Below are 72,089 nucleotides of genomic sequence, written 5' to 3' on the forward strand. Positions count from 1 at the left end.
TGCACTATCTTTTTTGAGTTCTTTAGAGTTTCCCAATTCATAGTCTTCAGGCAATCAAAACCACCCATGTGACACCCTCTTTTAGCTGTAAACCACCAAGAGGTAGCAGACACAGCACCATCCTGGAGCACTATTCCACAGGCAATTTGCAACCCCTTAGCTCCACCTGAAACTACTGGGGTGGGCAGCAAAGAGGCACACACATAGAGGCATCTCTGAGAGTTCTAAGGCTATCCAGATTACCAAGAAGGATGGTTATAATAACTGAGAGGCTGCATTTCTCCAAACCTGAGTGGTGGACATGTGCTACTTTTCACCCTACATGGTCACTAAAGTCCTGCCATTGTCAGGAGCTTCTCATGGCCCCGTACCAAGAACTACATTATGTATGACACTCCAGCTATCCCATGACACATGGAGGGGAGTATTGGAAGAGGAATGTCAACATTGGTTCTTCTTCCTTAATTCTTTTCTTCCCTAAGGAAGCAGAATGGGAACCATTTGCCAGATTGCCTTTGTTGATCTGCTTCTTTAAAGGAGTTAAGGGCTGGGGTCACATTTTTTATTAGGTAGTGTAAGGATAGCATTGAACATACAGACATAGTTCCTGCCTCATGGAGCCTACAGCTGAGTGAGGGAGGCTGACTGTAAACACACAATCAGAGAAATCATTGCATAATTAAAATTGTGACAAAGAAAATGTACAGGATCTTACATACAGTAGTTATTGTTAAACCAGCTTAGGAAAAAAAAAAGTCCTGATATGTAAAATTTGCCTATTTCCATGGAGTAAATACTTCCACCATGGTTGACTTCAAGCTGGCAGCAGTTGCCAGCTTAGAAAATTCCATAAAATTTAATAGTCAGCTCCCATCAGCCAGTGTGAGCCAATTCCAGCACTCCACTGGGTCATATAGAACATAACAGAGAGGGGCTGAACCAAGTTATGGTGGTCAGAAATTGCCTTATGAAGTGAAGTTTAAGCTGAGACCTGTGAGATCAGCTAGGGAAAGAAATGGGGCAAAAATGCTTTCCAGGTTGGGGCTGGCCTGGTGGTGTAGTGGTAGAGTTCACGCACTCTGCTTCGGTGGCTCAGGGTTCGCGGGTTCGGATCCCAGATGTGGACCTATGACACCACTCATCAAGCCATGCTGTGGCAGGCGTCCCACATATAAAATAGAGGAAAATAGGCACAGATGTTAGCTCAGGGCCAATCTTCCTCACACACACACACAAAAAGCAAAATTTTCCAGGCAGAAGGAAAAGCTTGTGCAAAGCCCCTGAGGTGAGAAGGAACATGGTGTTTGAAGAAATGGGAGAAGATAAATGTGGTGGAGGTTAGTGTGCTCCCAAACCAGCCAAGTTATATGCTATTATTATTACCCCCATTTTAAACATGAGGAATCAGAGCTGCAGATGGGATAAGTCCCAAGTAACTTGCTCCAGGTCATATAACTGTCAGCTGGTAAGTATAGAGCTGAATCTAGGCAATCTTTCTCTAGAATCTGCCTTGTTATCACTACTTTCTGCTGCCTTTCAGCTGAGGCTGGAGAAGTAGGCAAGGTCCAAACAGTGCATAAGCTAGTGAAATTTGGGGGTTACTTTTAAGAGCAATGTCAGATCCACGTCTTCAGGGCATCTCTCTAGGCTGGCAGAGAGAGGTTATACGAGATTATAACTCATAGTTAAGAGACTGTTGGAAAATCTCATGTAAGGTAGAGACACCCTCATCACAATGAATGTGTTCAAACACATACACAATCTACATGTGGTTTCTAAGGGTTCATAGACACCCCAAAGTCCATTTGTATCTCCGCAGGGGTCCAAAGGCTGAAGGACAGAACCTCTGTAAGCTGTTCCTTCCCCTCCTGCTCACCTCTTGCCTGCTCTCTATCTTAGATACTTTGAGTCTAATTCTTTCTGTATGCCTACCGTCTTCTAAGAAATGTCTTGCTATTCCAGGAAGAAAAGATTTCATCTTTTATTGGAGTCCTGGGGCCATGTCATTTAAAAGCCCTCTAGCAAGAGTTTTGGGCCAGGAGTAGGGAGACTTTGGTTTTTGTTTTTCATCTCAATCTGCTTCCTGACAGTTTTATTCTATTTCGCTGTCCATTGCTTGGAAACGTGTTAGCACCTATTTTTCATCCTCTCCTCAAAGACCCATACGCTGGGACTTCCTTTGTCAAAAATACACCACAAAATTTTTCATATGTATGTCAATAATTCAATTTCCAAAATCCACTTTGTATGAATTGAATTACATTTCAGAGTAAAATTGTAATATAATTATATTTTGCTCTGCCTTCTTCAGTAAATGCTTTTGAATTCAAAAGAGATATTCAGAAAAGTGTTGTGAGACTTTTGGATAAAAGTGCAATTTAAATGCAAAGCATTACAATTATAACAATAATTATTTTGCTGTGATGCTATCATTGATCCTGACATTGTTCTTCCTATCACTTCCAACCAGCAATTTTCTCCCTACCATCCAAAACAAGGAAAGAGAGGTTTAAGTTAGCTAAAGACAGAAAAATAGATCTTTGGGGTACTGTCTGCCACGACAACTTCATGAGATAGAGGATAGCTTTTTAATATCATCTCACGTAAATACAATGGCTCACCCAGTTCATGAAAGCTTATTTTTGAATATTCTGGAATTTTGTGAGCTGACAACTGTTTTAGATGGCAAAAACCAATGGGATAAAAATATTCTGATCAGTCAGGAATAAAATATTGAGTTCTTACTCTAGTGAAGACATAGAACTGGATGCTATAGGGCAAACTAAATGTCTCTTTGCCTGACAGAAAATGAGACGAGAAATAGAAGAATGAAGGATGTAGAGTCTAATTAGTAAAATAATGTCAAGGAATGGAACAGGACAGAAAACAAGTAGACATTCTGGATTTCTGACCTAATGTCGGAAGTCTTTCTGTTCTTCTCTGAATATGTCTATTTTCACTGGGACTAAGTAGTTGGTCAAAAGGGCAAAGGACCCCAAGGAACCATTGGTCTGCTCCACCAGTTATGAAGCCTATAGTGCTCTGCCTTATGCCGTGTTATTTACCATTTCCAAAACAAGCCAACCTGTCTTGAAGTGCCAGGAACTGTGATTCTTTGCCTGAGAACTTTCTCTGGCCACTCTGCCTGCCCTCTAAGACTAGAAGTGTCAGGGATGATGGTCCCTCCTGCACTCAATTAGCCTTCATCGAATGACTAGCGGGAGTTGATGAATAAATTCCCTAGACCCCCTACTCCTTGGGATGATAATTCTGAATTTCATATTCTACATTGGAGACTTAGAAGAAACATGATTGGAAAATTGGTGACAAGAAAGTCTGGGGAAGAAGTAAATGGACAGAACTCCCTGAATGGATACACAATGTCCCACGTGAATGCTCGACAAAGCTCCACCTCAGCAAAGAAAGATCTTAATAATTGTCAAGATGACACCTCCGTCAGGTCTCTTTCTCCAGTCACTCCTATTCTTGACCAATGGGATCATGAACCAAGTAGCTGTGGTGGCAGAGATGGAGCGTATACATGGGCTCAGCAATGTGAATTTTCGCTCACCATGTCTAATCTGGCTGTAGCCACCGCTTAGTGTCCAACCCAACCAAAGCAGAGCCCAACACTGAGCCCCTGAAATAGCACCATTCCCAGAGAATCAGCCACCTATCTGATGGTAAGTTAATTACATTAGGCCACTTCTATCACGGAAAGGGCAATGTTTTGTTCTCACTCCATAGAAACTTACGCTTCATGTGGATTTGCCTTCCCTGTCTGCAATACTTTTTCCAAAATAAGTATTGGCAGACTTATAGAATTCTTATGTCTTATTCCCCATCATGGTATTCCACAATGCTTTGCTTCTAACCAAGAAACTTATTTTGCGACAAATGAAGTGTAGCAACGGGATCATGATCACGTAATTCACTAGTTTTACCATCTTATCCATCACTCTGAAGCAGTGGAATGGTTCTTTTGACAATTCAGTTACTGTGCTAGATGAATGGAAACACTTTGCAGGGCTAGGGTAATGTCTTTCAAAATGCAGTAAATTCTCTAAATCATTAACCAATATATGTTACTGTTTCTCCTTTATCCAGGATTCACAGGTCCAGAAATCAAGGAGTTGAAATGGGAAAATGTCCTGTCACTGTTACCCCTCGTGATCCCCTTGCAAAATTTGTTCTTCCTAGCCTGCAACTTTGGATTCTGCTGGCCTAGAAGGCTTAGTTCCCAAGGGAGAGGTGCTCTGCTAGGAGATCCAACAATGGCTCCATTAAACTGGAAGGTGATGCTGCCTACTGGCCACTTTGGGCTCCTCATGCTAAAGAACCAACAGGCAAAGAATGGGGTTACTATACTGGCTGGGATGACTGTGACTATCAAGGGGAAACTGGATTATTACTAGACTATACGAGTAAGGAGACAAAGGGCACCTCTGAAACTCTCATGTCTTATAACAAAAGTAAATGGAAAACAACCCAATGTAGGCAGACTGCCAAAGGTTCAGATCCTTCAAAAATGAAGACTTAGGTCACCTCAACAGGCAAGGAACAATAACCAGGTGAAGTGCTTGCTGAGGACAAAGGGTATATAGAATGGAAAGAAGTTAAAAACATCTGCTGTGACCACATAATCAGTTGTAGGAATTAGGACGGTAAGAGTTATGAATATTCCATACTTTGATATAAATATATTTGGTGATATATCAACCAATTCTTTTTTTCTCCTCTTTCTACCATCTAATATAAAATATGGTTAAGGTAGTTATCCTTTGCATTCATTTGCTTGGGCTGCCATATCAAAGTCCCACAAACTGCATGGCTTAAAACTACAGAAATTTATCTTACAGTCTAGAGGCTGGAAATCCAAAATCAAGGTGTCATCATGGTTAGTTCCTTTTGAAGTCTCTGAGGGAGAATCTGTTCCATTCCTCTCTCCTAGCTTCTGGTGATATCCAGCAAACTTTGGTGTTCCTTGGCTTGTAGATGCATCACTCCAATCTCTGCCTCTATCATCATAGGGCGTTCATTCCTTTAAGGACACCAGTAATTGGTTTAGGGCCCACTCTAATCCAATATGACCTTTTAAAAACTTGATTACATCTGCAAAGACCCTATTTCCAAATAAGATCACTTTCACAAGGTCTGGGGTTTAAAACTTTGAAAATACAGCTTTTTGGCAAACACAGTTCAATCTATAGCATCCTCATATCTCAGTATTTAAAGTATAGGATATGAAAGGGAGAGTGGATCTTAACCAGAAGAGGAATGAACATCACCCCAGAATAGATAAAGTAGCACATGGAAAGTTAGTGTATTTTCAACTATAGAAGTGATAGTTGCATCTTATTAGGTGGAAACGTCATTTTCTAAGGTCTTTGTCTGTAAGTTATGTATGGTTAAAAGAAGTGTAGATGGATGTCAAGTTGGCAATGGTAGCCTATGGTGGTTTTGTCCCGTATCAAATTAGCTAAATCAGAAACTATATTTCATAGAATTCCCTTTCCTGTTCCTGTTTTACACGGGGTTAAGGTTAACCTGAAGAAAAATTTACATAAGGTTTGGAAGGCAGAAGTGAAGCAGCCACTATTATACTCTGAAGAGGGCACTGAGCACTATTGCAGCGAGCACACATTGTCACTGACCTGGTAGCTCACCTTAACTTAGGGCAGCAGCTGTGACTGCAGCTCCTGAAGCTCTCTCCAGGTCTCCTCCTTCAGCTTTGCAAGTCCTGGGCCAGGTACATGTTCAGCTCCATGGCAAAGGGCACTAGATCTTTATTCAAAGTCAGCCACGTCATGGAAGTCAGAAGAGGGAAATGTGTGTTCTACTTTTTCCTCCTAATTGCGGTTCTTCCTTGCTCTCCTACACTTCGTGCCCAGCTTTTCTCCCTGGTAGCTCTGCTGACCACCAGAGAACTCAGCCCATCATCAAACACAGAGGCAACACACTCCCACTGATTTCTTCACTAGATCCCACAGTTGTCTGATCCCTAGAATAAACTCCTCATTGTATATCACCCAGTGTTTCTGCTTCTGACCAAACCCTGATGCATGTATCTTTCCCCAAACATTGACAAAGATTCCCACAGAGGAGAAAATCAGGAACCATGGAAAGCACTGGCATTCAGTCTACCACCTCCATAAAGGTGGGAAGTCTCCTATAGACAGTTTTAATTTTGGATGGTATTTTTCTAAATACTTTATTATTGCCCATCCTTCTGGGGGTCAGTGCTTACTTGTCATTTTTGGCCTCCTCTTCCACACTTATCCATAAATAATGACTGTTTCCAATTAGAGTTTGGGACCAAGCACCAACCCACATTTCCTAAGATTGGATGTCACATTTTGGGGGAATAAAACATAAATGTGTTGCGGCTTATTTACAACAGCCTGTTCACAAATAAGGTGATAGCCACTTTGCTTTATCTCTATTCAATTTGGCTTGCCAGACTTCTTACCTTCCAGAAGATCTAGTTAGAGCAATTTATTAACATTCTATCTTAGTCAATTTTTGAAGTGTAATTCAGGTCTTGGTTCTTTATTCTGATACAGTAGTCTCCTCTTATCTGTGGTTTTACTGTCTGTGGTTTCAGTTACCTCCAGGTGACCAAGGTCTGAAAATATTAAATGGAAAATTCCAGAAATAAACAACTCATAAGTTTTAAGTTACACACCATTCTCAGTAGCGTGATGAAATCTCATGCCCTCCGACCCAGAACATGAATCATCCCTTTGTCCAGCAGGTCCACGTTATATATGCTGTCTGCCCATTAGTCACTTAGTAGCCCTCTCAGTTATCAGATCGACTGTGGCAATGTCACAGTGCTTGTGTTCAAGTAACTCTTATTTTACTTAATAATAGCCCCATAGCACAAAAGTTGTGATGCTGGTGATTTGGATATGCCAAAGAGAAGTCATAAAGTGCTTCCTTTAAGTGAAAAGGTGAAAGTTCTAGACTCACTAAGGAAAGAAAAAACATCTTATGCTGAGACTGCTAAAATCTACAGTAACTTTTATTACAGTATAACAGTTGCATTATTATTGTTGTTAATCGCTTACTCTGCCTAATTTATAAATTGAACTGTATCATAGATATGTATGTATAGGAAAAGCCATAGTATATATAGAGTTGGGTACTATCCGCGTTTCAAGGCATCCTTTGGGGGTCTTGGAACATATGTCCCACAGATAAGGACTACTGATGATTTTTCATTTTTGTTTTACTATAACCTCCAGTTTTCTGTTTCCCATATTTTATTACCTTTTAGAAGGTCGTCTTTCCTATTTACTGTCAACATGTGACTGCTGGGTTGCAATCACATTTCTGCTTCGTATTTCCCCTTATACATGTCCTCCATTTGTTGCCTCCCCTGCCCCACCTCTTGCCCTGCCAGTCTTTACCCAAAAGCTAGCTAGCACCATGAAATGTGGACTCTACATCCTGGTTAATCTGCATTGATTGGAAAAGCATTAACTGTTGAAATGAATGTATATAGAGGAGCCAGAGCTGTTCTTCTGTTCAACTTAAGGTAACAGTGCCCGCTGTATCCATTTTTTTAATTACATATATTATGGATTCAGCCTATTAAATCATTAAATTCATTTAGCATCATACAAGCCTTGCTAGCCTCCGAGAACGATGCATGCATTGGTCAGTCAGACACTCTTCTGTCTCAGGAAGACAGCACTCAGTTATTTCCCAGCTCAGCCTAAGTACCTTGTGAGGCCCAGACACCTGGGACTCTGGTTTCTAGAGCAATGGCTTGGTTAATCCATGTTATTTTCATGAAGTGGTTGACACTCCTCATGAAGAATTGGAGGCTAAGTGACTCAAACCAGATTAGCAAAAAAGACCTGAGTCTGTCTCAGAATTCTTGGTATGCTGGTTGGCAGGATTCCCTTCTGCCCCAGGACAGTCTTTCCTTTAAAATCATGAAGTTTGAAAACAGAAATCATTTCTATGTAGCTAAAGAAAAGAAATTGTCTTGATTCTTCTCGTTTTGTTAAAAAAAAAAAAGGTAATAAGCCTTATACTCTATCAAAAATTTAACATTTGTACTTAGAATAAACAACAAAGCTGTCTAGTAAATCACCATGTATTTCAAATCACTAATTACATATCAGTGCAACTCCTTAAATATGCTGTAGCACCAAAAAAATTAATAGTCTGAAGACTAAAGAGCACCATACGAGAGATTTACATTTTTACCTGATTAACATTTAGTAGTAAACTAAAATAATTCAAAACAGCTTCCAGTGAATTCCTGAAATCACTCCTAGTAGAAAAGCTATTTTAAAAAATGTCAAAAATATTTCATTATTAACACCTGTAAGCAAATGTTAGCAAAAATATTTATGTGAAATGTAGTCATATAGAATTGGACATGCCAGAATTCTTCAGCTCTTTTACTCACCCCAGGCAAATTTCAGTTTGTTCTGAGCCTTCCCTATGGCCAAGTCCCTCTAGACATCTATTTTAATAAAACATAGAAACATTTGGAATGTGTTCTCCCCAGCTACTCACCCCACTCATCTGTGGATTGGGAACCCATGCAATATCAGCTATGTATTAACCAAGTGTGATAGAGAAGCTAAGTTCAGCTTGCTAGCAAAAGAGTAGGAAATAGCAATTTGCTGCAGTGCACACAACATGGTTAATGTTACCAAAGATATTAATTGAGCAAGTGACAATGGGGAGGGAGATTGTCAAGACCCATACATGGCAGATTGTCACAAATATTTATCAAATAGCCACTGGTGAGATCACGGAATTCTAACCCATCAATCTGACAGTGACCTGATCACCAAAGCTCAAAGGCTGGTAAAGAACTCCGCATACCTTTAAGGTGACTTTCCCTGAGGCTCACCCAACATAAGAGGGATTGCATTCGCCAAAGAGGACAGAGGGGCTGTGAGACGTGTTATGAGAAGACAGGGGGTGATGACTGCACAGGTGGATACTGGAGCTCTTTTGCTTCCTTGCTAATTCTCTCTGTTTCACACGGAGAACAGAGAATGTGTTCCCTTCCTCATCTCTCTTTCCCCACATAAAAATGTGTGTCTATTTCCAATGATGTTACATGTCCAAGTTACCAGAGGTAAGAGATGCATGAACCTGAGTTGAGAAAAAGAGGAGGAAAAAAGACACATCCCAAAATAAGTTTCATTTATATAATGAAAATAAATTTTTACACAATCAACAAAAACACACCAAGTTATTTTTTTTTGCGAAAAATATTTTTAAATAAATTTTTGTCTTTTTTTTACATTCTGATATATACATGTAACAAGGTGTATGGCACTGTAACCAGAATCAAATCCAAAAAAAAAAAAAGAAAAATTAAACAAAGGAAAAAGGTGGGAAGGAAAGAAATTGGTTTTGTTTAATTCCTTTCTATCTCCAAGCTGGCAAATTTGCACTATTTGTCTATCATCCAGCTGCCAGCTCACACTCATTTGCACACTCAAAACACCATATTATTGCACAAGAAGCCAGTGAAGGCATATGGTATAATGGTCAGTCCTTGCTGTTTCAGAAAATCTCTTAAACCCAGAGAAGGGGGAAAAAGTAATCCAGAGTATGAAACACACAAAATCAACAGTATTCTTCATCTCTTAAAAGGACGTGAAGGGTTCTTAGACCATTTAAGCTGCCCTGATCTTCTGTTTGCACCAGTGAGCAAAACAGGGCTGGTTTGGTTGGGTTTCTGTTTTCTGTATGGATAGACCAGGCAGATCCCAGGCCTTCATGATTCAGTGTCTTTTCTACTTACTTTTGGTTCTTTTTAATTGGTTTAAAGTGTAGTATCGTCGGTCTATGAACCTGCACAGACTATTTAATCATAAACTCTACAAATAGCTTAAAAGGAAAAGGGGAAGAAACAAGTTTTATTATATTTTTATTGTTGGCTTAAAAAAATTACTTCTTTAGCCTCCCTGCTTTATCAGTTCTTGGGAAGTAAATCTCAATGGCATCAAAAGTTAAATTCTTCTCACACTTGTTAAAAATAAAAAGTTTTTAAACAAGTTTGTTTCCGTTCACAAACTTTACCCCCCATCTAAAAAAGGAAAAATGAAAAGAAAGAATCCATCCTTCCTCTTCATCTCCAAATGGAGAACAATAATCCTTTCCATCCAGACTATTGTCACACAACCGTTTCCACGCCCATCAGCTTTGGTGTAAGGATTCGCGGTGTCACCCCGTTGTTTAAGTCTTCCTCGAACTCCAGCAACTGCCCCATGAAGTTAAGGTTTGGGGAAATAATTGGTCGTTTGCCTTTGACAAATTTATAAGCATCAGTCATGGTCATCCGAGTGTGCTTCATTAAGTAAGCGATGACGATGGTAGCAGAGCGGGACACTCCAGCCTGGCAATGGATGAGGAGTCCCTTCCCACACTGGTGAGCTTCCTCTGAAAAAAGGGAGAAAGGCAAGGGGCAAGGGAGAGAGATGGAAGGAGAGAGATTAACTTTTATCTACACTTGACAATGCCATATTTTGTAGAAAAAGAATAAATTAAAATGGTTTTACACTCAAGTATAATTTACTAGTTAATTGTGAATGTTTACGTTGTAACCTCCAGAACTGGCTAAAAGCAATATTAGTAAAATGCAGCATGAATAAGAAGCCATATTTCTGCATTTAAAGAGAAGACTAGATGAAGAAATCATTCATAGTAATAGTTTACTTCCCAGGTGATGGCAGCTGACTGAAGCTAGACCTATAACGCAATTAACTTACATGTTAAGCAAGCTACTGATTAAGTAGATCCCTCTTATTAAGGATTGTAATTCCAATTGCCAGGTTGTGCGGCTTAGCAAAATTAGTGTTGTAACAATGTCTCCCCCACCTGTGATAAAGAAAAAAACCTTTCTGCTGCACAAGTGCTCTGTACAGGAACTGGTATTAAATGGGTAAGAGTTTCTAAACTAATATCTGACCAAGGTTAAAGGAAAAAAACTCAACTAGAAAGTTACTATGTTCAGCTTCTCATCAGAAAACCCTAGTGTTGCAAAGTTAGCTAAGGACCTGTGGTACTCAGACATAGGGTATCACGTACATCTGAACTGTTCAACCCTTTCTCCACCCATGTATGCTGTTCCAACAAGGCAATGAAGCAAGAGATGCAGGAATTCTAGCAAGGACTCAGAATCCCAAGCAACTGAGAAGTAATACTTTCTAAGTTTGCAGATATATTAAAAGCTGAGATGAATAGCTTGTGGGCACTACCTGAATGGATTCTTAATGACACTTCTAGACTAAAAGGCATCCCAAAGAAAGCATCCTTGAAGGAATACCAATTAGATGAAGGGGAGGGAAGGAGAGAGAGTAAGAAGAGTAACGATTTAACTTAAATTACTTCTATCGACTACCCACCAGTGGACCAAGAAAGGAAGTATCATGCAAATTTCCATCTTAAAGATCTGTAGCTTCAGCCTACTTCTCATAGATAATTGTATTTTAAGAAAGTATCTCCCTTTTTCAATTTCTTCTCTTCAGCACATGTTTATTGACCTCCACACCAAGACTGGGAAGCATGGTGGTAAGAAAATGAGCTGCCAAGTGCTAGGTTTGACCTCTGGTTCCACTACACACTAGACCAGTAAACTTGTGTGAGTCTGTGTGAGTCATGTTATTCTCAGATCCTCAAGTTCCCTGTGTGAAAACTTGGAAGAATACTAACTAACTAGCCTCAGGGAAAATAAGAATAATATCACCTGATTCGGGAATAAATAAACCTGCATAGGTAAACCCTAAACCAAGACTCTGCTTGGTTTATATTAGACTCTTAGTGAATGTTATTATGTTTATAAAACTTGCTGTGCTTTCCCTAAAGCCAGACTCTAAGATTTCAGTCTATCCAATGAGATAACAACGAAAATAAAATTGTGCAAGCTGTGATGCTGAATGGTTTTTCAGGTTAAATGCTGTTTGTTATTTGTTTTGTTTTCCTTCTAAAAGAGCAGGTAAGCCTGAATAACCTATAAGGAATGTAGGTGCTTTGATTGAAATCCTCTTAGAACAAGCCTATCTTATGCTACTCATTAAATGGAAAGTGATTTCCTCACTCCTCCCAACTGGAATGAAGTCAGATAAAATTGCAGTCATAATATCCACCAGGAAGTTCCTCATCTACTTGGTGACAAATATTTCTTCCTCGGGGGCTCAAGGTTTGGTTCAGATATTACCAGTAAAGAATCTAAGGTATCTTTGCAGCCACAAGTGTGGCCAGTCAGGAACTAACAGAGCTTCATAGACCCTGTCCCAGCATGTTATAGAACGGTGGTGGCCTGGGAGACAAGAGCACTGGGTTCTGGTCCTGTCTCTGACACTAAGTTCCTAGGACCTTGGATAAGTCACTTCACTTTTCTCAGCTCAGGACCACTCAGAATTTCCTGTCAAACTAAATATTTGATGGTCTTGCATGGACGGCAAAATTAGCAAGGAAAACAGCTAGACAAAGTGACCAGAGCTGCCAACTCTACAGGAAATCCACCAAACCCAATGGCTGTTAACCCCAAGTCTTTGTTTTCTGACAAAGGAGCACCAAACATGAGTGCATTCTTCCCGGGAGAGAGGCAGTAACAATCTGCCACCATATTTAGGAAAAGGACTGGGTGCCTTCTTTGTGGTAGTAAATGGAGTTGCTTGAAAAAAATTGCTGAATATCTGCTAGGTGCCAGGTGTGCCCAAAATGATCATTTGACCCTTACAACAGCCCAAGGCTACAGAAACAGCAAAAGTGAAAGGTGGATTAGGCTTAGGCTGGCAGTTCCCTCCTCCTGGAGATGAAAGCATGCTGTTGCTAGAATTTTCCTCCCTGGGAACCACTCAGGCTAGGCAATTTGATCTTTCCTCCTTCAGTGAGTCTGGGATGAACTGTTTAAGGGAATCGAGTACCATCTCACTAGGACTCACAGTCTTTTGCTCCCCAGTGTTGAAGGTCTGAGACAAAGCAGGTGGAAGGGAAAAAAACTCACCCCCACCCCACTCTTCTCTCTCTCCTCTGAACTGACGCGATGCATAAAGATGTTCACTACAGCACTGTTTCACTGAAAAATGTCCTTCAGGAGAAACCCTTCAACAAATGCTACTTTCTCCTCAACCTCATGTAAAGAGGCTAGACCAACTACAAATTAATGGAACTCAAGATAAGGAAATGAAGTCACCTCCTGTGCTGGATGAGTAAGGCTTAGTACGGTGATAGGGAGGTGTGGCTGAGTTTGAAGGTGGTGTCATATTCACTATAGTTTATTTCCTATAAGGTGTTGAGAGACGCTAGTAGACCAGATAGTCACAGACTCTGACCTCCAGTTTCTTCCTTTCCATCAATTCGTCTGAAATTATGTTATAGAACATATTAATGCTAACCCCTACCACTTTTTCATTGAGAACCTGAGGGACCAAGATTTCTAGTTGAATCGATTCCAACCAAACTGAATTCCTGTTCTTTTATATGCATCCTGACGGCACCAATGCACTTGATGGGTTATGAGTGAGGAGACTACTTTGGCCGCACCAGGTGGCAGAGCCCAAAAACACCTCAGAGCAGCTTTTCTGCAACACAGGCGTGTAAACGTTTGGATTTGATATCAAAGCAAAAGCGGGAGGGGAAAGGAAGGCAGAAGATGTGGATTCCTCAAGGGAGATAGTTACCAATGAACTCAAAAGCCTCTTCAAAGTACTGCCGCAGGTTCTGCTTGTTGCTATCGGTGGCCGGAAGCCGCTTGTAGTTGAACAGGCCTTTCTCGTAGTGGTAGAGGGGCAGGTGAGTGGTGACGTTGATGACATAGCCGATGTTCAGCCGCTGCATCGTGTCCAGGTCCTGAGCATCCTGCTCGTTGCCAAGGAACAGGAAGGGCAAGATGGGCGTGAGCTCGGCATTCTCGATGTCAGGGGTGGTGGGGATGGACTGAGGTAGCATGCTCGAGGCCGCAGACGCGCCGCCCCCCACCTCCCGGCACTCTTGGAGCTGGAGGGAGTTGTCACAGAGGTTTTCATGGTTCTGCTTAAAACTGCTAAGTCCACCTGGAACCAAAACACAGAAAGTGAGAATGACTCTTCCTAGAACTTCAGAGTTAGCTGAAAATGCCACTTTCCCCATAGGAATGAGTGTGTGTTGTTGCTTATGTACATTTGTTTTTTCATAAAATCAAAACGAAAATGAAAGTCCACTTGGAGACCCAGGACAAGCTTCAGAGGATATGGACTGCATGCAAGACTTGGGAAATGTGCTCTTTATACAAACTGGGGCATGTTCCTCTGGAAAGAGTTCCACGCAGCATCAGGCGATTTCATCAGCAGCAAATTTGATCTGCCTCAAAGAGCCACATGCTCAGTGGCCTATATAGAACCTTGCACTTTGGGAGCCGAGAAAGGTATGGATCACTTCCTCGGGCAGAGAGCTTCTACCAGTATCTTGGCACTGTAGGAGTGTGTCTTGCACCCTTCATAAGCTCACCTCACTCAGAATGACAAGTCTGCTCCTGATACAGCAGAGTGGCTACAAGCAGGGGCTTTGGAAGAACCAGGTGACCTTGGCTATAAACCCAGTTCTACCACCTCCTGACTCTGTGACTTGGGCAAGTTAGTTTCTCTCTCTGTGCCTCAGTTCCCCCATCTGTAAAATGAGGCTAATGGCATCTACCTCTTGGTGTGATTGGGAGTCAGGAATAAACGAATATATGTAAGGTGCTTAGCTCTTTGCCTAGCACACAGTATCAGTCGACAAAGATTAGGTATTTTTATTAATGTTATCTATATGTTGCCCACAGGTGGAAGCAGTAGAGAAGTGCTTGGAAAAGAGAAAAATACAGGGAGGGGTGAGGTAAGCTGACTTTATGATCTCTTTTTTGATATTCTCCATGTAGGTCCCTGACTTTGCCATATAGATTGACTTTGTCAACCTGACTTCCGATTGAGAGCAGCCCAGTTCCTTGTACCCTCCTTTCCGAGGCTTGTGTGAACATAAACCCATCAGGGAACCTCTACGGATCTGCGAATATGCACCTTTGAGCTTAAGGTCCTACTCTGCCTCCTAAGAATTATGCATCTAGTATAAAAAGCCTAAAACTACACCACTCTCCTCAGTTTTAAAATGCAAACCTCCCCCTCCACAAGTGCATGTCCCTTATGGGAATACATCTTAAGGAAATAAAAAATACTCAACTAGATACGTAAGGATGTTCACGACAGCGTTATAGAAAAAGCCAAGCGAGAAAGAAACATTTAAAAAATGGAAAAAGTTATTATATTCATGCAATAGAATATAACATAGCCATTAAAAGTTGTAAAGAGAATATGAAAACAAAGAAAATGTTTCTGCTTAATATTAAATGAGAAAAGTCCATTCAGAAACATCCACCATATATGTGACCAAAAGCTGAAGGAACATGCAGAAAAGAACACTTGTTTAAATTAGGAAGGGTGTGGATCATAGTTTATTGCTTAAATTTTTTTGATGCATCACACATGTGGATAAGCCCAAAGGATTAATACAAGGGTTAAATTATACAACATATATGTAAGGGCTATGAAATCCGAGTCGAAATTATTACCACTAAATGAGCTCCAACTCTAATTAAACAGAACTAGATATACTCTGGCCTTCCCTTTGAAAAGAGGAGGAGGTTGGAGATCTCCTAGAAGCTCAAAGCCACCAGAACACAACATTTACCCCCATGGAGAGTTGGCTTCCGTCTGTCTTGATAGTTTCAGGAGATAAGGCAGAAAACATGAAGTGTGAACAGGATATGGGTGTGTTGAAATAAGGACAGGAAGCCTATCTGTCCACTAGTTTCTGAACCCAACATATGTCCTTCTCCATTTCAAGGCTCATCTTTGGCAACCACAGCAGGAAGCCCCATATCGTCACCTAGACTGAGTCTCAGCACTGTCCACGACCAGTACACACAGAGCCAGCCATGTATAGCAGGGAAGGCACATTTTCATTAAGGTCCATCAATGAGTCAAAGATCATTCTAAGGGTGTTAAATTATGATCACTTTCCTCATCTGTAAGGGTCAAAACCTACCTATGCTTTTTCAAAAGAAAAACAAGAGCTCTAAATTTATTTTCATTGATTTCTAGAATTAAACTCTGCTCTTACATATCATTAGTTTATTCTGATATGAAATCATTGTAATAAAGTTTGTCTGGGCCCAAAGACATCATTTCTAAAGTAAACAGAAGAAATGAGAAACTAGCAAAACTTTACCAGTGAATAGTAAAAAAGTTAATTTGAATTACCCACTGCCACCATCGCAGGCTCCTCAGAAGGGACTCTGAAGAGTTATTTTAAAAGCTGCTCAGCTTTGCCTCCATAAAATTCAAGTAAACAGTTCCACACTGATCCTGTGATGGGAACCTAATTCACTTTTTTTCTTAAAAAGGCAGTTGCTACACTTTTCCATATAAGATGAGAGGAGAGAACAAAACAGACTCAAAAGAAGTCTCTAAGTAGGGGGAGGGAGAAGGGAAAGAAAAACTTCTCTCTGTTCTTATTTAGGGTGCTCAAGCTGTAATTTGTCTTAAAAGCAGCTAGTTTGAAAAAAAACGCATGCCAGAAAACCTCACACACAGAAAAAAGCAGCATACAGCTTTTTAAAATTCTGTCGCTACACCTCCTTTCCAAATGACGTCAGCTGGAGGCTCCCCACCTGCCCAGTTGCCATAGCAGTTACACAAAGACATACAATGACATCAGTTGGCATGATATCAGCTCTTTGAGTGCAAACAATACAAGAAGAACTACTTTGTTTAAGGCCTTTGGTGCAACTGTGTTCTGGGGAGCCAATGATGTAATCCTAACAGGTGGCATGGGCCTTCCATTTGCCTAATGGGGGGAAAAAGCCCATGGGGGTGGGGGCGGGAGGGAATCTGAGACAGACACAGAATGCTTCGGATCACAGGGGGTGCTCATGTGCAAAATGATGTGTATATTGTATGTTTCAGTCATGTGGGAACTCTGCTCGTAGAAAATTTGGAGACCGAGTGGATAGAAAAGGAAATACTATAATTCAAACATATGAGCTGGAGGAGGAAATTCTCACTGAGGGGTACTAAGATACAGTCTCCTGTTCAATCGCCAGTCTGCTCATCAACTGAGGCATTGGTCCTCATTAAGGGTTATGCGTATCCACGTACTGCAGTCCAAGAACTCTCTCTCTGGAGATGGTGCTTAAAGCAAAAGGAAGCAGTAGAATCTCACAGTGCGATTTCTTAAAGGTCTATAGGGAGGATTATTTTCTTCTCTTAGGGGTTTGGAATTGGAAGGTTGGAAGAAGGGCAGGGAAGGAGTAGGGTTAATAGAATTTTCTCCTCCAACTACTTTCCTTCCACCCTACCCCACCATACTCCATTAGAGGCCAAATTGACTGATCACTTAATGAGGAGCCTTAATTTTTCGTATTTGTGATTATTATATAAGAACATTGCAATGTGACAACTAGCAACTCAAGCCGAGGCAGTGCAGCGTGTGGTTAAGAGCAAAGCTAGAGCCAGACAGGTCCAGGCTGTAACTGGGATTCTGACTCACAAGAACTGTGAGAATGGGTGCAAATCACTTTTCCTTATTAAGCCTCAGTTTACTGATCTGTCAAGTGGACGTAATATCACCTACCCATAAAGTTGTGGTACGGGAAGCCTATGCAAATGTTCTGATATGTACCCAGGAGTTTGATAAGCAATGTCTTATTACCCCAATCTCATCACTGTCGCTGTCCTCGCCTCCAGGTGATCCTTGCACGCTGCAGTGTGTGAGAACCCTAAACGCAGTGCAGAGATCCTGAGGCCCGACTCCTCGGGTCTGAATTCCGGCACTGCCAGACCCTTGCTATGAGACCCTGAGCAAGTTGACCTCTCGGTTGCTAGTTTCTCCATATGTAAAATAAGAATCATCATAGGACTCACCTCCCACCACTGCGATGAGGATTAAACTGGTCAACTAAAACAAAGTGCTTTGAAAACAATATCTAGCATATATTAGGCATTTTTTTTATTACTTTGGGAAACTACCATTTTAAAGATCTAAAAGAAAAACTCTGCTTAATATAAAGACTGCAAATGATAAGTAAACTACTGTTCTAGAGTTAACTTCCAAAATTTTCTTTAAAAAGAACTAGGAACCGAGGTATCTGAGCAGATTTAAAGTTTAAATAATGCACTTTTATCATAAAGAAAGTAACAGCTCCTCATCCTTCCTAAACAAATATATCTGATTTTATTTTGTTTGTTCTAGCTTTCCCAGTAAAGACTGCATGGTCTTTGGATTCCTGGTTTTTCTAGAGGATTGAGTTTTTAAATAACAGTTTACCCCCCCTCCCCCTCCTCCTCATCCCCCCGTCCCCACCAGGCTGAGTGATCTCCTTAGGCGCATAACTGCTTGTAGTTATCAGTGTAAATATTTTCCAGACATGAGCAACCATGCTGGGGGCAAACATTTCCAAACCTTATCTCAAAACTAGATTCTCTGCCAAAATGAGTATGGTCAGCACGTTGATCCTGAACGGCAACAACAAAGAATACCCAGGACCCCTAAAGAAAAATACATAGACATACAACTCGCCAGTTCCTTCCAACAGCAGGTCAGTCAGGTGACAGTCCCGCTGAAGCAGTGGATTCTAGTTTTAGTGGGAAAGCTCTCTTTGTCGATGCGTTTCAGCTCTTGTCACTGTTTTGGCTACTGCAGTCCCAGAAACAGAAGAGCCCTCTGTCATGGGATTCCGAAGCAGTCTCTGGGTGGCAAATTAAAGAAACCAGAGCCAAATGCAGAATCAATAAGAAAGAGAATTCCATATTCTAAAGATGGAGAGCACTTTGGCACACAAGCTTTTTGGTTTCATGCTAAGGTGGAAAGTGAGCACTTTCCAGAAATTTAAGAAAAACTCTCACTGAAGGTCAGCAAATGGATTTAACACCCAAAGAAAGGTAAAGGGGGACTAAAATCTTCTACAAGCTTGCTGCAAGCATATTGATTATCCCTTTGTGTTGTCTAGTTTTTCTTACTGGGTGAGTAGTCTTTTCAAATAAAATGGCACTTTGCTGATAGTATTTAAGAATCTAGGCTGGAGGCAGACTGTTTGAGTTTAAAATCCTGGCTCCCATCACTAACTAGCTGTGTTAACTTGGGTAAGTTACTTAACATCTCTGCATTTCAGTCTCCATGTCCATATTATAGAGTTAACAGTAGTATCTATGTCAAAGGGTTCTTAATATGAATAAAATGCCACAGGAGTTAAATATTACTACTCTAATGGGCAAGATATTGGTGTAAAATAGGCCCTAATGGATACTATTTTCAGGGTCCTCCATGGAAACAGGAGTACATCAAAGCAGAGTCACAAGATTCTATTTGCATGAGGATCCTCGTGGAAGCAACAAAGCCTGGATAAATTGGAGCTGACGTCAGGCTTTCAGATCTGAAACTCTCCAAGATGGAGTCAGAGTTGCTTCATACTTTTCAGGGCAGAAAATCACCCACTTTAATAGGAGAAATACTTGGGATACCAGCTAGATCGACAAAGATTACTTCTACCTTTTGTTTTCTCTGAAATTGTCTTTATAGTCCATAGACAATATTGGTTATTTTATAATAGGAATGATTTCAAGTTTAATACCAGGTAGTGTCACCTAAACTGACTTACGATCCTGTCCCCAGAGGACGTGTATTCTTTCCTAAGGAGAACAGAGGGAGGCTACATTAATGAGAATGAATCCAGTAAGAGCGCTGTGTCACTAGGTGTTAAGTGAGAAACAAAGGGATAAAGAAACATTTTTGTTACCCAGGGAAGAGAGAGACTTTGAAAGCTCGGTCCAGCAGTTCTGCCAGTGGGGACCAAGGGTCAAAGAGAAGAATCCCTCTGAGCATGTCAGTTCATTGCTTACATGTGAAATAGCCAATGTGTGAAAAGACATAAGCAAGAAGGTACCATCTAGCTTAACACTCTTAACAAAACCAGGATGTTGAATCCAATTGAGCACATCTTGTTTACTTGGGCAAATATTGTTAAGCGCTCCAAGAAGATATATCTACACATATGTTTGTCCCTCACCTCAGAGGTTTTTTACTGTCTGCTCTCTGTTAGGAGATAGACGTTAACTTACAGATATAGTTAAAAAGCCAACTCTCAAAGGCAGTCTGATAGATAAGGCAGCAGGCAAAGAGTTTCGCCTTGGATTTAGAATAGGGGCTCTGCCTCATGCCAGCTGCGTGGCTTTGTGAAAGCTATGAAGTCTTTCCGGACTAGCTTTCCTTAACTATAAAACGGGGTACTACCACTCAGGTCTGTTGTAATGACTCGATGAGACGGTGTGTAAAGCAACCATCCTGGTATCTTTAAGAAGGCCTTCGCACACTGTAGCTACCTGGATAATAAGTGTCAATGATGCAGCAAAGATAAGCACTCCAGCTGGTCAGATGCAGGGGGATTACTGTGGACTAGGGTATCCAAGTAGGTTTGGCTAGAGGTGAGACCTTGAAGGGCGGCTCATTTGGTTCAGAGAAGTGGGGAAAAGGTGACCATCTGCCACAGCCAGGCCCAGGCAAGGGAAAGGATGCCAAAGCAGAGGCCACAGGGCACCTCGCCTGCAGCCCTGCCCTTGGAAAGGTCATATTCAGTGCTGTTGGGTCCCAGTTTAGACTCCACAAATGCAGGAAGACGTGGCACGCACAACGGGGCTGGCTCTCGTGTTTGGTGTTCCCCTTTGGAAACCTCATTACAATTAGTTATTTGTGTCCTAAGAGTTCAATGGAATTGAAAAAAATGTATATCTAGTCTTACCAAATAGGCATAAATGCATTTGTGGTGAATTTTATGGAAATATAAATATATTTATGTGTATATCTAGGAATATATATATGTATGTATACATATGTATATGTATGTATTATGTACGTATTCCTAGAAATTTTAGAAATACAGATATAGAAAAATTACACATATATTTACATTTATATACATATATATACATATAGTGTGTGTGTGTGTGTGTGTATAACTTTTCTATAAATCAGTTAGTTGAGGTGTTCAAAATTTTTCTCAGGATCATTAGATAAAAGCTTAGTTTCAACACATATAGATAGGTATACACACAGGCTCACTCTACAAATAAAACTGTGCTTTTAATAGTTATTCACTTTTTCTTTCCTGTGTGTTTCCTTCCCATGTACATCCAAATTCATGGCCTTAGCACAACTTCGGTTCCTGGAGAGCAGGACCGGTCTTATTTGCATCCCTCTGCACACAGGACTTAGCCATATGTCACAGGAAGACAGAGGATTTGTTGATACGTTTGATAGCAACAGCTGGAGGGAAGAGATATTGAGATAGGTGATGGATCTCTTTTGGTAAATAATTTACAAAAATTAAAAGATAAAGTAAAAGAATCTCCCTGGTGTCTACTTTACCTAGTGACAAATCGTAGATAGAAATTACCTCGAGGATGCCCCTCACAAAACTGTCTTTCCATAATAAAGATGACTCTTGTTCTTATATTTCATATTAGTTAATCTAATCAAGTGGTACTTAGTAATGTTTTGAGAGAAAAAAAGAAAATTCCTGAAAAGTTTATTCCAGAATTTTCTTGAATTTTCAGTTAATAATACAGTCCTTTCATTGGATTTTCTGCTGGACAAAAATCGTAATTTAGACTATTGATGCTTACCCAAAATAGACATTGGTTTTATACTCTTTGTAACCCAGGTATCTGACTTATTTTTGCTTCTCTCAGATTATGCGCCATCCCTGCCAACCCAACAGTTTGCTAGATTAATATTTAACATTCTGGAAATAAGCTAACGCTTGACTATATTATATACCAAGAACTAAAAACACTAACTTTGGCTCCTTCCTAACCTTTGTATAAGTTGCAATGCATTTTCAGCTAAATTTTTTGGCTCTATAGAACTCTACAACTATTTTCAATCATTAATTGTTGTGGGGCTCCTCTTTGTTCTGTTTTAAAATACATTGCTTCCCATTTTGACAGATAAAATCTTTGTGATGCCCTCAATAGAATTTCTAAAAAATTCCTGCCTAAATATTTACCTCAAAAAAAAGCGAAATGAGTCAGAAAGATCCAATGACTTAGGAACTGTGATTTACAAAAATTGAAAATGAAGCTTTAACTGTACGCCTTCCAAGAAACGCTGAGCATGGCATGTTTCTGTTTGAGTTTAAAAGACTTCCCTCAGCCCCCACCCCACCCCCACTCTCCCAGCTCAGAAGTTCCCTCTGGTGCATATAAGTCCCTTCACAGAATTGGGGCAGAAAAGGGCTGGGGATTAAATTTCAACCCGCTGAAGTAGCTCAGTTGCACAAAAAAGGCAGCTTCTGGTTACCGCCCCAGGAAGGGAGGTGTACTTTTAGCACCCCTTCCTATTAGGACTACTCTAAGGCTTTATTGAGCGACCAGTGTTTAGGATACCACAAGTTTAATTTGTGTGTATTTGAATAACACAGGCAGATTGTTTGAGAAGATACTTCGCAAGTATGTAAATACAGCCTGTTCCTTTAAATCTGTTACCTCATTTATTTACATTAGAACAGAAAGCACTGCCAGAAGCAACAGCTGATGACAGTCATGTAATTTTCCACAAAGACGACAATTAAACAGCTCTGTGTTCTTTTAATGAGCAGATGACTTTTACATGAGCAGGATTCGAACTGTAGGATCTCAAGAGTTCCCACAGCCAGGTAGATTTGATAATCTACCGGATTGTTGGGATGGCAGGGGTGACCCATAATCTGAGGGAAACAAAAATAAGTGAGATACCTGAGTTACAATGACTAGGTTATGCAGAAGTCCCTGAGACTTTAAGGAGAGCACCCTTTGCCCCCCCACCCCCCCACCCCACCCCAAACCCTTCAGGAGGATCAGGGAAGAAAGCAAGAGAAGGGAGATTCTCCCTGGAATACCTTTGATGCTCGAATTTCCAATAAATCCACAGAATATTTTTTAAACTTATTTTTAGAGTCGAGGGTGGCGGTGGGAAGAGTGGTCAGGCCCCGTCTTCACACAGGCACAGTGAGACCTGTTTAGTGCAGAGAGCCACACTTTTACACCCATCCTCGCCATTCTGTCTCCAAAAGGTTTCAATAAGAACCACCTGGAAGGCGGTGGGTGGGCAGAATGGACTTCTCTGAGTCACTCTGCCTGAGGGGCAGAGCGAAGCCTTCTGCTCTTCCTTATGCTCAGCCCGGCCTGGTCGGAACAGACTGGTTCTGGTGGGTCCAGTTGCTCCCTTCTTCCCCCATCGTGTTCCTGAAAACCTACAAGTTCAGATTTCCTTCTGGTTTCTCTAACCCTCCACGTCTAAACTTCACCTAACTGTGTTAGACCAACGCGTTCCCAGGGAGAAACACACATCATAAACCCCAGCTCAAGTGTCTGGGTTTTCTTAACAGACATACCAGTTATATGAACATATTTTTCACGTTTATAATCTCTTCTATCTCAGAGCAAGCACTCCTGAGAACATTTGGGACTTGAGTGACATGCTGAAGATGTCCTTTTCCTCTCCCCTCCTGACTCCCTCCCCAGGGATCAGGGTCCAATGGGAGGAGATGGATGATAAACATATAAACACACAAATAACAAGGTAATGATTAATAATAATGAGGTGCCCTTCAGTTCCTGGGTGCTGTGGGAGGGGACTAATTAGATAGGAGTTCAGAGAAGGCCTCCCTGGGGATGAGAAGGGATTCACTGGTTTGGGAAAAGGGTGGAGGGGAGGGAGCCCAGGAGAACAGTGGAGGCAGAGAGAACCACACTAGGATACAGGCCCAGACACTCCTGAGGCCAGCAGGGACTCAAAGGGCCTAATGTGGTGAAGCATAAGGAACAGGCAGGGGGAGAAAGTGACCACAGGAGGTCACAGAAGTCTGCAGAGGCCCACTTAGGGACATTAAGCTATTGGGATTTTATTCTACATTCAGTGGGAAGCTCCTGAACATTCAGAAGTCTGTAATAGGTGATCAGTAGGTGTTTGAAATGAAGAGAGAGAGAGAGGGAGAAAGAAGTTAATTTACCAGATTGTGCAATTTACCTACACTCCAAAACCTGGGAAAAACTCATACTCTTTCTTTCCTAGTATATGTTTGTTCCTGCTGCAGACTGAATTGTGTCTTACCCCCCTCCCCCAAGCCCAGTTCACATGTTGAGGCCGTAATCCCCAATGTAATGATATAGAGATGGGGCCTTTGAGAGATAGTGAGGTTTAGATGAGGTCATGGGGTAGGGTCCTCCTGATGAGATTAGTGCCCTTGTAAGAAGAGACACCAGAGAGCTTGGTATCTCTGTCATCCAGGACAGAACAAGAAAGTGGCCATCTGCAAACCAGGAAGAGAGACCTCACCAGAACCCAACCATCCTGGCACCCTGATCTTGGACTTCTAGCCTCCAGAATTGTGAGAAAATAAACTTCTGTTGTTTAAGTGCCCCAGTCTATGGTATTTTGTTATGGCAGCCCAAGCAGTCTAATGCAGTACCACTTTTAATTCCCAGGGAGAGCTTATTTTTTAAAAATATAAATTATAATTCTTACTTTCAAAGAACCACACCAAACCCTATGAACTGCCTGAGAACCTGGCTCCTGGGAGCCAACCCTAGATGGTACCATATCTTAAAGTCAAGTCAGAAATGGTCCACAGTCTGAATGGGGATGCTGCCTAAACGATCAGCATGCCTAGAAGAGGCAAGCCCATGGAATCTTCCAGAACCTTAGTTCCATGAGCCAGCTGCAAGCAGAGAAGTCCACTCCTTTCTCAAAGACACATACTTCCTCATTAGTTATACCCTCCTTCTGGATCAGCATTGACCCATGCCTTCCCGGAAGCATCTCTTGGGGCTGAAGAATCTTTTAGCTGCAGACTTTCTGTGTATTTGGAAGGAAACTCAATACCATGTTAGGACTCCACCTTCTTTGTTCACTAAAAAGCTCAATACTGGTTAATCCATCAAGACGGATTAAGGGAGGGGAAAAAAATCCATGAGATCATACTGGAAGGCTGCAGAGGGAAGAATGTTAACAGGAGGAGAGTGCTATGAAACACAAAGCCATATTTTCCCCAAGAGCTCAACCAGATACTCTCCATTATGGTTTAATTCTCTGAAGAGAGGGAAAACATTCTTTGCTTTTCAGTGCAGAAGTTTAAATAATGAAGCACTGCTAAACAAACAAACAGAGGAAAGCCCAGTAAAGCTATTAAACTAGCCCATTGTACAAAAGGAAAACTCTTGCTTAACATCCACCTCCCCCGAGGACTGACATTTATCTTAGACCCCAAATTTAACACATCACAACTTCACAGCAAAAGTATGTTTCCCAGTGGGATTTAAGTAGAGCCCAATTAAATAAATCTCTAGAAATATCAAGAGAGAGCCCTCAAGGGAGAGCATATTTCTACTGTGAAACATTCCCATTGGAAATTACATTCAGGAAAGGTCATCTGGAAACATCCATGACAAGAGGAGGGGAAGAGAGACGGGAAGCAAGACAAGGTTACACAAGTGAAGCCTGGGCAGGTTCCATAGCCAGGATGGTGCGTGGAAGCACCTAGCCAAAAATGCAATGTGCATCTTAGCTTGCTTTGAATGACCCCCAACCCCCGAACCTGTTCAAAAAACAGCTTTTACAAAGATGTGTTTTAATATGATCTGGAAGTCAAAGGGCTGTGGCTTAGGGAATTCAGGAAGTGGCAGGGGAAAGGATAGAATGTCAACATCAAAATTTGAATTGTTTTACTGCACCAATGTTTTCAGTTCACAAAAAGCATAGCAACAACTTCCTCTAGTCACTGAGATGAATTCTATATTTGGCAAGAATACTAAGCAACCCTGAGCATTAACAATCAACCACCAGAAAGAGCAGGGAGTCAGCTGCCCTTACATATGGATTCAGCCAGCCAGCGTTGCCCAACAGTCGGACCACCCCATGAGGGCTGAGCTTGGAAAGATCTGAAGCCAGGTGAGGCCTCTGTGCACTGAGATACACACACAAGGTTGCATCAGGTCAAAAGCTAGTGTGTACCCACCTAGTGGACCACGTTCTGAGATTAAGGGGAAAATAAAGCAACCAAAAGGCCAGTATATCTCTGGGGAGTTGGGCTGGGATGATATACTGTCAACATGGACTTAAGGCTAAGTGGAGGGCCAGCCAAGTAATGGTCAGTTCAACCTGGGACATGTGGAATGGTGAGCTGACCTGGCATGCACCCACATCTGGCATCGTCAGACTTCCCAGCCACATCCCCTTGAAGTGATGCCTAATGTTGCTCAGGGTGACAGACATCCTGACAGCAAGGACTCAGGACACAACCCATCTTTCCACATTGAAGTGATACTGGCTTCTAGCTCTGCGACTTCTGTTGCCACTTCTATAAAATCAGGAGTTTGGATAATCTGCAAGTTTCTCCCAATTCCAGCATTCTATAACTATAACACAGCTTTGATAAGTGGGATATTGATGAACAATGGCAAGCATGAAAGCAGCTGCCGTAGGGTGTGTGAGGCATGGGTGATCTGATTCCCACCTCAGGGCCTTTGCACTTCCTGTTCCTGCTTCCTGGAACTCTCTCTCCTTAGTCCCTCACGTAGGTGATTCAGACCTCACATCAAATGTGACCTCCTTATAAAGGTCTTCCCTGATATTCAATGAATAGCTACCTTCCCTATGGTCTTCAAAGCACTTACCGCTATCTGAAATTACTTGTTTATCTCTTCAATTGTTTATTGTAATTATTAAAATGTAGACGGTTGTTTGTCTCAGAGGAAGTAGAGCATGAAAGCTCACCGCATGGAGCCCCAGCTGCCTCCACAACCTTCCAGTAGTATGATCTTGGCTGAGTTGCTTTACCTTTTTGTACCCTAGTTTCCTCGTTTGTAAAATGGGACTAAAAATAGTACCCACAGGCAACAATATAGTTATTGCAAGAACTTAATGAACTAATACTGTAGTTATTAATAGAAATTGTAAGTATTAGCCATTTAGCACCTAGAGCAATACCTGATTTGTATAGTAGGGGCTCATTAAATATTTCTGGATTAAATAAACTTTGGAACAAGATGAGAAAGGGCCAGGTAATTATAAAGCACTTATTATGTGCTGTTCAGTATATTACTAGGGATTTGGGAGATTAAAAATTTTTTTTAAATATATAGTCCCTGAAGATAAATGTAATAGGAGAAAGAAGGAGGGATGAAGGAACATTAGAAGAAACTTAGCAAAAGGACTGAGAGAGGAGATGTTTTAAGAACACACTGAAGATGATGCCATCAGGCTGTGACTCATGCAAGGCAGTGCAGGGCCAGCCAGGTGAATTCAGCAAGAGGACTTAGAAATCCTGCCACTCCCCTGGCCAGGAAGGAGGGCCAAGAAGGCTCACGGAGAAGCAGCAGCCAACAGGAGTGCCAAGCCTTAAATGTGACAAATAACCATGCCTGTGGAGGGCTGAGAGCCACGATGATTCACACCTGTGTGGTCTTCAACCCTTTCTCCCCTCCCTATGCTGCCTCCTTGGACATTCTCTATAAGCGATGAATGGTGGAGATAGATGGAAAGCAGACATGAAAGAGAAAAGAGGGCTTAAGAGGAAGCATCCAGCCTGCGGGATGTCAGGGAACAGTGGGAGGGGCACCCCGGTTCAGTTCAACAGATATTTATTAAGCACTAGATATGAGCTGGGGGCACAGTACCAAGTGTACGCAACTCAACAAGACCTGGCTCTGTCCTCTCCAGGCTAGCTGGCCTGACCACTTAGATGCAGATGACTCAGACAGACTGTCTTCACCACCCCTGGGAACCATTTCTTCTGCCTCCTCTTGAAGGGACACAATGATGGATCTAAAAAATCAGGAACTCTGGGTTCTTCTTATCCCTCTCATTAACCATGAACTTTTGGGTAGCTCACTTAACCTTAAGGCCATTTTAAAACACGACCATGTCACAAGAGCTTTTTCTTCAAACACAGAAGTTTGTTCTTCTCTACAAAAGGGCTGCTACAGCCCTAGCTTTCTCACAGGGATAACATTATTGCCGCTCTCAAAAGATAGACAAGGGGCCTCAGAGCCTCTGGTCTTCTGAAAGGTGAGATGCTCAGGAACACAGCATGAAAAGAGAATGCCTAGTTTTCTGTACCTCTTTAGTTAGTTCTGATGAGCCCACTCTATCCCTCTTAGAAACTGGGACTGACACTCTTATAGTTACTGAGAGTGGCAGGGAGAGCTGCCTCTAAGAGTTAAGTGTCCCCAACCTGAAAACTGAACAGCTCTGAAGAGCAAGCCTGGCATAGTTGCAGTGTGAAAAGTGCCCAGGGCTGGCCCAAGTTAGACAGAAATCATGTCATCCTGGGCATTTCAAGAGACCTCTTTTATAATTCTAGAACACTTTTTGTTTCATTCCTAGTTTTCATTGGTGAAGGAATCTTCCCTTGCAATAACTACAGACTTTGTCTTTTCTTAGAAACGTGCCTTCCAGGGTGGCCCCAAGATGCCCTCATAGGAGGCCACTTTCTAGGAGCTGGTGACCTAAGAGGGCCTTGCAGGGTGAGGGCCAGGCCCGAGCACAGACAGAATGGTTAGCAGGACCACAGGCAAGAGACAGTGTCTATTTTAAGCAGGGAAGGAGAAACCAAATCAAAAAAGAAAAAGAAAACATGGTGAGATCATAGTTTAAAAATCCAAATGAAGGCCCCCAAAGAGAACAATTAGTTCAAACCTGTGTTTATGAGATGTAACAGGACACACACTACAAAAGTATGATTCTAGACAATGCAAAGCATTTTTTAAAAAAGTCACAAAATACTCCTTACTCATACTATCAACCTACATCAGTTTTGTATATGGAACTCAATCTCAATATCAACATTTAAGAATCTCTATTATCAAAGGGCCAGCACATATGTATGTCATCACTACTCATGTGGTACTGTACAGGAGATGATATAGAGGGGACCCCAAGAGTTGCAGGCTGGAAGTTCCTGGGCATGGTGGTGTCAGAGGCTTCCTTGTCTCCAGGTTGAGCCTAGTTGTCAAAAACAGTTGCTCAAAGACAATCGTTTTACAAGCCTAGAATGTAACTGGCCATTGCCACCCATGATATGGGGTAGGAGAGACAAGCAAGTTAAGCTACAGTACTTAACTTTCCCAATCACTGTGCCCCTAAAACATATATCCAGATGAAAGGCAGTCTATTCTTGCAAAACTGCAGTGCAGTTCTGACACTAATGACACAGAATCAGCACAGACTCCACAAGTGAAGGGCCCAGTCCCCAACAAGACCGTACTCACTTCAGACACCAGCCACAAGTTCAGGGGTTCCCAGGCCACCCACACTTCTGACCAATGGGCTAAAAATTCTTGGATTCCCACACCCCCTCAGGTTGGATAATTCACTAGAACAACTCACAAAACTCAGGAAAGTGAGTTTTATTATTTACTATCCTTTATTATAAAGGATACAAATCAGGACCAGCCAAAAGAGGAGACACACAGGCAAGGTCTTGGAGGGTCCCAAACACGGAGCTTCCGTGCCCTGAGGATTCATCACCCTTCCAGCACATCAATGTGTTCATTTATCAAGAAGCTGAACTGAGCTTTGGTGTCCAAAGTTTTTATTGGGGTTTCATTATACAGGCATAAATGATTGAACCATTGGTCATGTGACTAAATTCAATCTCCAGGCCCCCTTTCTTCCTAGGAAGAGGTCAGGCTAATACAAAGCCCCTACCCTCTAATCAATCACATTGTTGGTCTTTCGCATGACCCACACCTTTTCTGAATCATCTCATCAGTATAAGCTCAGGTGTGATTAAAGGTTACCTCCCAGGAACCAAGGACAAAAGACAGTTAAATTCTCTATTACAGAACAATTCTGTAGTAGCAAGTAGGGTGGACTCCATAGTTAGATAGGCCTGAGTTTGGCCTTCTGCTGTGTGACTTTGGGCAATTTACTTAACCTCTCTCAGCCTCAGTTTCCTCATCTAAAAAGTAGGGATAATAATACTGTTATCACTACATAGAGATCAGCACCATTCAATGGAAATGTAACACTAGCTACTATGTAACAAACTTTTTTCTAGTAGCTGAATATAAAAAAATAAAAATAAACTGGTAAAATTAACATTAATAATATATTTTACATGTTGTGTTCAACATGTCCAAGCCTTGTATCATTTCAACATGTAATTGTTATAAACAATTATTAATAAAATATTTTACAGCCTTTTTTTATACAAAGTCTTTGAAATCCAGTATGTATATTACACATGGAGCACATCTCAGCTTGGATGAGCCCCATTTCAAGTGCTCAGTAGCCAAATGTGACTTGTGGCTACCATATTGGACAGTGCACATAGAGATAACAACTGTTGTTATCCCCACAAAATGAGTTAATGCTCAGTGCCATTATCATGCCCAATTTTACAAATGTTAACTAAAATGCGTGTGAGCATGCATGCACACACATACAGAGGAGATGACTGAAATCTAAGATGCAATAAGCTACACTGTGTCAGTCAGCTCCCCAGAGCTGAAATAGCTGCTCTCTTCTCAGGAAAAGAAAACTTTCAACTTGGAGTAGAGAGGCTCTTGGATTCGTTATCCATAGCATGCTCTTTTATTCCCATAATCCCATATCTCCCCAACACACATTTTAATACTGGCAGAATCAAGTGACCATGGACAATAGCTTTCAATGGGGAAAGATGCTCCCAAAGCACCATGCAGCTGGATGGGGCAGCCTCAAGGAGCTCTGAATGGTTGGGGAGTTGGGAGGAAGAAAAACTGCAGGAAGGAGCTTTGGCTCATTGAGTCACGGAGCAGACACTCCTCTCCCTCTCAGGCCAACTCCCAGAGTCACTGCCCGGCCACCAGCTAGGTGTAGCCAGCCAATCACCCCACTCTCTACTCCATGGAAAAAGCTCTGCATTGTAAATCCAGAAGAATGTCACTGGCAGGAGATTGATTTCAAGGTAATTATTTAGGCAGCTTTGTAGCATCTAATTCTCAAGCCCTAAAGCATTCTCAAAGTGTTTTTAAAAGATGCAGATATTAATATGAAAGCTCTGTCTCTTTTAATGATGGCGCCCCACGTTCAGCTTCTCCCAACTCTTGTAACAGAGGGCTGCCCATCACTCTGACATTCATCCAATTCATTCACTTCTCAGTGGAGTAGGGGTGGGGGCTCCTAGTCACCCTCAAGGTAGGAATGAAGAGATTCATGTAATAAGGGCAGACGAATGCATTTTTACATAATATGCAAGATTAATTATAATAAATTCAACCCAATTCACATACTTTATCAAGGAAGACAAGCTAATTATCTATCAGAGAAGTAGCTCCTATTTAAAGGGCATTTTACCTCAATTTAGCAAAAAAGAACTAATGGGAGTTGTCTTTCCATTCTGATATATTCTTTTTACTGCGTTTACTTAAGCACTCAGAAGACTTCAGCACTGCCCTAAAATGTCAAGGTTTAAAAAAAAGGAGGAGGGTGGGAAACACAAATGCATATTACTCAGCATCTCACAAAGTCTAACTCTTTCTGCTGTTATTGTAACGATGTCCCTTTCGAAGTGTCTTATCAGCAGCACGAAACTGGGAGTGACTCATATTTATGAAACGAGGTGTTGTTGGTCCTGGCAGATCATTCATTTCCACAATGGCTTCTGGTTTTTAATAGTGCTGAGTGGTGCCTCCACACTTCCTCACTCTGCCCACCAAAGTAGAAACCCAAGATTTATAACAGGTGTCTCATCAGGTTACATGTGCTGTACACACAATCAAAATTTGTGCAAAGACCTGTGATCAAGGATAAAGACTTCCCTAAAAACCGATAACTGTGATGGGTAGTTGGCCCTCGTATTCAGAAGAGAAAAGCAGGGGTGAAAAAGTGAAGGGAATTAGGATGAAAAGAAAGATAAACCCAAGGTGGCTGGCCCTGAGCTTCCATTCCTCCATGAGGGGTGGAGAAGATTCCAAACGAGGGATTCCCTCAAGAGGTTTCTCTTATAATATCAAAAACTGGGAAACAATCTTAACTTCACGAATAGACAAATTAGTTAAGTAAAATATGATACATCCATAAAATAAGACATGTTATGACATTAAAAGAAAATCTGTGATGACTCTACGGGATGCAAAAGTACACGCAATGTAAAGCAAAAATGAATTTCAGTTTCTATATGAGAAGCTCTGCAAAATATGCACATATATGGGTAAAGAATGAAGAGAATATGTAAAAGTGAAACTGGGCCAGTCAGGAAGATTAGTATATCATCCATTTTTTTCTTTCTAAAATTTTCTTAATATTCCAACAATGGGTACATAGTTGAGTCTTTGCGAAGACTTAATTTTATAAGGTTTCCTTACATAGAAATAGTATCTAATTGTCCAGAATGGCACTGATTCAGAAAAAAGTCCTGATGTAGTTACCTATCCACCCCACCAGAAACAGTTTTTTTTTCCCAAACCTTTAAACAAAAAGGTCTAACAAGCATGGGAGGGTCGTTCCTACTTATATTGCACCAGTGGTGATGTCAATTCATTTTACTGAACTACATCACTTATACATCCCTTGGATATAAGTAGATAATGATGAATTATTATTGTAGATACTTAGTATACTAGTGTCTATACTAGTATCGATACTTAGTATACTAGTATCTATACTTAGTACACTAGTATCTATACTTAGTATTAGTGGTGATGTCAATTCATTTTACTGAAGTATATCACTTATGTATCCCTTGGATATAAGTAGATAATGATGAATTATTATTGTAGATACTTAGTATTATAGTTATGGTAAATTATTAATAAATGTTCTTTATTATGTGTCTGGCATTGTTCAAAGCACTTGTACCTATATTATCTAATTTAATCCTCAATTCCATGAGAAGAGTGTCATCACTCTCCTCATTTTACAGATAAGAAAACTGAGGCACACTAAATTTAATTTGCTCAAGTTCATGCTTCTAATAAGTGGCAAAGTCAGAATTCAGACTCAGCAGTCTGGGCTCTAGAATCTGTGCTGTTAACCTCCATACTATACTCCCTCTGCCAGAAAAGATATAAATTCCTAGTAGGAAGTCTGGATAGAAATACAAGTCAGCAGACGGATTCATTGGGAAGTCACTTAAGAAGCTCATTACAAAAGGAAACAGAAAGAAAACGTAGAGTGACCTGGCCAAACACTTGGACCCACAAGATTTGCTTAGTTAATAATAACTCAGATATAAAGCAAAGGATTATACTCCCACTGGGATTAAAAAGAAATTAGTGAACTGAGAGTTAGGAAAAATGGATCCAATGGCAGTTCTGCTACCAGCTACTTATATGTTCTTGGGTAAATAATCAGTTTCCACATCTGCAAAATGGGACAGTTGGAACAAATGCTCAATAATTCTGCCTGAGTGAATGCTGCTTCTAACACAGGATTCCATGGAGTCCATTCTGTTATCCTTCAAGGGTGTCAATTATGCTTTTTCCAGGGTCTGTCCCTGCCACACTCCCAGATGACCTGAGCTGTATTTGTAGGCGTAGATTGTAGAAGGGAGGAAGAAAGAAAAAAGGCAAGGAAAGAAGAAGAGAAAAGCAAGGAATACTAAATAGGTTGAAAAGACCCCTGTTCACTTATCCCAGAGAATTAACTTTCCGAAAGGATAATGATAACCTACTAGAGATTTTTTCTTCAGACACTTGAGGGGAAAAAAGAATCTATAGTTAATATTATCCAGACAATAAAGTGACTAATGAATATGAAAACATAAGCAATCAAATACTTTTGGGTTTTAGAGCCTTTAGGATGTAATCATACAGGCCCATCATATATTCCTTCTTCCTCACCATGTCTAACTTTGTACTTCTCTTACTTCTCACTCATCTACTTCCCACTCTAGAAAGTGAGAGAGTATATTAATACATGCAGAAGAAGGGAAGTCGCTCTCATATCCACAGGCTACTAGGAGAATGCATTTCAAAGTTCTCCACATTGAAAATGCACTGAGCACAAGCATCAGAGCTCTTCGCTCAGGCTCTACTGGGCACCAGCCGAGTGACCTTGGACAAGTGCCTCTCTGAGCCTCAGTCACTCATATGTAAACTGGAGTGTTATCATCAGACGAAATGCTCCGGGCACAGAGTCTGGTATATAATAAACATTTCATAAATTTTAGGGATAATTATTGCAGTTTTCAAAAGTTTCTTTAATTGATTGGTCACTCCTTAAAAGCCTCTGCCATGACCAAAATGTGAAGTTTCTGAAGGTTGGGGTATAATTCAGGGCCAGGTCACCAGGAAGCCAGCCCTCCTCTGTGGATGCAGAGCAACCAACTCTTCTCAACATAGGAATTTTCAGTTGAGGATATACAAGAAAATGGGTGGGGGGGGACAGATTATAACTTGGGGTGCCTCAGAGACAAAGCACAATTAAAATAAGCATAATAAATGAGATTATAGCTCATTTGTAAATACCATGTGGCCAGCCTGGAAGGAACTTAAGCTTTGAGATCATTAGAACTGGGTTTCAATGCTTGTTCTCCAACTCGCTGGTCAATAACATGAGGGAAAATACTTAACCTCTCCTTCAGATTCTGCTTCTGCAAAACTGAGGATCGAAAACCTCTCTCAAGAAACTGTGCTGAGAACTAAATAAGACACATAGATAACAGCCCAATGCACAGCACCTAGAAAACATCAACAACTATTTTTTTGCCAAACTATCTGGAAAATAATTTTCTAATTTCAGGGATGATAGGTTGTCAGACCCAGAAGAGTTACATGTGATTAAATGATATTCCACTGTCAGATTAAACATTCACTTCATGAGAACCCTAAGACCATTCTTATAAGGTCTTATCATAAAAATGTGCTATTTTAATAAGACCAGAAATACAAGACCCAAGAAAATGTCCCTTATCCCTTCAAGGAAGCCCCTCTTAGAAGTCCATCTAGTCTTATCATTTTAAGAGGGAAGCAGATACTCTGTAATAAGTGATGACTATAACTCACAGCCTTGAACACTGGAACCTGAGACTCAAGCCCAGGAGATGGAAGATACGGTCCCCGCGACCCTGAAAGTACCCTCTGCCCTCATACTGTTCTGTTCTCTCTGCTCCCCAGCCCCTCATCTCTTGCCTCCCGATTTGTTTTTTCTTCTCACTTGTCAGTAGCAACAGCTGGTCATATTTAGCCCAGTGGTAGTGGACCGCGGGGCCATGATTCAGAGAATGTGGGATTATTTCTTCCATAGAATAAATATAAAGTATTCAAGAAGTGGATAGTGATGTTCTGACGCAAAGCAGGGACTGCCTCCTTACCTACGGACACAAAATAAGATCAGTTGAGCTCATGTGATAACATGAGAGGTTTACGCTCCTTGCAGGGAGGACCAGCCTGACGCTACCCCCTGGATCAGGTAGTTTCATCTATTTGCTTGATTGGGAAATGGGCAACAGACGCCTGACAGGGGTCCTATCCAGGTGGTAAGACAAAGAAGACGAAACCCTCCATTGAAGCACTCATGAAGAGTTTGGCTTTGTTTGGTTTTCCAAGAAATTCGAATCTTAGGGGGTGAAAAAAAAGATGAGTAGGCCTTCGCTGCAAATAAAACATTAAGGGCAATTCAGATAATTTGATGAATCCTCAAACACTTTTCTTCTTGTTAGTGATCTTCTTTGCCAGAGGCGGAGCATGGGGCAATCGCCTTTAGCTTATGTGAAAGTACCAGGCTGCACACAGCTCATTTCCTTATCCAAAAGCATAGCCTCAAGCTGCCTTTTTCTTTAAGTTACATAAAATATGGGTCTTGCTGGGCTGGGGCAGCAGAATATATATAGGTATTTTCTCCTCAACTTTTAAGTAATAATAGATGATACAGACATAAGCTGGAAAAAAAAATGATGCTAGGATCTTCCTCTCGGTTTACAGATGCAAACATCTCAAGAGTCCAACGCTTCATAATTAGAAAGGACACGACATCAACTTGAATATAAAATGTGTATTTTTAAATGTTCTACAACCAAATTCAGGCTGTGGTTCAGATTCATCCTTTTCTCTTCCCTCAATTTTTCTGAATTAGTAAGGTTATATGATATGAATATAGAGCATACAGTATATGGAAATACAGCCAATAAAAATTTGCCTACATGGTTTAGGGGAAATAACGCAGGCTTTGAAATGACAGAGATCTGTGCTTTCATCCCAGCCCTGTCCCCTAGAGTGTTTTTTAATCGTCCTTGCAAACTTTGTTTTTGGGCAGGCCAAAACCTTGTCTTTGAAATATTGTTCACAATGCTTGTTTGCCTACCAAAAGTCCTCTTCTCATAGAGAGCATGCAGGAAAAAAAGCCAACACAGGCCTTGTTCCTATCAGCAACATGCCCAAAATTAGTGAGGTCCAAATCACAAAGTTCCACTCTACTGCACGGAGGAGGCCTGTCAGCCCTGAGCTTCCAAGGCAGAGAGAGAATGTATATTGCCTTTTCCATTAAAAACCAACAAATAAAAAAAAAATCATTTCTTTTCGAACCAAGAATCGGGAAATAAATTCTGTTGGTCCGTGAAGATGTGCTTAGAAAAGGCTAGGCTCTATTTTGAAAGGGAAAAAGAAAGGAGAAAAATGCCAAATGCCAAACAAACATGTACTTCGCAGGATAATGACATTTCCTGAAGAGGAACTGCTCCCCAAACAAGATTGTGTGGCACAAGAGGATGAAGAATACAAACAGATACATGACTTTCAAGGTGGAAAGGACGTGGAAGACTGGCCTCTTCCGTATATGCTCTCATTCTAGCATTTAGACTATAAGGGTTACGCTGACAGATACGCTGGCCTAAGACTAGAGCCTAGAATATAGAAGGCATTCAGTAACATTTGCTGAACTAGTGAATGAATCTCCCTACACACAAGGGTGTACATCCGTGGAGACCAACCTACTGAAAAGTCCCTAGAAACCTGAGACACTTGGGTATGGGGTGCATTTTGATCCATGTTTTCTAGCTCTTTCTTAAAGCATTAAATTCCCTAGAAGATGGGATTAAATCAACGTTAATATTTGTCCCATATTTCTAGGACTCAGGTAAATATCAGGACCATCAGCTGCAGGTTTCAAAAGATCTTAGACTTAGGTCCTAAAAGTTCTGGACTGAAATCTCAAAATTCAACAAAAAGGTATCAAGACCCAAAATGATTGATTAAATATGTTATTTTATATTTGTATGCTATACATTAGATACCATTATCGTTAGATAATCACACACACACTCACACATATACACACACACACATCAATCTATCGACCTGGCAAGACCTATTTTAGCGCTAAGAATTAAGGCTCTAAAATTAATCATGCATGTGACCTTGGACAAATGATAAACCTCTCTAGGCCCCATTTCCGTTAAATGCATAATGAGAAGGCTGGACTAGATCAATGGTTCTCAAACTTTGCTGCACATTAGAATCAACTGGGGAGTTTTTAAAACTCTTGATGGGCTGGCTGCACCCCAGACCAATTTCATCAGAATCTCTGAAGGTGGGACTGAGTTTCATAGGTTCTAAATCACCCCAGGTAATTCCAGTGAGCAGCCTTCAGTGACAACTACTGGGCTAGGGGACCTCAAGGGTTCCTTCCTGTTCTAGAAATTGGGAATCTTGAGATCTAAAAAGGTGAGATGACCCTCTCCTGGGATTAAAATTTCTATCCCTCATGTGTAGTGTATCCTTATCGACCTACTTGAACTAAATTGCCTAGGCACTGAAAATCAGCACATTTTTATGCCCAAACTGCTCCCCAGAAATGCCAGGGCGGGGAGACTGGCTGCTCATAACACTGAGTAAAAGGACACAGAGTTGGCTTCTGGTCAGAGGCTCACACCTCGCTCCCAAGGGTGTGTGCACCACCAGGCTGTGGCAGAGTTGTTCTGTTCCTGTGATTTTGCCAAACCTCCCTTCCCCTACCCTCCTCTTTCTAATCTAAAGTCATTATGTACCGCTGCCACGAAAGGAGCTTCTTGAACTTGCCCTTGACAAACCGGATGGTTAACTTAACTGATCTGAATTGGTAAGGACAAGGGAATCATACTTAACATGCTCTCATGGTACTATGCTTCGAACTACCTGCCATCCCTTCCCCACCACGTCTAATGTAAGAGGCTCTGAAGGGGCATGGGGGTGGAGAGCAGGGCCCAGGGGCCCGATTTATTGAGAGCTGTCTATATGCCAGGGATTTTATTTACATTGTCTCCCTTCATCCTATGATGTTGGAATTTTACAATGGAGGAAAACTGGGATTCCAAGAGGTGACCTGAGTTACCTACGGCACCTCTGGTCAGTCAGTGGAAAAGCCTAAATCTGAACCTAGGTGTAAGTGAGCTAAACTCCACTCTGCTGAGCACACAGTGAATGAGGAGCAGATGGAGCAAGGACAGAGATGGCGAGAGAGCTCACTTATATCTTCCACTTACATTTTAATGAGGAAGCAGAACAGGATATCCAGAGGCTCAGAGAGAGTACAGGCAACTGTGACCCAGTTCAGGGAAAAGGTCCAGGACTCACTTAAAGAAAGGAGCAGGCCTTTCAGTGAATCCCCTCCTTTTTCCTTCACACTCCATCTCATCACAACTCAAAGCTTGGAGAACTTTGCAAAATGAAGCACACTGCCCCCTCCTTCCAACTACCCTTTTATAGTCAGACTACAATCCTTATTCCAAAAATAAATCAGCCTGATGAGAGGCCAGAAAAAGGAAAGCTTAATAGTTTTATCCTTTCATTATTTAGTTATGGGACCTTAGTTGGACAGATTTATTATCACGTTTTTACAAATTCCCCTGCAAATAAATAATTCTAGGATATGCCCAAATTACTCTGGCCTCTTGACCCAACACGTTTTTGTAATTACTTGGCACTCCAACTGTACGCTACTTAAATTAGGTAACAGTCACCAAGTTATTTTTAGGCCATAACAACACACACACACACACACACACACACACACACTCACTCACTCTAACCTGCTTGTTATTTGTACTCCTTTGGTAGAGGAGCCAAAATTGCCTTTTTATTGGTACCATCATTTCTGTTGAACCAACAGCAATAATAATATTAAGCTACCTTGAGTAGTTACCAGATACATATGAGGAACTGTTCTAGACACTTTGCACACATTGCTTCATTTAATTCCTAAACTAACACTATGAGCTAGCTACTGTTGCATCCTCTTTTTGTAAATGAGGATATTAAGGAAGTAAGGGATTAAGCAATTTGCCCAAGGGCACATAGTTAGTAAGAGGAGAACAGAGACCAGAACTCAGACAGACTGGATCCAAAGTCCTGCCTGAATTTCTCCATCATTTGCTACAAGGCTAACGTTTGCCACGTTTGAACAGTGGCCCAGAAGAACAACAGTAAGTTTGTGAATATAGACATGGCTTTGTTTCACATATCTTAAAAAATCCTCATAACATCCCTGAGAGAAAAGAGAAAACTTGTGTTTCCCCCCACAAAACAAAGCAGAAACAGAAAGAACATTTTCACAGGGTCTCTGATTTCTGAGCATAGTCATTCACTTTGTCATCAAACTCAATATGGCCTACATGTGTTTACTTCAGGATCCCTTTTGATGACGGAAAAATGTGCAGTGTGTGGTGCTTATTTCTCAGGAGTTGTGATGGAAAGTTTGATAGTACAAAAACTCAACTCCCTATGCTATCAAATTTTCCCTATGTGTCAGCCTCCTGAAGCGATTCTCTCTCCTCCCCCTGCTCCTCAGTAAGTGCCTCTGGTAACAGAGGCCAGCCCGTGAGAGACTGAAGCAGTCAGCCAGTCTTTCTTTTATGACAGCACAGAGTGAGTACAGGCATGCACCATGACATATTCACCTGGAAGGGGGAGTTATGGACCCCTAAGAAGGCACCTAGAGCCCTCCCACTTGGAGGGCAAGATCCTTCTCTATAGACCTGATAGCTAGCTAGTCAAAGTAGAATCCTAAGTTTGAAAAACTCTCAAAAATGAGTAATTGACAACTGAAGCATTTAGGAATGAAAATCTTGTCTCTACTATCCTCTAAAATATTACCAGCCTTATTAACTTTAAAACACTGTCTAACGTGAAACATTTAAATAAATTAAAACGTCATCTATACTATAAAATATTTCAACAAGCAAAAAAGGAAGAGAAAGCACATAGGGAAAATATTAGTAATTGTTTAATGTTATTATCTTATTGTTTAATCTGGGTGATAGGTATATGGGTGCCCATTATAGTCTTTTCTACTTTTCTAGATATTTGAAAATTTTTAGAATAAAATTTTTAAAGGCGTAGACGATCTTTAAGGAGGAGGCAGCAGGAGACTTTCCTTTCCTAGATAGGTAAATGACAAATTATTTCCCTGAACTCAGCCTTGCTGAAAAGAAAGGGAGCCTTATAAACATCATAGTAAAAATGGTAGCTGTCATCGTAGAAGGCCCGGAATTGTCTAGCCTTCTTATTTAGTTTGGTCAGGAGTCAATTTTGGTTAAAAATCAACTTTGGGTAAAACAGATTTTAATTCTTTCAACGACTTTGCAAATCCCTAGATATTTATGTATTTGAATCATTTTTGTCAGGTTGAGTAGAAGCGAACGTCTGATGCCATTTATTCTGCAGAAGATGAGAATAGAATATGGATTCAGACATAGGTCACAACAGCGAGGGGACTGTAAATTAGAACAGTAACTTAATCCCAGGGGCCTCTGCGCCTCTGATCAGTTTCTTCCCAACCTGACACAGCATTACTAAAACAGTAACTGAGCAGCCGTTCTACTTGACAGGCAGCACCAAAAATGGAGAACGTGGCATTGAAACAGGGGGACTTACAACTTGGACAAGGAGGGTAGCAACCAGTGTTTACAAACATAAACCACAGAATCAGATGGGCCAGCCATAAATTACCTGAGATTGTACTGAAATCTCTGAAAATACATTAATGAGGCCTTAGAAGTTTCTGCCTTCTATTCTAACTATCCCCACCACCATATCTTCCCTGCAAAAATCATTCACTCCAAAATGGTACCACTACCACTCTTGCTAAAATAAAACCTTACATCACCAAGGGAGGGATTTACTAAAATAAACCCCAGCAGAGAAGCCAGACCAAAATGGTCTGCTTGACCCACTCAAGAACCTGGGAGAAGTTTCTGGTCATGCCTTCTGAGAGATCCCCACCCCATTATTCACCTCTTTGGTGAATAATAGTTTACGCAGATGAAAGGGTAGCTAGGGGCATTCTAATACTGATCTCTTTCCCATCTTGGTCCCAATTTTAGGCCATTTCCCCAAAAGGACCAAAATAATAAGCACGATAATAATCAAGAAGGTAGATTACAGACCCTTTTGCTCCTCAACTACATATTTTCAACCAAATTCCCAGATATTTGAAGAAAAAGCCCCAAAAGCTACAAACAATCCAACCTCTACCACGATCGCGTCTTCCAGGTCGACCGCCGCTGTGTCTCACCAACACGAAAATGACGAGCCCTCACGGTGGCCGCCCAGGGCGCCCAGTGGTGAGGTCAGCAGCATGTCCAGCCCCGCCCCATTGAGGCAATCTTACTCACTGACACTGAGGAACAAGCCCAGACTGCCCAGACTCTCAGCTGCATCCACAGGAAAGGGGGAGAGGAACCCCACTTTCTTCAGTAGGATCCAGGAGATTCATTTCTCAGTGATTGACAGGCCACTCCCACACACAACAATGCCCACTGCAAAATAGAGGGTAGGATCTACTGCTCTTCCTAACCACCCTCATGTTCAAGTCCAGGGTCTTCTTAATTTGCATTGTTTGATGCCTGTCCTCATATCATGCAGACACAAAAGGCCCCCTTTTTCTCAACAATATCTCTATATGAGCAAAGAGATAACCATCAAGACCACTGGCTGCCGCCTCTGTTTGCTCCTAAGACAAATACTACAAATGGGAAATTTGTAGATTGTATTGTCTCAGCCAAAATAGACGAGATAAGCCAAGATCACAGTGAGAGAACACTAGCTAGGTAAACCTACTGGGAATCACTCAAAGTCAACCACACAAGAATATAAAGCAATCAAATACAGAGCTACACAGAACTCTGAACATATCTGTAACCCCAAGAAAACCCATCAACAACAACAAAAAATGCCTGGGAACTGCTAGAACTCTCTGAATACGACCTCCATGATGTTCTCCTTCCCAATGGAGCCCAGTGACCTTAGGGAAAGTGGTGCCTTTGTGGTAGTTAAGTCCAGTGAAAACAGGCTTGAGAAGAGACGTGGAGGATGGGAAGGGGAATTATATTAAAGGAATTTAGAACCACATTTCCAAGAATACAACCTAACAAAAGGCAGAATGCATCACTGGGAAGACAAGAAGGAGAATGGCAGAGATGTCTGCTCACCCCAATGGCCTGTTGCAATTTAAATGTGCAAGGTGTTCAAAGGAACCCAGCGACACCTTTGGTCAACACACTTCAGGAGAATGGCTGGTGATGTGGCCCAGGCTGTGTACCTTGGCTCAAAATGCAAAAGAAGAAAGAAGATGACAATCTCTCACTGCCACCACCACCGGACAGAAGACACCAAAGAAGAAGAGTGATGTACCGTGCCCCCAGAGAGCAGTATCTGAGAGCAAAGAGGTACAACTGATGGACACGAGATGAGGGCCCCCCTGCTAGGTTAGGCAACAACGTGTGGGTAATTAATTCTTCCTCCCAGGGCTCAGCAACACTTATCTAAGAGTCATTCTGTGCCCAATATTCTGGGGTAAGTGACCCACCACCCTATCTTGGGGGGATCTACGTTGCCAAAGGTTGTCAGGTGAGGCCAGAAGGAACAATGCATTGGGGAGTATTTCATAAAAATGACTCTGTCCCCTTGGAGCTTTGGCAAAGGATGGATGTTTTTGGTGAATTTACACTTTCTGTGGGGCCTTACAATATGGATCTCTGACCTTCGTGAAGGTCACTTTATAAACCATTTAAAATCCAAGCTGATGAGAGAAGTGAGAAAGAGGAAGAATTTCCCACAAAAAGAACTGGTACCTGGAGGCTTACTCGTAGTTCACCACAGTTGCCGCTTCCTCTGTTCCATCAACTTTGGTTAAGTCTGAGAGACAGTAACTTTCCAACTAGCTATTGAATGGAGTAGAGCTACTAGACCAAGCATGACATGAGATACCAGCTGGTGTTATAAAGCCCCTTTTTAGAAAGATGAGAAAATAGTTTCAGAGAGGTGAAATGACTTGCACAATGCAAATTAGAAGGTGCATCAAGACTAGAACCCAAATCTTCTGGCTTCCAGTTCAAGGTTGCTGGGTTTCTCTCACTATACCAAAATAATTAAGTAAGGGCATGGAAGGAAAGACAAAAAGAGGAAAGTCTACTTTAGTCTTTTGTAGCCAGGATAAGGAGAATGCTGGTACTTCTAAGAGAAAACCCAAAGCGACCCCAGGCTAGTCAGGACTGTGCTTGGGAAGGGAGCAGGGGCATTACCTTTCAACACCAGAGGTTCTTTGCCTTCTCTCTTCAGGGACTCGAGGACTATGTGAAGTGGCTGGGAGGGCATCACTCGGCTCGGCTCATTGGTATTCTCATCATAAACTATAATTTCTTTGGAAAAGATCCTCTTGAAAGAGTCCTTGCCTTCCCTACAGGAAATCAAGTCTAAGACAGTGATCTTGCCCTGTTGCAGTCTCCGCCGGCTGATCTTATCTGCACAGTTAATGTGGACAGCTCCTTGGATGTGACTCTTGTTGTACTCCATGAAGGGCCTGCAGTCAATGATGACAGGGCCCTGGCTTGGCAGGTGACTCTTGCTGCATTTGGTCATCTTCTTCGCCAAGTCATTGGGGTAGATTATTTTGATGCTGGCTAGCTGCTTGGGGGTTCCTGACACAGGGCTGCCCACCCCACCTGATGGACTTAAAGAGCCTGCATTCTCATTGTTGTTGACCATCTGGTTGGCAGGGCAGGTGGTAGAGGTTCCGATGGCGGTGGTGGCGGTGCCAGCGGCAATGGCTTGGGTTTGGGTCTGATTGTCCTTGTCGTAGGTTGCCACAGTGCAGCAGCTGGCACTGCTGCATCCACAATTCAGGGAGCGGGCAGAGCCGCTGGATGAGGGCATATACGTCAGATTCGCAGCCTTTAGGGACACAACGGTGGTGGCGATGACAGGAGAGTGGCTGTTACTGCCTGGGGCGGCAGAGCCAAGGTAGCTAGAGTCTAAACAAAGGTTGAGATCCTGAGGTCGGACGGGCCTAGACAGTGCCACTACTACCCTGTCGTCTAAGGGAGACGGAGGCATGAGGAGGCTGAAAACTGGCAATTCAAGAAGAACTCAAGACAGTCTGTAAAGAAGGGGAGGGGGAAAGAAAGAATAAAGTCACGTGACACAAAAGGCAGTCTAATCCAATCCCTAGGAAAGGCCTTTGCATCCCTCTGAGCAAAGTCGTCCTAAGTGCCCTTTCTCATGACGTGTGCAAAGCCTGAAGCTCATTTTTCCAGATTCAAAGAGGATGTAAACCTGAGGCCACCCGTCTATGTGGTTGCTAAGTCCAAGGTTAAATGCATAGTCTATGCAAATATTGACGAACAACGTTTCATGGACCTACATCAAAGTTCAGCCTTAGAGAAGCTAAAAACACAAAGAATTAGAAAAGCTGAAGACAATACGGAAGGCTCTTAAGAGGCATCTGTTCTGGGCCTCATCTCCTGGGCAGAAGTATACTGCAACCATCTGAGAAAGACCCATTTGTCCACCCTTGCATACTCTCCGTTTAACTCTTTCACCCACTGCAAAGGCAGAGGAATGACCAAGAGTGCTGGCATGGCTCACAGAAATACACAGCAGCTAAATATACATCAGGGGTGGATGTCAACTTTCTGCAAATCAGAATGAAAGTATCCCCTAAGCGAATCTCTTTAACTAGGAGCTATTCTTGTTTTCCATTCTACCGACTCCTTTGAAAAGCATAGTCATATTAAAACCTCCCATGTTTCCTATTAGGCTCTTATAAATTAATCTACAGTTCCCCTTTCATTACAAACTGGTGTCCTAAAACAAAGCCTCAAGTCAAGGAGCCAGGTCTGGAAACCCCAACCCTGGCAGATCCATCACCCTTAGTTCCCTGGCTCTTCTCGCCACCACCCCCCCCCCCCCCACCTCCTGCCTTTAAGGAAAGGACCACTTCGACTCTCCCCCCTTCTCCATTTCTCTACTGGCATAGACTATGCAGCCTAGAGCTTCTCACAACGGGAAGCAGCCACCGTGCATAATATTTCAATCCCACACAGATATCCCCCCTCTTATAAGCGGATGGGTTCCATAAAGAAGACTTCTCAATTAGCCCGTCCCTGTTAAAGGGGGCAGTGAAGCGTTGCCCACAGGGTCTACCTCCTGCCTCATGAGAGAGCGCCTGCAAAGAGACAATTCCTTCCTCCCTGTAGGCACAGGGGCACTCTACAACCCGCCCCCTGGCTCCTGTCCTATTAGACAAGCACACAGAAAAGAAACCAAACCCCATGCAAGAGTCGCTCACCTAAAAGAACTTTAAGAGATGTCTGGAAAAATGTCATCTATCACCCGTCTACACGCGACCGTCACCATTCTCTGACATAGAGCCAAAGTGTCACGGGCAGAATCCACACACAGGCGCGCGCACACACGCACACCCAGAGGGGCACGCACCCATCGCGTCCCCAGATCCCCACCGACTCAGGTTTCTCTCACCCACCTTTAGATGGGAGCGAAGGGTCCAATCCCTTCCCTCCTTCCCTTCCTCCTTTCCTCCTTCCCTTGCGTAGTATTTTTTGAAGAGCAAGTACTATTCCAGAAGCTATAACTGTTTCCCAGCTGGACCAAGCGGTGAAGTCTTTGCTATTGTGTTACCTGGTAGGGTACGTCCCAGGATCAACAGTCGTTTTCCTTGGAGAGGGACACAAAAGCGTGTTCACGGAGACACAAGCTGGGACCCCCACTTCCACACGGCGTGCGCGGCTCACACACAGACACACACACACGCACGGAGTGTGTAACGAGATCTGCATCCCTGCAGTAGAGGGTCGGGCGTATATATTGCCCGTGAAACCATCCAGACTGGCCCAGGAAACCTTTCAGAGAAATACTGAGCTATCCCACCCCTCAGTAGTCCTCCTTCCACCTCCAGACAGGGGCTGGAAAGAAAATTAAGTGGTTAGAGAATGCTCCTTCCCCACTCCTGGGGCACTTAACATCCCCCTTCGCAACATAGCGCACTAACAAGCCCCAGGCATTTAAAACTGCCGCAAAGGATCCCAACAAACCTCATTTTTTCTTCGTCCCAAATCCAAATAGACTGCAGAGAGAGTACACGCACAGGGCAGCGTGAGCCAACAGTCTGAACCCTGTAACCTCACCTGCTGTGGCTCCCCCGTAAGCATCGCAAACACACACACACACACACACACACTCACAGTCACTCTGCCTTACACTCTCCGACTCTCAAAAGTAGTCGCAGTGACTTCTACTTACTTCATAAATAAGTGTAGCCCTCCACCATTTGGCGCTCCGCTTCAGCTATGGATTCGCGCATTCAGCCCCCATTCACTTGGCTTCATTGATCTCCAGCAGCAACATAGTTACTTTCTCTTTTGCTACACTGTAAATGTAAGGTTCTGAGGGGGCGGGCCGGCTGCCGACCGACGGTGCGCTGGACCAATAGGAATCCGGAGAAAGCTGACCGCTACCTCACAGCAGCCCACGGCCAATGGGCAGCAGGAGGGGGAGGAGCCGGGGGCGTGGCCTCGTCTCTTTAAGGAGGGTTTATCCGACGCCGCTTTGGATCCTCAGTGTTATAACACGGGAGGTGATGTCATTGGCAACCAATCAAAAACTTAAAAGGGCCAGCCGGGGCCCGCGCGGAGCAGCTGCTCTCTATTTACATGTAAACCGAACCGGCAGGATGCAGTTAACCCTTTCCGGGGCTGAATTGTCAATGGGCTGGACTCGCCGCTCTGGCTGAAAATGGCTTTGCCCACTTGACGGGACCCTCCTACCTTCCCTCCCCTGGGGACAGACCACGCTACTCTTTATTTTTCCTTCTTACTCTGGACGGATGATCAAAAGTGTCGGGGTAACTTTCTAAAGGCAGGACACGACGAGAATAATCATTGTCCCCAGTAGGAAAACTGGGTTCTCCGAGTCGCTCGAGCTGACTTAAACTGTAACCCAAGATTCGCGGACGTCGGTGAGCCGCCTGCGCTGGGACCGACGCGAGCGCACAGCCAGGGGCGTCGCTTCTTCTCCGGCCCGCGGCCCCGGGCCACGCGCAGGGGGCCCGGGCTCCGGCGCAGCTGGCGAGCGGGCTGGCGGTCCCTGGGCGGGGAGGCTCTCCCAGCCCCGCCGCGGCCCGCGTCCTCGGGACCGCCCTGCTCGGCCCCGCGCCGCCGGGAAGCGGCGGCCGCCCGCCCGCAGATGTCGCTGCCCCTCTGGCTGCCATGCTGCTACCCGGCGCGGCGCCCTCTGGCTCTCCTACATCTGCGCCCCGGTCACGCCCCCGCTTTCCCCGCCGGCTTCCCGGGGCTCGACCTGGAGCACGAAGGCAGCGCTGCCGCGGAGGGCTGCTCGGAGGCGGCGGTCGCGGCCCAGGCCTGAAGCTACAGGGGGCGCACCCCGAGCGGCCGCAAGGGCTCCAGCCCACGGGGCGGGACGTCCTGGGGCTCGCTGCGCGCTCGCAACGCCCCGGGGCCCGGCCTCTGCCAGCCCGCGCCCCAGCTCCCGTCTGGTGCGCAGGGTCCCGGCGCCGCATCCGCTGTACCACGTAGAGCTTCGCGCCCGGGCAGTGGCCCGCCACCCCGCATGGCCCCCGGCGAGCGAGGACGGCCAGCCCCGCGCTTCTGGAACAGCCGCGGCTGCAGGAAGGAGCCGAGCTGAGCGTAAATAACCAGGAGTGTGGCCGGCGGAGCGTGGAGGGGGCGGCCCCGCCCCTCTGGGTTCTCCAGCCTCGCGCTGTCTGCCGAGTCGCTGGCGGGGCGCGCATCGAGGAGAGTGCGGGGCGAGGCCAGCCGGCCTGCGCTTGGTCAGGAAAACTTCGGGACTGCGGGAAAGTTGTCTTGGGGTACGAAAGGGAGTGGAGAAGCCGAGATGAACTTCGGACAGTGCGCATCCAAGAACCCTAAGGAAACACAGTAGAGCTTTTCCCTTTTCCCCCTCTCCTGTCTCAGAGAGACAGGGGCGAAAGAGGGCAATCATTCCAGTGGGGTAATACATAACGAGCACTATAGAATATTTGGCTATGATTTTTCTCTCTTACCAGATTGAAGGTGTTTAGAGACACACTTCAGGCTCCAGGCCTAATAAGTCAGCTAAGCGACAGCGACATATTCGTGTAATTGCTCTAAGTGCTGATCTGAAATCAGAAGATGCCAAACCATGGCCGACAGGCCCGCTATGCTCAATACGCTATTAGGAGAAACCCCCTTGGGTACCTCTCAGGAAAAAGAAATATATACATATAATTTTTTAAAATAATTTTCACATATGTGCATACACATACACAGTCCAACTTTCACGTCAGTGTTTCAACATGCGGTAAATACATACAATCATCTTAAACAGAACAGGGCTTTGTGTAGCTTCCTCTGCGCTCACACACCAACACACATACACGTGCATCCCTTTAATGATAACTAATGAGTGATTAGGGCACACCATTTGATCTTTACACCCTTGTGGATCCCCAGGTCCTAGCCAAGAAAGATGGGCTCTGGGTAATTTCCATAAAAATCAGGAAAGAACTTCCCAGAGGGTCTACCCTGGATCTATTTGGAGCTGAAAGGTTGCAAGCTTGCCTTTCCTTAACCATAGATAATTACCGGAAAAATATTCGTTAACTCAGGGTTGGAGAGTTCTGGATATAGATCCTGATTCTGACTCTCATCTGTTGTGTCTGTTCATCCAGAGGCACTGTGTTCATTTACTTATCCGTCAAATGGTTATTTTACAGAAGAAAAAGGGGAAAGTTCTGGTACAAGTGCTCAGGGGAAAAAAGATTCCCTGCTGATACAAGACATTCAGTAAAGAAAACATTGTCCTTGCTTCAGGAAATGAGGTGTCTTTATTTAAAGGTACTTATGATCCATAAATTATGAATTCATTGTTAATACCTCAATTTCTAAGCCCAAACAAAGTAGGGATTTATACAATTGTAGAAGAGTTCTTAACAGCTTTTCCTACATGGCCCAGAAGGGGAAAGTAACTCTAAAAGAAATGTAACTCATTTAATGAGATGATTATTTTATTATAGTTTCAAACTAGTGAATTGCTGTAATTTAGTTGACTAAGAATCTGAACCATCGAAGCTGAAAAATTGGGAAAGATGGCAAAATGCCTCATCATTTATCAAACCTGAAACATGGAATAAACATGTCATTAACATATGCAAAGATGTAATTATTTTCTAAATTAAGCATCTCTAAGTGTATAGTTTAATTCAAATTATAGAGTGGTAGAAAAAAATCAGATTCCAGATGGATATTTGTTTCAAGTCACTACTCTTCTAAGCTGCTTTTGTACAAAAAGAGGTGATTTTGTTTCTATTTTTTGAGTCATAAATGTCAAAATACTGTCAGAAGTACTGTCCTTAGATTTAAATTTATAATACTGGCCAGCCAATGGCTATGAACCTGATCTGTATACAAATAACTCAGCAAAGCTTTAATGTTCAATTTTAGTCCCAAAGAAATGGCAAAGCGTCTTCACTGTGTTTGAGTGTTCTAACATGATTGTACTGAGCCATATCTTTGTTCCTATGAGCAAACATCGTAAGAAAAATATTATTTCTTTCAGTGCAAAGTGCTGTATATTAAAGCCAAAAGATGAAGAGAACTTAGGCCAACATGTAAGATATAATATGGATAATGTTGAACAAATGTATGAATTAAATGACTTCCTTTATGTGCACTCAGGTGGTTAAGTGTGTGGGATGGTGGCAGAAGGTGGGGACCAGGTAAAAGGCAGGTTTTCAAGACAGTCCTCAAGCACGGTCAAGGTGGATTCCTGGAGGTACAGGAATTAAGGCAGAGAAAGGCTTAAAGAAAACAGAAATAATAAATCCCAGGATAGAGGTGGTATTAAATGAAGAAGAAGTGGGGAATGAGCTGAGGGATGGGAAAGTGAGGTGGTGAGCAGCAGAGGTCATCGAGACCAGCCTGAAACATCCTGGGACAACTTCTAAGCCTAGAGAAGTGCTGACGGGAAGATCTCCTGAAAGAGCTGGCAGCTGCCATGTTTGGTGGGGTGATGGAAATAGAAGCAGGCCCACCGGCTTATCTTGCCATCCGTGAGTTTGGACGCAGGAGGACAGCAGATCTCTTTCCTTTTGGATTCATGGAAAGGATGCACTTGTGAGTCAGGGAAAGGCTCTGAGCCATGGAAGGTTCTCTATCTCTGTTTCCCAGTGTGGTAGCCACTTGCCACATGTGACTATTAAACTATTCAACTTGCAAGGTGGCAAATCTGAATTGAGATGTGCTGTGAGGTTAAAATACACTCTGGATTTTGAAAACTTCATGTAAAAGTGTAGAATGTCTGAACTACTTTTATATCAATTACGTATTGAATTATTTCTATTTTGGAGATGTAGCGTTAAATAAAATATGTTAGGAGAATTAATTTTGCCTGTTTCTTTTTACTTCTCAGAATATGACTATTAGAAAGTTTTAAATGACATGAGCAGCTTGCATATTTGTTGGACAGTGCTGTTCTAACCCTGTAATGGCTCCTTTGGTTTGAGATCACTTTGGTGCCAAAGGCACCAGAACCACAGAATGTTAGACCTGGGAGGGAATTTAGAGCTTATCTAGGCCAGTGGTTTTCAAACTGTGTTAGGATGAGTCACAGGGAGAAGGGACGCCAGTGCAAGTGGGGGTGATTGAGGGGGGAGCAGCCTTGAGCTGGTGAAGCTCTCAGACCACAGTGTCATCCCCACCCCTCCACACTCGAGATAGAAGCAGTTGACTCCTGAGACTCCGAAGAGAGATTTCATTTGAAGAAAGGATTCTGGTTCATTTTTCGTTCTGTTTTGTTTTTGAATTCTGGCCCATCATTTTATTTCTAAGGCAATTTGAGTCCCAGAGAATGGAGATGGCATGGCCAATGTCATGCTTGGCCTCAGGACTTAACCTCAGACCTCATTTCCAAGTCTAGCCTGGCAGGAGAGGAGGTGACTGACTGGTTGGAGGAATTAATAAACTCGCAGTCTCAACCAAGGCAAGCAGATCCCCCTTCAAGCCAGTGAGCTTTTCCTCTCCTTCCGCTCACCCTACACTTGTGACCTCACGGACGCCTGCTGCTCTTTGTCCAAAGAGAATTCTGTCTGGGCCTGAGCATTGACACAAACTTATTTTCTTTATGAAAATAACAAAAAACTAAATCACTAGCCACAGGTCTCCAGTAACGCCTTGCTCTGCAGTGGATGACCTCTTGTTATTATGTGTTGCTACATCAAAGACTGGTAATATTTTCCCCTTTGCCAAGCTGAGCGATCAGTTTCTCATTAGGAAATGCCATCAGGCCCACAGCCCGTCAACCCCAGGAGGCTGTGTCTGATGGTGCTGTGGAGCAATGTTGGAGAATGCAAAGACAAAAGGGAAACATGCACCCTAGGTGTTCCTAAACCCCATTAGGACTTGCTTCAGGTTTAACACGAAGGAATTAATCCATCTTCCCAGCATCTCCTAGTAGGTTAAGACTGCACCGCTTCTGGATATAACGTGGTCCTTAAATGACCAAGTGTGCCATAATGGGCTTTGTTTATCTTTACAATTAAACATTGAGCTGATTCCAAAGCATTTGGGAAAGTAATAATAATAGGTAACATCGATTGACTGTTTTGCTTTCTGCTGAGTACTGCTGTAAGTAATCTACAAACATCCACTCATTTAAATCTCCACATCCACATTGATACTATAAGGAGTCACTTTTATTAGCCTTAATTTAAAGATGAGGACACAGAAATACGAACGTGTTAAGTAATCTGCCCCAGGTCACACAGCTAGAAAGCAGCAGAGGCAACATCTGTAATCAGACAGTGTGGCGCCACAGCATCTGCTTTTAACCATTACGTGTTATTTAATTCATTCTCTTTGCGATTTTATAAACTTCTATCATATTCCCCTGAGCCTTCAGACTCCCAGGATATTTTTAATTGCCTCTCCATGACACTTTGCTGTTTTTGCCTCTGCTTTCTCCTGAACTTCTCTGAGTCCATTATGTTTTTGTGAGGTTTCTCTCACTGCTGCCTCCTCCATGTTTGGGACTGGATCAAACCTCCACTTTGTTTCCAGAATCCTCCAAAATAGTGCTCTAAACTTTGTCAGTGTTTGCATTCTGCTGCAAGCTGGACGGACATATTCAAGGAAGAGCTTGTGTCACCTCTGTTACCCAGACCACGTCTTGTTTGCCATCCATTCCCTAAGACCTGGCACAGGAGCCAGCATATGGTGTGAGCTCAATAAGTTTCTGTGGAATGAATGAATGAGGGAATGAATGAATGAATAGCATTTTTCTTATATACATCCCTGAAGTGCTTTTTCTTTAGACGCATACATTGGCTCATCTGACACCTTTCTACCTACTTATTTGGCCTTCTGCAATAGCTGGAAGTTTTGGGACCTCTGAAGTCCCTAAATTCAATGCTCTTCTGAATTATTTGTGCAGATATTAGCCAAATGTCTATCTTTGGGGAACCCCTTTGTTTACACATCACTTATTTGTTTCTTTTACTATATTCTCCCATTTATAGTTTAACTCCAATTTCTTTTTTTTCCCCTAGTATCTGTGGAGATATCAATATCTTTCTCATTATAATCCATACAATATTTGTACTTTCGTATGTGTCATTGCTCTTCCATGCTTCATCATCTTCCATGCTTAGGATATTTCCCCCTTCTTGTTCACGGAGTTTCAGCAGAATAAAATTTTCTTCCTTTTCTCTTTCAACATCTTCCCTTTTATAGCAGTCAAAAGCAGCCATTTCCTTGTGTTTATCTCCCTGACGGAGGGCCTGGCCAGTGTTCGTGGTCTATCATGTGACTGATGCTGATAAACGGCTTTTTTAGAAAGAGGCATTTCATCAAGGACCTGTGCCTGGAAGTCAGGAAGTTCTTCTTGTTCCTGGGAGGTGGATCTTGTGCTCTGAAAGGCAATGCCGCTCCCCATTCTGGCCTAGACAGGGAGCAGAGACCTGAGAATTACTGTTTCTAGTGTTCTGTGGAGGTGGTCCACGTCCCATAGACTCCCCACCAGGCAGAGTGTTCAGTTTTGACCCCTGATTTATGTGGTGAATAAAGCAACTACTTTAAAATTACACTCTTGACCTGTTAGGGCCACAAGTGCACAAATGTGGTGGATGAGTCCCGTTCCAGGTGAATTGAAGTGTCCACTGTGTGATGGGTACTGAGCCCACAGTACCACCGGTGGCACATAGTAGGTGCTCAAATGAATTCAAGTCAAGTCAGGTTGAATCCAGTTATACAACAGGTAATAAAAAAACCCCTGTTGGAATTGGCTAAACTGTTAGTTCAAGTAGAAATCTTAGAGAAGGAAGAAATGATATTGATGCTATAAACTTCCAGCTCACAAAAATTTAGAATTTAATGAGGATAAATAGATTGGATCAGAAAGTGGCCAAATGGAGTGCTGGACCTGCTTTTCATTCATCTGCTGATGCAGAGCCTAGGACGTGCCAGGTGTGAGTGACTGAGCAACTGTTTCACCCTTCTAAAGGAACACACTAAGATGCACAGGGAATTCTTAGCCACTGTCATGCTTCAGTTTGCAATTTCTATTCCTAGGAACCAGGAAAACTGACGCTACTTGATAAAACTGCTATTCTGAACTTTAAATTGGATTAAGGACAGCAAGTATTCCAATGAAGTGATTTATCTATATTTTTCACAGAATAGAAATTGTTTGTGGAAGGAAGAAGGGAGTATGGAAAGAAGGAAGGAAGGCGGGCAAAAGGAAGACTGAGATGGTTATTAGGATTTTTTTGCTTTGTTTATCAACTTTTTGCTTGTATTTTTGACTATGGGTTGGGAAGGGTATGTTTGAGCAGAGAAGGACAAGGAGTAGACAAATAGAGGAAGTGTTGCCCGTTCCAGATCTTTTTGTTTTTCACTAGCTAAATAGGCTATAGCAGAGTCTGGCCACAGAAAGAGGTTGTTGAATGCTTTGTAGCCAAAAAATGTGGTAGCCCTGAAGCTCCGTCTGGTGGTCCTCAGTAGACACTGGGCCCACACTACGGGGATGGGAATGAAGTGGCAAGGCTATCAGTACTGGTGTGTCTCTGTGACAAGAAGCTCTCACTCAGGCAGCAACTGAGCACTTCTGTGCCAGGCTGTGGGGCCTCCAAAATGCGAGAAGCCAGCACCAGCCCTCTGGGAAAGCTGAGTGAGAGGACATTTAGAGATGTTCAAGTGCATGCCCAGAGACACTCTATTCAAATCTAGGAGAACCCCCGAAACCAATTTCTCTGATCCTGTAGTATAAGAGCAGATTGTGCCTCTCTCCTGTGAGGATACAGAGCTTCTCCCCTTGTCCGTTTCAGCATCAGTGATGGTGAATTTCATGTCTCAACTTGGCTGCGTCAAACTGGTTTGACCCAGATGGTGGGTCAAACATTATTCTGGATGTTTCCATGAGGGTGTTTTATTTTTGGATGAGACCACTGTTTAAATCAGTGGACATTCAGTAAAGCAGATTGCTCTCCACAATGTGGATGGGCCATATCCAATCAGTTGAAGGCCTCAATAGAACAAAGAATAATCTCCCTAGAGCAAGAAGGAATTCTACCAGCAGATGGCCTTTGGACTTCAACTGCAACATTGGCTCTTCATGGGTCTCCAGCTTATTGGCCCATCCTGCAGATTTTGGACTTGTCAGCCTTCATAATCGCATGAGCCATTTCCTTAAAATCTCTGTCTCTCTGTCTCTTTCTCTCTTTCTCTCTCTATTCTATTGGTCCTTTTTCTCTGGAGAACCTTGACTAATACATCCTTCTTTTCCTGTGCAGACAGAGCAGAGCAAAGCCTGGGAGATGAGCATTTATCAAGCATCAACACATCTCAGTTCCCATCCTGTGTTACTAAAGACACACTGAATTGAGGGCATCTGCATCTTTGAGTGCCTTAATTTCCAAGAGTTTAAAACTGCCTTGAAAGGGTGATGAGGATACACTTAATAAATCTAAGAAAGAGAAACTTTAATTAAAAAAACACTCTAAGATAAGGGGCTGCCCCGGTGGCAGAGCGGTGAAGTTCGCACATTCCGCTTCAGTGGCCCAGGGTTCGCCAGTTGGGATCCAAGGTCCGGACATGTCACCATTTGTCCAGCCATGCTGTGGCAGGTGTCCCACATATAAAGTAGAGGAAGATGGGCACAGATGTTAGCTCAGGTCCAGTCTTCCTCAGCAAAAGAGGAGGATTGGCAGCAGATGTTAGCTCAGGGCTAGTTTTCCTCAAAAAAAGAAAAAATTAAGATAGGATCATTGATAAAGAAGGAAAACAACTACCCTGCCCCCAACACACACACACCACAATTTATTAGGAGAAAGTATAAAATCCTGCCTTTGGGATTACAAAGCAATCTAGAGATTGGAAAGATAAAAATAAACCTGAGATACGTTTCTGAGCCTTTGATTTGTGTCCATTCAGCCTGAAGAAAGAAAGATATGAATATTTTTGCTTTCCTCAAAAATGAATATTTAATCTTTATCTAAACATCCTGAATTTTGAGCACTGTCAGGAGTTTCCATAGTAAGTACAGATTGCTTTCTCAATTTTCCATCATGTGTTCAGAAAACCATTTTAAATCCCAGAATTAATGTTGACATCTCGTTGCAGTTATTAATTTCTTGTTACTTTTGCTTTCCCAAGCTCATCAACATTTGGGTCAATTTTTATAAGCTCTCAGAATAAGGGCCTAAGAAGTAGATTTCTCAAAATGAAGAGGTCACAGTTCACAAAACCACCTTGGAGACAAAAATCTACTCTATTTTTGCAGCTGCCTAATGTTTTCGGTTTTCCTGGCTCTTTATCAGGAATGTGTGAAGTGCTTGACCATGAACGTACAACTCTCCGCTTCATCCTCCCTGATTTCTAGCAGACAGGAAGCTCCCTGCCTTTTACGTAGACCAGAGCTTCTCCAAATCTACGTACACACAGATCACCAGGGCATCTTGTTAAAATGCTGATTCTGATTCAGAAGGTCAGAGGTGGACTGGAGAGTCTGCATTTCCTAACGTGCTTTCCCATGATTTTGATGCAGCTGTTCCACAGACCACACTGTGCTATCTAGACCCACAGCATCAAATACAGTAGCCACTAGCCACACACGGCTATTTGGGCACCTGAACTGTGGCTAGTCTGAATTAACGTGTACTCTAAGTATAAAATGCATACCAGATTTTGAAGATTCAGTAGGAAAAAGGGACAAAGTATCTCATTAATGATTTCATATTGATTTCGTGTTGGAATAACATTTTAGAAATATGGGGTTAAAGAAAACATACTAGTATGGTTACTTTCACCTGTTTCTTGTTACTTTTTTAAATGGAGTTACTAGAAAATTGGAAATTACGTATCTTGTTGGCATTTGTGGCTTGCATTATATTTCTGTTGGACGGTGCTGCTCCAGATCAACAGAGCTGGTCCTGGACGTATTTGTGAAGGAGAGTGAGTTCTCTACTCCTTCAGTCACTTTTCACCAGGCACTGAATCCCTCTTTTACTCCATCTCCTTAGAACTCATGCTTCAGTGTTTGCCGCCACCTCCCTATCCCCACCCCTTACACAGTGGCTCCCAGCACTCCTTGGCCATCTAGGGCCCTGTCAGTCAGGGTGTATCCTCTTTAGAAAGGCCTAGCCAAAAATGACCTGGAAACTCTCTCAAAAATTCATTAACAGGACTCTCTCTCTCTCTTTTTTTTTTAAGATTTTATTTTTTTTCCTTTTTCTCCCCAAAGCCCCCCGGTACATAGTTGTATATTCTTCATGTGGGTCCTTCTAGTTGTGGCATGTGGGACGCTGCCTCAGCGTGGTTTGACGAGCAGTGCCATGTCCGCGCCCAGGGTTCGAACCAACGAAACACTGGGCCGCCTGCAGCAGAGCACGCAAACTTAACCACTCAGCCACGGGGCCAGCCCCAGGACTCTCTTTTGTGTTCCCTAAAAAGTTTGTGGTACATATATAGCATTTACAAAGGACCAAGTCTCTAGCAAATGGAATGGGCTCTAGAATTAAAAGACCCTAGAGTTTAATTTGATGAATTTATTAATTAGTTAATCCAATAACCTACTCTGTGCCTATCTTTTAGGTGCTAGATATTCAGTGGTGAACAGAATTAACGTTTTACCTACACTAAAGAACTTAGAGTTTTAGAAGAGAAAGTAGATATTAAACTAGAAAGCCTATGAATAAACAGATGACAAAATACAATCCTGGACTCTTTTTTTCTTCTGTGAATATTCCTTACCCTTTCTGAGCCTCAGTTTAATGTTTGGAATGGGAATAATAACACCTCCTCCCAGGGTTTTGTGAGGATTAGAAATAGTGAGTATATTTGTGTTGTTAGCATAATGTCTGACATAAAGTAGGTACTCAAATGATAGTTCTTGGCTGGCTAAATAACAGTGAACAACCCTGATCATATTTATTTGTTTGCTAGTTTATATACTGCCTGTGATGGTTAAGTTTATGTGTCAACTTGACTGGGTGCAGGGATGCCCAGAGAGCTGGTCAAACATTATTTCTGGGTGTGTCTGTGAGAGATTAGCATTTGAATCAGCAGACACTCAAAAAGATGCCCTCCTCAATGTGGCTGGGCATGATCCAATCCTTTGGGGGGCCAAAGAGAACAAAAAGGTGAAAGAAGGATGAACTCTCTCTCTCTTCTCCTGTCCTTGGATATCAGAGTTCCTGGATCTCTGACCTTCGGACTCCAGGACTTATACCTTAGAAGTTCAGCCTCGAACAGAGTTACACCATCAGTTCCCCTGGTTCTCAGGCCTTTAGACTTGGACTGAATTACACCATTGGCTCTTCTTTGTCTCCAGCTTGCAGATGGCAGACAATGGGACTTCTGGTCCTCCATAGCTCTATAAGCCAGTCATATAGTAAATCTCCTCTTATATATATCTATATACACCTATATAAGATATATATTTTTTGCATATATGTCCATATACATCTCATTGGTTCTATTTCTCTGGAGAATCCTGACTAGCACACTGCCTCATTCCACAGGCTGTTGTGATAGCTGGTTAGGTGGTTGCCGTATTATAGATAGCAGGTCAACTTTGACTCCCAATGTCATTCAAGCTTCTTGAGTATATTTCCTAAACCTATCCTTTGTACATAAGAAGCATTTAATAAATGTTTTTTGAATCACACTATACCTGGAATAGAGATTGCAAGTATCCTGGTACCAACCTCCTCAATTGCAGAAGAAAATAGAAGCCAGAGTTGAAGCGACTTCCCCAGGAGTACACTTTACACAATAGTTCTAGAAAAGAATACACTGGTCTTATCTGCTAGGGGCTTGTGGAAGGAGAGGATGTGTGGAGCAGTCAGAGGAGTGAGGGAGGACGAGGGGAAAGGGGACCTTAGAAAGCCCCGAGTTTCAAGGAGAGACAGTGACAAAGTGTCAGATTTGATGGTGGATTTTAGCAGGTTGAGGTCAGAGAAGAGACTTGGGCAGAACAGCTGGGAGCAGGTTGCAGACAAGGAGGGGGTGGGAGCCAAGTGTCAGTGGAGGTGACAGTGTCAAGGACTCCTCTTTCAGGAAGTTTTGTGATTAAGAAAAGGAGAGAGCTGAAGAGATATGTGGAGGAAGCACCAGTGTCAGAGGACTTTCTGCTTGTTTCGTTTTGTTTTAGAACGGAGGGTTTGGTCCCTTTGCAGGCTGAGCTGGGTTTCCGGTTGAAACGAGCCATGGAAGGTATGAGAGAGGAAGAGGGCAGTTGTCAGCACCAGGTCCTGGAGGAGGGAGCACTGATGGGACAGGAGCAACTATTAGCCTTGGAAAGTGAGGGGTCATCTTTGCCTCCAAAATGGAAGGGAAGTGTGGATAAACATTCAATTATATGTTGAGGGGCAAGAAGCAGAGTTTAAGAAGTGAAGAAAGAGGCAGGACAATCTAGGGAGAGTAAGGAGGGCATCATATGCTGATGTTCCACCCCTGCTTCCAGCCCAGACTCTCCTGAACTCCTAACCTAGACCCAGGCTTCTCGAAGTGTGGTCTGTGGACCAGTGCGGGACCACACACTGTTTGTTGCTGGTCTAAATTTAGAGAAGGAGTTTGTGTCAGAATGCAAATAAACATTACAAGCACACTGTTTAGTTAAGCTGCATTTTCTCCTCTCTCTGAAAGAAGCAGAGCACTAATCTGCCTTCTGGAAGGAACCCCTTTCTCATCACAGTGCACAGAGCAGGTACTTTTGGGTACCACTGATACATGCAATCTCATGACAGTTCAACCTCAATACCCCATAGATATCTCTCATCAAACTGAGCTCATCACCTTCCCTCCTAAACCTGCTGTTGCTCCTTGACTGTCTTCTTCAGTGAGTTGGTTCCTGCTCTGACCAGGTCTCTGAGCCAGAAACACGCGGGAAGGTAGGTCATCCTATACACCTCCTTCCCCTTCCTTGACCAGCCTAATTGATACTCTCTCCTACCTGGCTCTCAAGTCCACTCTCTTCTCTCCATCCTCATTATCCCCAATCTAGTCTAGCCTACCAAAGTCTTGCTTGGATATTGCCACAGGCCCCAGGCAAGCCGTCCTCCCCACTGCTGCCCCAGTGAGCTGTCCAAAGCCCAAATCTAAACACTTGACTCTCCTGGTCTACCTTCAACGTCTCCTCATAGTCCATGTCAACAGCCTGGAATAGCTTGCAAAGCCCTCCTCACAAGCCAGGCATTCTGAACTACCGGCATTTGTGTTTTCCTTGACCTCTAAGTATTCCTCCATGTTGCTGCCTTCACATGTGATTTTTGGTTTATGTCTGTCACCTCATTCCCTTACTCCTAGGAATTGAATCTTTGTAACACCAACACCTAGCACAGTGTCTGGAAAATAGTGGGCACTTAGTACATGTTTATTAAATGAATATATGAAGTAAAGGCAGAAAGGGACAGCTTAGCTGACCTCATACTGAGCAGAGGTAATGAAGGTGTGGTCATGAAATGTTGTCTGACTATGGTCAAGTGGGTCTCAGTGCCTGGACTGGGCTAGGCCTGTGGATAGAGCCACAGAACTCAAGCAATAGAGATGAGGGGCTGGGGGGCTGGAAGTCAGGCGGGCCATTACTGAAAGGCCTCCAGTGGCTGTGGCTTCTCTCGCTGCATCTGGTACATTCATGAAAGCTCTTCTGGATCACATCAAAAGCAGCCATGGCTGAGAGCGTCTTTCAGAATGAGAGCCCTACCACCTGTGCAAGTTGTCAGCTACTCTTCATTTCTAGGCTTCCTCGGTTTCTCTCTCTTCCAGCCTGAAACTCACTATTCCCCCCGATCCCCACCAAGACCACTACCATTTTGCCTTCTGCCCTTGACTTAGACTCTATTTACTTACCATCTCATTTTTGTCTTTGCATTCCTTTGAGATATGACTTGCAGACTCGAATATAGCAATAGATGGTGAGACAGACCCAGTTCTGACATTCTACTCTGGTCTTTAGGGCCCCATGTGCCAACAAGAAGGATAGGTAGGACAGAGAAGGAAGGTTGGGGTGGAGGGGAAATTAGCACAATGGTTTGGAGCCAAATAATAGATTATGGCTGGAAACTCCCATCTTGATTTGGCTCAAGGGCCACAGCTATATTTGGCTGGCCCCTGATTGACATAATTATTATTGCCTGAAAGTAATTTTAGAAAGAACTGAAAAGGAGGACATGGGTGATTAAAGTTCTAATAATAACATTTCTAAAAAGTCTGGGTTAATGAATCTGTAACTCAGGTGAAAGAAAAGAGGCTTCAGGTGTTCAGGGATTAACACCTGGAACTGAGCTTGGAAAAAACCTTTCAGCTGGGGAGTCAAGTAGGGCAGGAACAGATCAGACACCCCTAAGATTCTTGGGGGAAATCGAGGGAGAGATGTAGCTCATTTTTACATTGGAAGTTCCTCTAAAAATTTTGTGAGTAAAATAAAGCTTCACAAAACAGATAATGTTTTTAATTCACACACGGAGCATCCCTTATGGGCAAGGTCTTGTACTAGTCCCTTTGGGAGATTCCCACGGGTGTGAGCAGGACTGGTCTGAGCATTGGCTCAGGCATTCTGGCTGTTTATAGCCAGCATCTGCTTTGATTAGGCCCGGGTCCCACCTGATTGGCTGATGCCCTACCAGTTGTTAAATATTTTGAATGTCACCCTTGGATATCAGACAAACTTTCTGTCCTAAAATAGCTTACAGTTTAGAGGGTAAGATAGGCCCGCCAATAACTCCCGCGCAACGCTGTGTCATAATAATGATTACAATTGTATCCCAAGTCGTCCTTTACAATGTGCTTTCACACACGTTATCGCTCTTAAACTTCACCACAGCTCTGCAGTGCAAGCTCCTATTCTCATTTTGCAGATAAGAAAGCGTGACGCTCGAGGAGGGCGGCGGGCTTTCACGTTTCACAGAGCAAGAACCTGTCCTAACTTGACAACATCTGATTTGCCCTTCACTGCTCACCCACGGTGCCCGTGGCCTCCCTATTTAAAACAGGAGATTCATTAAAGCAAATAATGGTCTATTTCATGAATTGATTCTTGATTTCTAAACACAGATTTTCACATTCAAGTAACCACGTGAAGATCAGCCTGGTAGCCCTGTCATTCTGATAGTTTAAAAAAAGCCTCATTCTGAGAAACAGATTATCACGAAGTTCAGGTAATATACATGGAGAAAGTGTGAGCTGGGCAGTTATGTGTAAAACAAACAAAAGTAAAACAAAATGAAAAAGCAAGGGCAAGGAGAGAGTGGATTGCAGAGGGAAGAACAAAACCAAGCAAACAGGCAAATAAAAGCTTTGAACATAAAAAGTATCCGGTGATCTGGGGGTCGCACCTACACTCTTGAACAAGCCACAACGTATCACCATAGCTCAGCACAGAACAAGAGTGCTTGTTGCTCATACTGGTCCTGAGGAAAATAGGTTAGACGCTAGTGACAGGAGTGTTGATGTCTGCGGAAATAAGCTTGGGTTTTCCGGAATTCACTCATGCAGAATGCCTCATTCTCCAAGGGGCCATGTACACGTGCAGCTGCTCTTAAAGTGCCTCAAGCCTTTATACGCATTGTCGTGAACAACGTGTCAATAGGCTACGGGGAGGAATACCAAAAAACTGCTGAGCAAGAGATGCCTGGAGTCTGCTAATCACTTGTCCAACGTTCCCAATACAGGAGGATGCCCAGATCCAGGTCTCCGAGCTGGGACGCTGGTTGATTTGGTGCCTTTTCTTCTGCATCTGGCAATCATTTTAGCCCCGTCCCATCCATACTAATCCCCTGGCATGATTTCCTTCATGGAACCTTACAGAAATACTATGCCTGGATGGGAAGGGAACTTAGAAATCGCTTAATGCACACCTTTTTTTCCAGGAAAGGAACGTGATATTTACAAAAGTGAAAGACTGGCTCGGGAGGTCACAAGAAAGCTTAGTTACAAAATTAGTATTAGAGACTAGAATGTCTGGCTGTTGTTACCAGACATTTGTTAATTTCAATGTTTGGACTAGCCTTACTATCAGATGACTTGTAGAACTAGTAACTCCACCAGGTATTATGTGTCAGTCACAGAAATTAGGCCACCTTATTAGGACCTGCTCACTGGGACATCTATATGAGGTGAATTTTGTGAAAGTTGGGCATAAACACACTTTTGATGATTTAGATTCCAATTTGCATGTACTCAGGGATCTCTCTATGGTGCATCTTTGAAAGGACTCCAGAATAAACTTTTTCTGTGAATCAAAGAAGCTTGTTACAGCGAATATTTGCTGCCTGGTTAATTCTTTCGACAGCTCTAACAGCTTATCTTCAAGGCTGGCATACCCATATCTCCATCATCACCTGGTGCATTTTCGTCACTGATTAATTCACTTTGCTGCAAGAGGTACATGAATTAAACCTCCCCAGGGCAGGGGTGTGAGTCTGTTTTGTTCAGTTCTGAACGCCCAGTACTTAGACTTCAGCCTGGAACACAGGAGGTGCACGGCAAGTATTGGATGACCAAATAAATAAACTGATTTTCAAAAAGGAAATCTCGGGCCCAGCTCACCTCTGTCACAGTGTCCACCTTCACAGGTGCTCCTCCTGCCCGAGTCTGCCTCCTGTAAGGAGTATAGCTTCACAACTACAAACCGTTTCTTCCCTGCTGCTCTGGCACCCAAATCAGCCTGGCTTTGCCTTCTCCTTCTCCTGGACACTGAGCAACCAGCCCACCAGTCCAGTGGGTCAGATCTCAGCTTCCTATATTACATAGCAGCTCCTGGGACCATCTTTTAGGCCTCCTCAGAGTGTGTTTTTTTCTTTCTGCCATAAGCCACCCTGTTTTGGGCTGCCTCAAGGGATGAAGGAGTTTTCTCCATCCTTCATCTTGGGGAGAACATCCCCATCCAATGAGCACCACTTGCACAGTGGTGGCAGGCCCTCTGGCCCTCTGTCCACCAGGGAACAGAGCTGCCTTCTTTATGAGCACATGCAGGTTAGTTTCCTGTGACCCCCATTAAGTCAGAAATGCCCCCTCCCTTTGTGAAGGTCACGCAGAGGTTACAGAGTGTAATGCAATCACTGGGAGACGGGATGGCATAATAGTTGACAGCATGGCCTTGGGAATCAACCGACCTGAGGTCAAGTCTGGCAACTTCTACTTCCTGTGTAAACTTGGTCAAGTTACTTAATTTCTCGACAACTCAGTTTCCTTATTTGTAAAATCAGGAAAATACCAGAACCTATCTCGTAAAGTAGAAGTAAAAATTAAACGTAAGAATGTGTTCAATGCCTGGTACACATTATAGATGCTCAATAAATTTTTTATATGTATGAGATGGAAAAAAATAAATGATTAGTTATTTTTAGAGGATGGCAATGCAAATGGGGGAAGCTGAAAGAGGGTCAGATACTCCATAGGAGAAGCGAACAGTCTCTGGGGAAAGATTAGGGTTGGGGCCTGCTAAGGGAGGACTGAAGGAGCTTAAACAGGTTTGGAGGGAGGGAGGGAGGGAGAGTGAAGAATTGGAGAAAGAAGAGGCAATAAGGAAAGAGTAAGAGGAGGAAGGTATATTCGAAGCTCCTCAGGAAAGAGAACTTTGGGGAAGACTGTGTGTTTTAAGCAACTTTCCTGACCAGCTCTCTTCATCCTCCAGAGAAGGGTATGGCCCTCGGACAATGAGAATATACAGCCTTTCTCTTATTTGGTAATTTTACAATTTTCTACCACTGGGCTATAAACTCTGTGACAGTAACAATTCTGCCTGTTTTGCTTCCTGGTGTACCCCGATGTCTGGCATAATCCCCCCCAGACTGGAATATCTGACTGCATACAAGGCAGACCAGAGTCTCTTTCTTTCTTCCCACCAAGCTTGGGCTTCCAATTATTGATGAAAAATGATTATTGAAGAGGTTCAAGTAGTTAGTTCCTTTCACTGCTGCTCTTGCTATGAACACACAGCAAGACAAAAGAAATACAAGTTAAATGTTGGTTCTCCTTAACTTCAGTTCCTTTCGGGTGTCAGCCTCCTGTTCCTTTCCTCATTCCATAGTGGGTCTGGCTCAGGGAGAGAAAACAGTGAAGGCCCAGACAAACCCTGACCAGTCCTACAAGTCTCAACCACTCTTTTGTCTGTCAGGTGGTAGATGTCTCATCAGGGGACTCCCCGGACAGACAAAGCACAGGCTGAGAGGCCTGGCTTCTTGCCCCACCCCAGCTCAGCTCCTGGGCCATCTGCTGTGTTGCTGTGCACCCAGTTTCCAGCACAATTCTGACCTCAGGTAGGAGGCACTGCACCCCAGTGCACATGTTCCGGATTGTCTGTGCTGCTCAGAACGTGGTTCCAGGTCTCGCTCTTCAGCTCTCACCCCTGTGAGGCTGCATTCTTATAACTGGACTTTGGCTTCAGCCACTGATCTCTGAGTCCTTGCTCTGTCAACTCCCAGTTCTCTCCTAGGACTACGTGTTGCTTTGCTCCTAACAATAACAAGACTAGTAATAGCTAACAATTTTGGAGCATTTTGAGTATGCCAGCCATGGTGTTAAATAAACACTCTCCTTGCGTAGCCTCTTTCAGTCTTCACAATAATCTTGTCAGGTATTAGAACTATTTATTTCCATTTTACACATTCCAACACTGAGGCTAAAAGTTAAATAACTTACCTGAGGCCACTCGGTCTGGAAATGGCACAGCTAGCTCTCAACCCAGATAACTGGTCTCCCTACTTCCTTCAGTACTTTCCCTCCTAGTCTATCCCCCTTACAGACTTCTTTAAAAGAGGAGAGTCTTGGGGCTGGCCTGGTAGCCTAGTGGTTAAGTTTGTTGTGCTCTGCTTCGGCGGCCCAGGTTCACAGGTTTGGTTTCCAGGCCCAGACCTACAGCACTTGTCATCAGCCGTGCTGTGGTGGCATCCCACGTACAAAACAGAGGAAGATTGGCCACAGATGTTAGCTCAGGGCCAATCTTCCTTAGCAAAATAAAATAATAAAACGGGAAAGTCTCAACCAGCCACTCCCTTGCTTAAAGTACTTCAATGCTATCTCTCCGCCTTTTGAAAAAACTCGCTCATTCCTGGGTCTACAAGGAAGGCCCCGTATGATCTGGTCCTCACCTCACTGCACAGCCTCAGTTGTGTCTCTTTTCCCTTCTCTTTTCTAAACTCCAGTCCTGGCAGTTCCTGGAGGAGGTGACCTCTTTCCAGTCTTAGCATATTTCATCATGCTATTTCTCCTCCCAGAAGGCTCTCCCCAGCTCACTGCATATCTGACTCCCTTTCTTCCTTCACGTGTGAACTTAAATGTCACCTCACTAGGGATTTTTCTAAATTGGGTTCTCCTCTTATTCTATATCATAGCTCCCTGTTCATTATCTTCATGGCAAATAAGATTTTGAAATTACTTGTTTGCTTGCTGATAACATGTACTGTTTCTTTCTATTGGAATGGGTTTTTGATCAAGGCAGGGACTTTGTCTCATTTCTCATTGAACGCACAGCCCCTTACATATTAGGAGCTCAATAAATATTTTTTGAATGAATAAATGAATGGTCTGTCTGACTCAGAGGTATATTTGCCATGAAACCAATCCATTTATTCTTTGGGGTCCCTCATTTGCTAAGGGTCATAGGATGGTATCCACATGGTCACATATTTTTGAAAAATTTGCAAAAATAAGATATTTAAGCTGCAATTATTTAAATCCACAGGAGTGTTTTCTGTGGTTCTAAACACTCCCATGTATAGTTAAGTTACTACTAGCCATTCCAAAGTAAGAGTGGTTTCCGGGAATGCTTCCATTGTCCACTGTGTGGGTTCACTTGCTGTTGTGACACAAAGGTTCACAGCTGTGGTGCCAGAAGTATGTGGGTGTGGAAGAGAAACAAGACTTGAAATGCATGGCACCAGATATTAGTCTGTGGAAAGTTCCTCCAGATCTTACAGCTCATTTATGAAACCTCAGTAGAGTTTTCCTAACTATGATAACAATTCTAAAAACGTATTTGACATTGCTAAGAATGAGTAACAAATCTGAAAGAAATTTCTCTAAACTGTCCTTAGGAAAAAACAAATGTTCTGTAATTATGGATCCATGACACTATGCATTTTACAGCCCAAGCAGTGAGTGTTAACACACACAAATTTTAAACAATCGTTTAGGAGGTCAGGAGATCTTAGAGTGGAATGTAAAATGTAACAAAATAAGCGAACTGTGTTACAAATGTATGAAACAACCTTACTGAAAGGGATAAGGAGGGAAAGGTGCTGACCTAAGTAACTGGAAATTAGTGGAGACTGCAAGACTGAAGACCAAAGAAACTGGACGTCTGCACTGTACTCTAGGTGATAAAGTTGTGTCCCACAGGGGCAACGATTCTGATAGTGCTATACATGTATATACACTGGAATTGAACAATTGAGTAAAAGATGGTAGACTGTGGGAGCCAGGTTACTCACTAAGTGGAAGGTTACAGATAAGCAAGGAGAAGAAGCTAGAAAGATCCATGAGATAATAGTTTAGGGTTGGCGACATTGGTACAAACTTGTCTAGCTTAATATAAATGCAGATGGTTACATACAGAAATATTCATAGGTATGTATACATACATAGGTGAGTATATACATCTATATTTCTTTGTTTTGTTAGCTGAAAGGGTATAGAAGCAACTAGGTCTTAGTAGCAATGAGTGCACGTAATACTTAGACCTTGGTTTCTAATACCGTTCTCCAATAGAAGGAACCACACCTCCTTGGAGATATAGCTGATTCTAGAACTGGGGAAGGAAGTATACAAGTGGATCCTGGAGCATCCTGTAGTGTCAGAAAACAAAGAAGTACTAAAAAAACCCATAATGACAGGAGTATTTCAAAGAGGCATAGGAGCCAACTGAAACAGCTCCCCATGGTTAAAGTGGGAGCAATTTGAGCAACAAAATAAACAAAATAACATTGGATTGTAACCCAAAGCATGAAATAAATATCCACATATCCATAATGATATAAAGAAATGATTGACTAAACAAATAAGTAGAGGAGAAGATATAAGTCTTCCATGCTGAAGATTTCAAAATAATTTACGTAGATGCTCTGCCGTCAAGGAGGTGAAGTGGGACCCCCTGCCCCTTAAGTGTGGGCCATGTGTAGAGACTTCGTTTCAAAGAGGACAGAATGAAAAGAGGGAGGGAGGAGGGAGAAGAGATGTGTACCTTTGATAAGATGTGATGAAAGTGACACTTTATTGCTGCGGTCTTCCTCCCTAAGACCTGTAACCTCAGTCTAATCATGAGAAACACACCAGATAAATGCCAATTGAAAGACATTCTACAAAATGCTTGACCAGTGCTCCTCAAAACTGGTCCTTGACAACAAGGAAAGTCTGAGAAACTGTCACAGCCAAGAGGAGCCTAGGGAGACCCAATACCCAAGTGTAATGTAATAACCTGGAATTTATCCTGGAACAGAAAAAGAACGTTTATTACAAACCAAGGAAATTTTTGTAATGTGTTGACTTTAGTTAACAATAATGCATTGATATTTCCTCATTAATTGTAGCAAAAGTACCATAGTAATGTAAGAGGCTAGTATTAGGGGGAAAGGAGTGTAAGGTTTGTGGAAACTTTTTACTATCTTCACAATTTTTCTATAAATCTAAACCTGTTCTAAAAAAAACCCACATTTAAAAAAATTCAATCAGACATGTTACGGGAAAGACTGAATTACCTTTCCACTCTATAGAAAAATATTACAAAATCACTGTAGTATGAAAAAGAGATCAAGGAATAAGCTGTCAAAACACAGAAAAATAAAATATTTCAGAGCTGCGTCAGGCAATTGTGCTTGAGAAGTCACAGAGTTGAGTCAGGAAGTTCAGTTGCGAAATTACATTATTTTTCTGTATTTTGTAAAATTTAGGAACTACTCACTTTTCCAAATACGTAATGTGTTGTGGCTTCTCTTTCTAAACGAGGTCACTTTTGTATCTAACTTTGCGTGTATGTAATTTGGGACTGTTTATACAATTGGACCCCAAAATTGTATCAACTTGAAGCCCCACAAAATCTGGAGGTGCCCCCATCTGACTCACAGCTAGGGCTTCTAAGCGCTATTCTAGGTCAGTGGCCCCGCCTGCAGTGCAGCCCATGTGTGTGGGGACTTTCCAAAACCCCGCACATGCCAGCTGCCTCCTTGCCTTCTAGAACTTCCCCATTTCCAACTGCTGGCGTCTCTAACTTACCATCTTTTGGCAACTGTTTACTCCTACTGTAGTATGTCTCTTACCACTTGGGCTGTCTTCTTTTACACCAGATTGTATCACTCTTTTTTTTTTTTTTAAATGATTGCACTTTCTTTCTTTTTTTTTTTTAACCACTCTATTTAGGTATGGTTGACAAGCAAAAGGCTGTACATGTTTAACATACACAACTCAATGATTTTGGGGATAAGTATATATCCATGAAACCATGACCACCCTCAAGGCCATAGAAATAGCCATTGTCTCCCCAAATTTCCCTACCTACTTTATTATTATTATTTTATTTATTTGTGTGTGTGTGTGGTAAGAACACAACGTAAGATCTACCCTCTCAGAAATTTTAAGCATTGTTCGCTACAGGCACTATGCTATATAGTATGCCCCCAGAACTTATTTATCTTGCTTAAAAACCTACAGCAACATGGGTTCCCTGGTTCCTATGTGGCTGCTATGGTCTTCTCTCCATCCAGACCTGTCCTGATCCCTCCACATTATCACTGTCCCTTTGTGGGCAACTGGTCATGCTCTGTCCTGCCCTTAGGGTCCAGCTTGTTTGTTTAAATACTTTGCACATATTCCTTGTCATCAAGATTCCACTCTATTGTCAGAAATCAAGTCTTTCACCTTGGTGCTTTCTCTCTTAGTTTCTCTGACAATAAAATCATAATTCTCTCTTCCCCGAATTTCTTGAAAATTGATTTTTAAAATCTAGGGTTAGTGCACGGTTAGTTGTTTTTCAGAATTTCCTTTATAGACCATTACAAAGTTAAGATGACAGGATTACTTTCTGCACAATTTCCATCATTTCACCCACAATCGTATTCTTCCTTTTTGGACAGAATGAGGCTCTCAATACCAGTTTTTCATGTTATTTTCTCATCTCCCTAAAAGATTTTTAAAAACAAAAATAAACAGATATTCTTTCTAATAGCATAGGATTTCAGGCACTCTCACAATCTTGTTTCTTTTTGAAGCTTTTTAGGACGATCTGATATTATCCATATTCTTCACTGGGAGAGGCAGTTTGCAGAATATTTCCATGGTAATACTACCTCTTAGTTTTAATTTTTGCCCATATGATCTCTTCCACACTTTAACACCATGTTTGCAGATTTGCATATGATTTATTATTATTATTTTTAACCAATGGTAATACTCCTTCACTTTCATCTCATTTCGTAGGAGTGTGTGTGTGTGTGTGTGTGTGTGTGTTTGTACACATAGTGTTTTCAACATCCTCCCTAAAAGAAAAGTCTATTTCCTTTTTCTGCGCTGCTCATGAGGATGAAAATAAATCACATCGCACTGGGAGGATAGCGGATTATTTTCTAAGGTAAACTGGGATGTTCCGGTTTTTGGTTGTTGCTGTTCAGTTGGAAGCATTTGTTGCTGATCCTGAACTTAGAGCCGATGTAAAATTGTGAAACAGATGTTTTCACTTGGAAAAACCAGCAGGGGTGTCCAAATATCAAACATTCTGTTAAAGTTCTTTTTTTTTGGGCAAAATCATTTCTTTCTATGTGATTCTTGACATGCTGCTCAACAACAAGAACAAAAGTCTATTGGTTAATTAAATTAAACCCAGATGTAGGGAAATTATTAACTATTCTCACAAACAGTCAAACCGGTTGTTTTGCTCAGTTGTTTATTGAGGATGGATGTGAGAATGTACGCAGAGTGCGTGGCAGAGTCTGTGGTCCATGAACTGTGGCCTCATCACGCACAGGCCTCCCTGCCTCTCTGCTCACTCCAGGCACACTGGTCTTCTCTCAATACGTCACACATCAGTTCTCTCTCTGGAACCCTCTTCTCCCCAGTCTATGTTGAGTTCTCTTTTTTATGCTCTCACGGAGTGATAGCCCTTCCTTCTCATCACTCATCTCAGAGTGATTATTTGATTAGCTATCTGTTTCCACCACTAGATTATAAGCTTCATGAAAGCAAAGACAATGAACATTTTTACAGCCATTGTTTTTCTCTTACAGACCTGGGCATTTACTCAAACCTCAATAGTATTTGCTGAATAAATGAATTATTACTACTATCGATAATTGATTAAATGCTGACTTTCACTGAATTTCATGTTTAATTTGGGCCAGTTCATCATTGCCATCATCATTGTCATTATAATTATCTTCTTTATTGAGCAGCTACTAGACGCTCTGCAAGAGCTTTTCATAAATTGACTCAATTAATCCTCACAAAACGTCGTAACAACACAACAATAACGGTGGAGTCTATTGCCGTTTCCATTTTACAGATGAGGAATAGTGAGTTACAGAAGGCTATTAACTTGCCCAAGTTCACACAGTCAGTAAGTGCTTAAGCCAGCATTTAGTCTTCTGAAATTTACTGAGACCTTTCATGGCCCAGCATGTGGTCTATCTTGATAAGTGCTCCATGTGCACTTAAAAGAAGTACGCACATTCTGAAGATGTTTGCTGTCACGCTCTACAAATGCCAGTTAGGGCAAGTTAGTTGATGCTGTTTTTCAGGTCTTCTATATCTTTACTGAATTTCTTTGTATGTATTCTATCCATTACATTGATAGGAGGGAGTGTGTAATTGCTAGTTTTATGTGTCAACTTTGCTAGGCTCTAGTATCTCACTATTTAATCAAACACTAATCTAGGTGTTGCTGCAAAGGTATTTTGTACATGTGATTAGCATCTACAATTAGTTGACTTTAAATAAAACAGATTCTCCTTGATAGTATGGGTGGGCCTCATCTAATCAGTTGAAAGGCCTTAAGAACAAGACTCCAACATCAACACCTGCTTGTGTTTCCAGCCTGCTGGCCTGTCCTACAGATTTCAGACTTGCCAGCCTCCACAATCACATGAAACAATTTTTTGAAATAAATCTCTTTACATACACACGCCCCTCTACATATTGTGCTTCTTTGGTGATCCCTGGCAGGTACATGGTGTGTTAAAATCTCTATTATGATGACAAAGATTTATTTATTTCTTCCTTTAGTTCTGTCATTTTTTACCTTAGGTATCTTTAACAACTCTGCTGGTTGCATTCACATTTAGATTGTTTTATCTTCCTGATGATTTTCCCTTTTATTATCATACAGTCTTTCCCT

General features: G+C 42.6%; 1 protein-coding gene across 1 annotated transcript; it reads right to left on the minus strand.

Annotated features, from left to right (window-relative positions):
* Nucleotides 1-9,893: 9,893 nt before the first annotated feature.
* Nucleotides 9,894-47,291, minus strand: DUSP10 (dual specificity phosphatase 10). Its single transcript, XM_008527741.2, has 4 exons — nucleotides 46,524-47,291; nucleotides 43,508-44,361; nucleotides 13,668-14,039; nucleotides 9,894-10,422 (listed from the first exon to the last, which is right to left on the minus strand). Exons 2-4 carry the CDS (start codon nucleotides 44,316-44,318, stop codon nucleotides 10,157-10,159), a joined length of 1,449 nt encoding a protein of 482 aa, XP_008525963.1. The 5' UTR covers nucleotides 44,319-44,361; nucleotides 46,524-47,291; the 3' UTR covers nucleotides 9,894-10,156.
* Nucleotides 47,292-72,089: the final 24,798 nt, after the last annotated feature.

The sequence above is a fragment of the Equus przewalskii genome, chromosome 31 (genome assembly GCF_037783145.1).
Source record: "Equus przewalskii isolate Varuska chromosome 31, EquPr2, whole genome shotgun sequence".
NCBI classification, from domain to species: domain Eukaryota; kingdom Metazoa; phylum Chordata; class Mammalia; order Perissodactyla; family Equidae; genus Equus; species Equus przewalskii.

Coding starts and splice junctions, on each gene's coding strand:
- DUSP10 (XM_008527741.2), bottom strand. CDS start 44,318: ATGCCTCCGTCTCCCTTAGACGACAGGGTAGTAGTGGCACTGTCTAGG. Junction 14,040..43,507: donor AGAACCTCTGGTGTTGAAAG/GTAATGCCCCTG, acceptor TTTTGGTTCCAG/GTGGACTTAGCAGTTTTAAG. Junction 10,423..13,667: donor AGAGGCTTTTGAGTTCATTG/GTAACTATCTCC, acceptor CCCTTTTTTCAG/AGGAAGCTCACCAGTGTGGG.